We start from the raw sequence: 63,894 nt of genomic DNA, 5'->3' as shown, positions 1-63,894 counted from the left end.
TCCCAGCACATACTTTGCAGTTTTTGAGTGGCGTAACATTTGTCGGCCAAGCTGTAAAATTCCGGTATCATCTCCACATTCTTACTGGCAGCACGGGAGCATTTAAGCTCTTACCTCTGTCGGACCGTTTCGTGAGCTTTTGCACTTGGCACCTCTGCTGGTCCAGAAAAGCTTTATTCAGAAACCAATTCCAGATGGCCATCGTAAATTTACCTCTCGCATGTTTTATTTCAGAGTTGTGCAGGAGTTTTAAAGCTTGCTCTTTCAGCACAGGGAAAAAAAAAATCCAATTTGAAGTAACGTGTCCAGAGCTGAACACGTGGTGTTTGGTATGCTGACGGTCTCCGTCATTTCTCCCCTCACAGAGGGCACTTCAGCATAGCTCAGTCTTCGTGGTCAAAATGTCAGGAGACGTCTGATCTGGAGTTTGTGGGGCGGGCAGGCTAGACCTTGGAAGACGGTGTTGTAAATGTGGGCTTTAGCAGGAAAAGCACAGGCTGGACTGTGTTTCAAATCTAATGTCTAATTGACTCAGGGCTTCCTTTAGGAATCGGTCCTGGGTGGAGGGGTGAAGACAGCACCTGGATTGTATGATTTCTAGTCCTCCAGCCCCTTTTTATCTTACAGCTCTTCAGAATGCTAGCCTGTTCTCTTGCCCTGTGCTTGTAATTGCAGCAACTAAAAATCCCTTTATCCCAGCTGGGAAATTGGTTCTGTACAGCAGTTAAAAGAAAAAAATCATTTTGGGTTCCACTCCAGTATTGTTGGAGGGCTAGGTTAATCTCCGAGTCATTCCCTTTCTGTCTTAAAGGTTTGGGGTGTAATGGTTTTGTTGAAATACTGTGTGCAGATCTAGAGAAAGCAGGCCTCCTGGGTCCTGCCTCTTGCAGTGAGCTATTTAAACTGGGAGAATTATGATCTGTTTTGCTGCAGAAACGTTTTCCTTAGTTTAGCACATTATTCTTCTCAATTAAATGATTTTTCAGGCAAACAGGATGCACAAGCTTTTTCAGCTCTGTAGTCTCCAGACCCACAGAAAAGTTTTGGCAGAACATTAAGAGGCAGGAGCTCCTGTTGAATGTCACTGATCACTCTTGGTAGTGATTCCTGGTGGGATGACTGGAATTCTGGTTCCATTTAGCCTAGTGGACTGTGCTGTGTGCTCACTTGTGTAACGGCACACTGTTTCTTTTGTGGTAAAGTGGTGACATTTTATCTCCTTTTCAGTTTTTATTACTGAAATAAAGCACACAGCCCTGCTGCACTGTCTCCAAGAGCCCCTTTCCAGATGGTGTTCGTGAGTAGCAGGAGTGTCTTGTTAGTTTTAGAAAGCCAGTGGAGTTGGTGCATCAGTCTCGGCCATATTGTTTCTGGTTCGTAGGATGACTTTAGTTCTTTGTGTTCCCCTGCATTTAAGCTTGTTTCTATCAGGGGGTTTGTGTTACCAGTTATTCTACTGGGGAAATTATCAGTCGCCACTTTTCTCACAAATCCCACCCCTGACTGATAAACTGCACCTCCAGTGATGAGTTGGAGATAATCTTAACAGATAAGGTTAGGGGTCTCGTGCTTAATTCTGGAGTGTTTCTGGTGTTTGTTCCAACTTGAGCAACCAATTACCTAATTATTTCCGCACTTAGGTCTTTTTAAGCTGCTTTACAGCTGATGGCTGAAACCAGTCCCTTCATTAAGGGCATGGTTAACTGTAAATTACTTCCCAGCCTGCTAAAAGTGTTACATTATTAACCAGTTAAAGAATAAAAAGCTGGAAGACGGCAAACCCTCCAGAAACTGAAAAGACCTGTGAAAGACAAAACCCAGTTGAAGTGATTTTGCTTCTGGGTCTTAATACAAGCAGTTGTACCCCTCAAAGGCACTGAGTGCCACAGCCCTGGCCGTGAAAGAGTGGAGCTCCGTCCTGGGCCTCATGTGCCCTGAGCTTACCTTCGCCCCCTACAGGCACTGCTGTGTACAGACTGCGTCTCTAAATATATTGATGGATGTTTTTGTAGTGTCAAGATTGAGTCAGTTTCCTTTAGAGCCCCTTAAAAGATTTTTTTAAGGTTTCCAAAAGCTTTAAAAGTTCACTTTTGCTTTTTCTGTGTTCTGAAAAGATTTAATGAGCAGAGTCAGGGGGCGTATTCCAGCTTGTATTTAAGAAAAATGATCAAAGCCAATTAAATGGACCCGTGTGCGCTGGAACTAGAACCTGGTGTGAATGTTTTTTTTTTAATGTGATTTACATTTTAACACAGTTACTCATTTTCATTTTTCAATCAAAAACGCCAAGCAGATTTATCAGTTGGGTTCTTATTAAGTGGAGATAAACATGCTGTTGTCTACGAACACAGAAATTGTGGAAAGCAGAGGAGGCCTGTGCTGAATGTGATTTAACCTGCATAGGAACATACTGGATTTATAGCCAGTGTATTCTAACTTTATTTATGTGTTGGTTTATTTCTCACATGGTCTCTGTTTACATCACGCTTGTATTTGTAATGTACCACCTGGGATTCTGATCTGGTTCTCTTCTTTGCTTAATACTTATGCGCCCAGTTTAGCTGCTTGCCGTTTGTATACTTGCATGAAGACAATTCGGCCTATAGCAGTGAACACCAAAGACATTGGAATTGCCTACTTTCTCTTAAAGTTGTGTACAACTTGCTCCTAGTTCATCAAGGAAGGCGTCTAACCCAGCTGGAGACCTAGGAGGCAAATATAGGATTTGCAGAAAGTGCACTATTTAAAAACTGGCTGCGTTTCACGACCAGGGCCAGTCAGTACATCCGCATTATCGTTCCTCGATTTACTGTTTGTACTACAAATGCATCAAGGAATTGAACCTGTGCTGGTGAAATTCCATAGGTACCCTGCGGACACAGACCCCTGCTAGTCTGCCACACGAGGTAGGCGCTGAGTGCTTTTTGTTTCCAGCTGTTCTGCGCGATTTCTGCACAAGCATTTTCTGTTTCTGAGGGATAGCCCCTGAGGAGAGGAGGGTATGCTATGCGGCCAAGACCTTACACTGCTCTTCTGCGAGTGCCTTTGATGTTTTCCACAACTCAGCCATGCACCTGCTGCCTAGTGCATGACTAGTTAAGGTTGACTTTTTTTCCCTTCATTTTTTTTTTAAATCAAAACTTGACATTCAGTAGGTTAGATCACCCCGCCGCATGTGATCGGTGAACTTGCTCGTTCATGAGGTGATTGAGTACTTATGCAACAGTCACTTGAGCTCATTGAGGTTTGACATGAACGCTCAAACTAAGATAAGGCCCAGCATGTTTAAACCTTTTCTAAAATCATTCTTCCAATTTGTTGCTTAGTAAATCATGTTTCGGCCATGTAAAAGCACTGGGCAGTTCGCAAAGTTTCTCCCTTTACCCAGTTACCATGTGTAATGTGTTAGAATATGTGTGCATTCTCAACAAACCAACCTGGCGTCAAACTGCCTGAAACAGTGGCGCTAACGTGATAAAATAACCTGTTGTTCTCCCAGAGGCAAGGTGAGAGAAAACCAAAAAGGCAGAGGTCAAATAAGCTGCTGAAGGCGACTAATTTCTTCGAGAAATAACAGCCGGCTCGCAAGCTGCACAGCTGTGTGAACAGGAAGCTGAAAGTGGGCCGCGCGGTGGTGTCTCCTCTGCCCGAGGAACAGGTCCGTGACAGCTCCCAGCATGCCTGCAGCTCGGCTGCACAGACAGGCCACACCATCACTGTTTTTTATTTATTTACATCTGTAAAGATCTCTTGCAGTCTTGAAAGTGCAAGCAGAGAAATATGCACAAGTAATTAAAAATAACATACTTTTTTTCATCTATTTAAGATCAGCATATATAAATAAAACAAAGATCATGAAAAAACACGAGGGGGGGTGAAGTGATGGTCTTCACATTGCTAAGGTTCAGTAGCACTCATAAAACTTCAGTCCTTTTTCTTTGAGAACGCTAATCCAAAGTTTCAAATGTTCTTTTTGAAGTATCTTTTGAACCCCATGAGTTTATTACTTTTTATTTGAAAACTTGCCGCTGTTTTTCCCCAGCGTTCCCGGGAAGTCGCGTTGCTCGCTGGGTCTGGCAGTAGAACGGTTTGCCAGGGTGGCCTCCCACTCTTTGGAAGGCTGGTGCGTCGGTCGTGGAGGAGGCTGTAGATAAAGTTTTGACGGCCCCCCTTGGTTGTCTGTTGCTGCGATGCCTGTGGTACTAAAACAGTTCGTTTCCGGCTGACATTCTTTCCCAGCTCCCTGCTGACTGGACAAGAAAAGGAAGAGCAGCTATAACATCTGACTGGCAAACGGGGGAGCTCATTGAAGGAAAAAACCTCTTGCCTGCCAGCAGCTCCCACATGTGGTTTTGTTTTCCTCGAGTGCTTTAATAGCTCAGCTGCTATCATGAAATATTTTCTCCTTTGCTTCTCACCCTATGGAAAAATAATTGGGCTTGCCGCAGTAATTGCTCAGGTAGGGAGTGGGCAGGTGAGCTCTCCTTCCCTGGTGCGCGTCACCTAATCGAACCTGTGAAGACGCACGGTCTCCTCTCAGACCAGGTTTACCCCCCAAAAACTGCCATTCTGTTCCCCAAAAAAATGACAAGCACTTAAAATAAGCTACTAATATACAGGGACAGTGGCTATCGGCTACTACTGCTCCTTTGCTTTTGTTTTGAACCAAGTTGTTTTAGTTTTAGAAACGGATCACGGTAGTCTGTTTTTTTTCTGGGTATTTCTTTGTCCAGTTTTGCTCTGTGGCAGGGAGTGGCTGCAGGGCTGGGTGACAATCAGCCCTCAAGACCTGCCGCATACAGGCAGGGTCTGTCCGACCACACCGTCCCGCCCTGCCCCGTTCCGGCCCCTCCGACCGCTCCTCACAGGCTGGAGCAGAGCAGGCCCTGAGGCCAGGCCAGACCAGCCTGCGAGGGTACCTTGCTGTCCTGCCAGTCCTGGTGTCGGCAGGTCTGGTAACTCACCGTCTCTAAACCTTAAAGTGAAAGGACTGGAGAACAAAAACAATCCATCTCTCACAGCAACTAAAAGTATTCATTTGCAGGTTGTGGTTTTAACTTAACTGACTTGTTAAATAAATGAGGGATGAGCTTCCACTAAAAAGAACTGCCACCTAGTCATTGAAGTGCTCGAGCCCAGAGCTGTGGCCCCTGGCAGCGCCAGGCCGGGGAAGCGGGTGCAGTGCTGCTCCGGCCGCAGGGAGCGGAGAGGCCAGGGCGCAGCCTGGGAGGAGGAAGCCAGTGCAGCAGAGAGGCTGCCAGCACGACGGAGAGCACGTGAAAATGAAAAACAGATTGGCATGCTAATGGCTTATTTATTTTGCAGACCTCTGCGATAGCACAGCAGTCACACGTGTATCTCAGTTTTTTTCTCTTCTTCAAATCTCTAGCATCCTGGAGAGGTTGGGGGGGGGGGGGTGGCCCTGGCTCTGCTCAAACGCAGCCCTTGGGTCCGAACGCCCCCCCTCAGCTCCCAGCACGCGTCCCCAGGCCCTGAGGCTCTTCCAGGCTCTCAATCACAGGCTCGCTGCCTTTAATTCTAGCCAGGGTGCATTTGTAAATTAGCTTCCAGATCTTACAGTCGAAGAATGGGATTTGTAATTGTTGACAACCCTGCACACATCAGTGAGTTGCAGAGCTCTCATTATTTCATTGTGTTGGCTGTAATGTAACCATTGATCTCACTGTGGCAGTGTTTCATCGGTGACATTCCCATCCGCCTCTGTTCCTCATCAGCCCATCAGCTATTAGGAGCTGCTTAGTCAGAAACGGGGGTCAGCAAGTGGTGGAGCAGGCCAAGCACAGTTTGGTACAGTTGGTGGAAGCAGTCCCAAGTTTAAAAAAAACACTCTTCCATGCGTACTAAGTGCGGTAACAAGAAAGGCCAATTCTCTCCACAAGCAAGCAGACAAATTAAAAGCAGTGATGAGAGCTGATGACTGACAGCTCAGCTGGGGCGGCAGACCCCAGGACCAGTGCTGGACATCCCTGTCTGACACCACACTGCCCACAGGGTGACCCTACTGTCCTGCTCGGGGGAGCTCGGAGCAGTTTGTGGAGGGATCCTCTGGTACTTGAACACGGCTCATTCCATCTGAGCCTGTAAAGGTGAACTAACCCCCTGGAGCATGAAGAAATGAACATACTGTACTGTAAACCTACACACACATTTAATTTGTATTAGTCTTTTGAAATAAATGCCCAAATCTGCAGTTAATGTTCCTTTTCTTTAATCATTTGCATACAAGTGCCTGACATATAGGTAAATACTTGCATATCTTCGATATCACAGCTGAGTGGCAGTATGGAAAAGTATTTTTGGGATATAATGTTAACCATTTTCAGTCTGCTTGAGGTTAAACTTGTGAGTAATTTGCTGAATTTTTAAGAATGATAACTCAAAGGGTTGCCCTCTAAATGTCGAGAGGGTCTTTATGCTATGTGTTATGTTTGATCAAAACAGCTGTGGTTGAAGTTCTCTGGGCCTGAACGACAGCTGCCCCTTTCTTAGCTTTTAATTTCTTTGGCTTTACATGAGACAGGCGAGCTAGCTGGTTTGTAACGAATCAAGAGGAAAACTGAGACACGGCACACGCTGAGCTAATGAGCGGACTTGCCTTTTATTGTAGGATCGACTCCATTTCTGATAGGTGATTGCTCTCCTAGAAAATTGAAAGAGGAAAAGAGACAGTGAGTGAGCCGACGCAGCCGTGTGGTTTTGCTTCAGTGCTCAGGCAGACTGCAGGACACCTGAGGGCTGCAGTGAGCGCCGCGGCCATCTTGAGCCTCCTTCAGAGGCAGGGCTGTCGCTGCCTGGGGTGGCCGGGGCTGCGGGGCTGCGGTCTCCAGCCCTGCTCATGGAACGGTACACACATTTCTGAAGACAAAAGCAATTTAACGGTGGTCAAACAAACAGGTGGGCTATTGCATGAAGTAGACTAGGGGTCACGTGGAGCACATATCAGAAGAATCTGCAGCACTCCTTGACCCACGTGTCCTGAATTGCACCGATGAAGGCAGGGCTGTAAGAAGCAGGCGATGGAGCAGGACCTCTGGGCCGAACTGGGCTGGGCTGTCTGAGACCTGCGGGGAGACCCCTGCCTGAGGCTTTCAGCGGCCACGCTCCCTCCCCACGCCACGGGCGCCTGATTCTCCCCGTCTTCCCCCGTGTCCTCTAGCTGTAACGCTCTCCCTCCCTCTCCTCCAGGGCTCACCATGTCGTCCTCGCACTCATCCTGCGTGACCTCGTCGCCCTCCTCCCCGTCTCCGTTCAGCGGCTCCTCCGTCAGCTCCTCCGCCTCCGACGCCGAGTCGTCCTGCGAGACCTCGCTCTTGCTCTCCTCCGCCTTCCGCATCTCTGCGGGCACGGACACAGCGGCTCAGCCGGGGCCGGAGCCTGCCCGCTCCCGGGAGTCGCCAGCCCCGCGTTTATCAAAGGGGGGTCTGCTTCATCCCACACCTGTCCCTAAAGCCCTGCTCGATCAGCGGACCTGGGGGCTGGATCTTTCATCTATGATCGGAAACTTACTCAGTGTATCGGATCGCTCGCTTCACTGTTCACTGTTCAATTGTATCTAAAAGTCTTCAGACGTCTAGGCCACATATAAAAGCTTCAGGACTGGAGAACCAGGACAGGACTGGAGAACCAGGACAGGGTGAATGTCTCACTCTCATGTGTCTGGGTTTGCCCTCCCGGCACTGAGACCTGAAGTTACAGCTCAAGGGGTCCAAAACACAGTGCGATCCCCCATCACATCTCTTCTCTGCCAGGAAGTAAGTTCTCTGACAGTGAAGTATGTTAGGCTCCCAGGTTTTAAAAAGGTGCGAGGAAGCATTAGCTCTCCAGGCATAACCATATCAAAGTAGTTTCCTGAACCCGAGGGCACAAACTAGGAACTAATGTGAAGTACAGTTAAAACCTAAGAACTGGAGGCACTTCTTTTTTCACCAAGGGTGGTAGGAGTCTGTAACAAGTTTCTTTCAAGAACCAGCCAGATGAAATCTTCAGATCGTTTAGCTGCTAGCAACCAAATGAGCTAGATGTACTAAGTGGTGTCTGCAAGCCGCCTTATTAACTAACTGCAGAATGTTTATATACTGCAGGTGATGATCCTGCATTCCTTAACTACAAGCACAAAGGCACGTATTCTTTCCTAGTGAGCTTTTCCAAAGGCCTTGCATGTGAAAAAGTACAGCTGATGTTCAGAGGCAGAGAGATGGACCAGAGAGGCGCTGAGCTTTGCCACATCACACTGCACTGGAAACTGTCTCACTGAAGCTTGACAACAGCCCCTCTGGGGGCGTGATAGAGCATGCATTGCTCCACATCCCTTTGCTGATTTTATTGAACCAATAAATCAGATTCTCTTCCAGGGAAACAAGTTTCAGAAACAGTTCAGTCTGAGACCTCAGTGTATTGTGTCACCCTGCCCTCTGCTGGCCAAGTCTGTTAATTAAAGGTCCCTCGCGTGATTTGTACCTCTTTCCTTCATCGTTTAATGTCATATCATTTCCTTAATGGCACTTTTTAACAGAAAGTTCAAACTACAGGAGATGAGCAGACCCTTCTCTGGGTCCATGTGTGGCCCAGATGCACATTTAGACTACTACTATGCTGACTCACCTTAAGGCAATCCAATTAATTAATCAGGACCAGTTGAGAGGGAACAACAACAGTTGAGAGGTCCTCAAAAAACTGCAACACATTCCTTCATCACTAGGTTTATTTGAATAACTAATAAGCCCACCTTACTTACTCCCTTTTTATATCTTAACTACCTTCAGTCACATCTCCTTTCAGGGCTAGTTCAGTGGAGACTGAAGAGATTCAGTTCCTTCTCAGCTGATGCCCCGAGTCGTGGAACTCATCTGCGGTTTGTGGGCGGCTGCTCTGACCCTCACCTGTGGCGCTGTGCTTGTCCTCGGTGATCTGCTCCAGCCTGCCCAGCAAGGCGTCAATGTTGGACTTGATCTGGGTGAGCTCGGACTTGATCGCCTGGAGTTCATTGGATTTCACTGCAATTATTTAACAGCAATTATTAGACAGCCACTAACTATATTATATAGCATCTCAAACACAACTGTCCCACTGTAGTAGTAATACTCCTGGGACTCATGAAGTTTTAGCACTCTAAGCACTCGAAGATGGGAGGACAGGCAGCACCTGTTGGCCTTGTTTTCATGATTCCTGGCTGCCTACAGTGGGTACTGGCTCCTGCAGCCTAAACACAAAACTATTTTTGATTACGTGCTGTGATTTCGCAAACATGCAGAGCCATGCATGAGCGTTTCTTACTCAGAACATTTCCTGTTGGTCACTGCCAGCTGAATGAGACCATCCGAGACCCGATAAACCTTGCTCGTGTGAAGCCCCTCACTAACACACCTGCTCGAGCTGGGAGGCTCTCTTCGCTCTGGGCTTGCATCATCAACATCTTTTACAGGCCAGCAGTTACAGGGGCAGGAAGCAACAAACCCTTTCTGTGCTGCCCGCTCCCGAGTGGGCACAGCGGCTGGGGAGACGAATCACCCCCCCCCCGGGCACCCCTGCTGCCCAGAATACTCACACTTCTGCTTGGCAGAGCTGTTGGCGATGGCGGCGGAGCGGGCGAGCAGCTTGACGGGCAGAGACTTCACCCTGCGCACCAGGGGCACGGCGACGCGGGGGCGCTTCACGGGCACCACACGGGGCACCGGGGACACGCGGCCTCGGTACTCGAACAGCCTGGGGGGGGACCAGGCGTGAGAGGAGCTCACCGCAGCGGAGGCGTTTACAGCTTTAAAGAGCGATTTCCATCTGCTTTTTTTATTTTTGGACTTGCCAACAGAATCTTTATGACAATTTGCCCCTCTAAATCGTTTTAAGACCCGACGTTCGGCCTTTGACGCCCAGGGCAGAGTGCGCAGAGAGCCCCTGAGCGGGGCAGTGCCAGTCTGAGCAGGGGCTTGTCGCTCACTGGGGCCAGGAAGCCCAGCCTGTTTGAGGAACTCCCACAGCTGGCACACGGACTGTTTGTCACGGAGATACAGAGTGCCAGACCTCCGCCGAGCCATCAGCATGCATCCACAGCGAACTCTCCTCAATCGGGGACCGGGGGCAAATCAGCACACAGCACACAGCGACACCATCGTGGTGAATCTCTAGAAGCCGTGACTGAAGGAGCCGGCGTCGCGAGGCGTCAGTGCTGAACAACCCCGCTGACCTGTCTCGGCGAGCTCCCGGTGTTTTACACACGGGGGGGAGACGAAGCAGCGTCTGTCCATCTCCAGCACAGCGGTGAGCCACCAGCCGCCAGAGCAGGAAGGGAGGTCACCAATCCCAGGGACCCGCGCTTCCAGACGGGCTGGTGCGGGCGTCTGCAAACCCCAGCGAGTCCCAGTTTGCGCTCTGAGCCTTAACGCCTCCATCGGCGCCACACCCCAGAGTGACTCTTACTAACGAACACAGCGAACAGAACCAAAGTGGTTATCGGGATTCAGACAAACCTGTCGTAGAAGTCATCTCTGTAGTAATCGTAGTCGAAGTCGTACCCACTGGAAGGCAAGAAACAGACGATAGAATAATCATTAAGGTGTGTACAGACAAGTGTTCATCTTCCCAGCTCCACTGGGGCTGGCCCTGCAGAGAGGCCAGTCCTGGCAGCTCCCACTCCTGCTCTGGACTGGAAGGACAATTTAGCCAGCTAACCCACCCCTGTGTCTTTTGGGCAGTTAGAAGACACTGGAGCACCTGTAGAAAACCCACAGACGTACCCCAGTCCGGAATCGAACCTGGGACCCTAGAGCTGTGCAATCCCAGCACTTACTGCCGTTCCACCCACCAAAACAACGACAGTCACACCCATAGAATCCCCTGCGTGTGAAAACTGAAACAGCCACTGAAGAGACAAAGCGACTGAGACCCAGGAAAGCGCATTGAAGTCACCTGTACAGAGCTGCGGCCGATCTCTTCAGGCCCTTCGGCCTGTTGGGCTTGGGCTCCCCGGCCATGTTGATGTCTGCAGGGAGGGGGAGCAGAAGAGGGCAGAGAGAAAGAAGATTAAAAACGAGGTCCTGTGACATGTCTTATGCATTGAGATTCAGAGGTGACAGCGGGAGTCCAGTTTCCCTTGCAGGCAGTGCGCCTGCCCTGTAAGCTGTATGATTGCCTGAGCTGTTCAGAATGTTTGAGCTTGCCCCATAGGTTAGATTGTAAAAAGAAAGGAAGCCTGTATGTTCTTTTGTAAGGGCTTGAGTTGGAAGGAGTAGTAGTTTCAGTAAGGTCAGTAGGCCACAGAAATAAATCTTGTACCCATTACACTTCACTGGACCATGTGCCATGTTTTCCCCCTGGAAACAAATTCCCTGTAATAAAGGTTCTGCTTTGGGTGCTATAGTACTTGCTCACTGCAGGAGAATTAGCATCACTCTCATCTACTCTTTTCACCTGCTCATAAATGCTTTTAAGTCTGCTCTGGCTTCTGGCACGCAGCTAGCGGCACTGAATTTCAGGCAGCATTTCTGAATTATAAAACTAGCCCCAGGCTCAGATGAAGTAATAAAAGCCATGATGAATTTAACATCAGGCTCTGTGGAAATCTGGATTTCTGGCGAGTGTTACGAGCCCCTTCCTTGGTCACTTGGCAGTGTGTTAATACTGCAGGTCAAATGATGGTTGATCATGAGAGAAGGAAGCACTGCAGGACTGATTAATAAGTCATTGTTTCCTTAGCTCAACAGTATTTTGAGCCAGTGTCAAGATGATTCATTACTGATCTCTGTGCTTGCAGTGCAGGTTTATATCCACTGGGGGGCAGCGCAACCTCACTTTGTTTGCACATGTCTGAAATGGAAACTCTTTTGCCTCTTGACATGTGCGAGACTTGATCCTACAGCACCCATTTTCCACAGAACTGACTGTGCGGCAGGCAGGGCTTTGCATTTAAGACTTCTGTCGCATCTCTGTGATAGGAACACTGTACTGTTGCAAGCAGCAACAAACGGGATGACAGTGAAACTGCATAACTTGTGCAGAGGAATTGGACAAGGAGTCAAAAAGCTTGTTAACCTGAGCATGAAAGGAGACCTGCGCTGGGGAGGAGCTGAATAAACGCAGGGCGTCTGACAGGATGTGCTGGAGACTCCATGAGGTGCAGACACCTGCAGGTCACACACCTGACCTGCTTTCATTCCTGCTCGACAGTAACAGCTGCAAGAAAAGGGTCTCGTTTTCGTCATTTCAAAGGCCCTGCACTGCCCAGAGCCTTTTTACTGAGGAGCAGAACCTTCTGTGACACTTGTAACCCGCTGGCCTTCAAACCCAACCTTCACACACACATGAAGCCATCATATGCAGACATCAAACCTAACTGCTGCAGGGCGGACTCAAACCAGCCAGCGATGCCAAAGGAGAGCAAGCGAGAGGGGGCGTACCCAGAGTCTGCCCGGCCAGCACGCGGCCGTTCTCCCCCAGCACGGCTCCGCGCGCGTGCCGCTCGCTGGCGTACTGGACGAAGGCGTAGCCCTTGTGCACGGAGCAGCCCAGCACGCGGCCGTACTTGGAGAAGATGGTCTCCACGTCCGACTTCTTGACCACGGCCGTGTTCAGGTTCCCGATGAAGACCCGCGAGTTGATGGACTTGGGGTCGTTCTTGTTCGTGATGTTGCTGGCCTGGACCTTGAGAGACATCCTTCTGCTTTTCCTCCTCTTCTTTCAACTGCGTGGGACAAGAAAGAAGGAACATGGCAGTCAAGAAGCAGGGCTGCGACCACATTTCAACTAGGCAATAACCATGGAGCTGCTTGACAGCACTGTTCCCCCAGGAGGTGAGGACGCACACTGAGCGGACTTCTCCTCAGGCTGACGGGCATGAGGTCAGCCGTGGGGGTGAGGTGAGACACTGCTCCAGTGTGACCGCACGGCGGCTAGTTCCTGACCGACCTCCCACCTCCCCTTCCTGACTCCCACTGCACTCAGGTTCATCGGGAACCTGAACACTCCCGAATCACAGACCGCGGCTAATCAGAGGCTGTCCTCACACTCGACGACCCTCACCCCCTTCTTGGCTCTACTAGAAAATGACATTACAGGACATTATATACAGGAAATGAAATAAATTCCAGCACTGAATTCCTGCTGTATAATAATGAAACAATGGAGACAATGGAGAGACCTGGGGGAAGCATGTGACAGCTGCTTTCCCATTCCTGACTGTAGGACTAACCTGCGGCACCGAGGTGCACACAGCCCAGCGAGCTTCTCCCCAGGCCCTGTGGCAGCGCTGTCCCAAAGGGCTGGGAGGCAAACCTGCTCGTCTAACGGGCGCGCGGCCCTGCTGCTCGAATGAGGCAACTCGAACGAAAGCCACTTAAAGGCCTGGAGAACTGCCAGTCACCGCTGAATAAAACCAGGACCGGAGGGAGCCAGTGTTTAAAGACACCGCAGGCGCCAGGTATGCAGCCCCCGGCTGCTATTGACTTCAGGGCTGCTCCGTTCATTCCCATCAGGCCCTGGGGCTTGGCGGCAGTCTCCGCTTGACGTTCTGCTCAGAAAGGCGCCATGGCTGGCTGCTGGCGGAACTGGAGGGGGCTCACAGTCCCCCAGAGTCCTGCGCTGACGTCCTTGGGTGGATCGTCATCAGACATCAGAGAGAATGACCAACCACACGCCGTGGCCTGATTATACAACCAGCTGGACCTCAGGTCCACAGAACAGTGCGCATACCTTAAAAACACAATTCTACAGCAGCTGCAACTGACATAATGAACCTTCTCTCTAACAAGAAGAAAAACCAAACGCTGTGTCTCTCGGGGGCACAGAGAGCAATCTTTTCCTTCTGTCAGTCTCAGAGGTGTTGAGAGGTTAGCCCTTCCCCTCTGTAGAGCTCCGAGTTCTGAACTTGCCTCTCAGTGGCCTTTCCCTGAACTCAAATACTGCAGGTGCCAACAGCACTCTATACCTGGCTAGCTCAGGCACAACAACACTACACCTGGTCCCCTGCTGCACAAACACACAAACAGGACTGCACGCCTGGTCACCTGCTGCACAAACACACAAACAGGACTGCACACCTGGTCCCCTGCTGCACAAACGCACAAACAGGACTGCACACCTGGTCCCCTGCTGCACAAACGCACAAACAGGACTGCACACCTGGTCCCCTGCTGCACAAACGCACAAACAGGACTCCACAGTGGCCAGCTTCTGTACTGCAGGGGTCTAGAGCTGCTGTTCCTGCTGCTGTGTCGGCTCCCTGCTGCTGGACGAAGGCGGCAGGTCCTTGCACCTGCAGCAGCAGCAGTCTGGCTCACATCTACACAACAGGGTCGCTGAGCTCCCTGCACAGGGAATGGACCCGAGGGGGGGGTTTGCTCAGAGGCGTCTCTGGTAATGCAAAATGGCAGATTATATCAGCTAAGTGGGCTGACCAGAACACGGGTGCAGAGCCTCGTCTCCCTCCACAACAAAAATCTTGCTTCCATTCCCCCCCCCCAACAGCACAACAAAGCAATAATCGAATGCGGACAAAAACATTCTCCTCACACAGTGAATTTAAATAATTAAATTTCATTTCACACAGATTTTTCCACGTCCATAGCCAGTGAGCATTCCGTGGCCCGATGTGCGAGATTCGGAGGTGTTTCACGAAGGTGCTTGTCGCCGTGCTGTGTCACCTGCAGCCCCAGGAAGGCAGAGGCAAGATCGCCCGAGGGTGTGCACACACGTGTGCTCACGCACGCGTGCAGACGTACATGTGCAAGCGCTGATGCGTGAGAGCGGCTCTGTTTGTTCCCTTGAAGTAGAAACAATTATCATGAAGCAGAAGAGGTGCACACAGAACCTCTGCTCGCACTACAAAAACGCCTCTTGGTAAATGGACATTTTTATTACAATGTGTACAGTATGTGCAAAAACCCCAAGCAGACCAGAATACAAACTCAAAGAGGCACTTCACGAACAATGCAGCACAGTCACTTTTAGCCAGCCTTTGTTTTGTAACGTACTAAAACAATGACAATAATGGGGGCGACACCTGATGTGGACTGCGGTTGCTCTCCCTAATAACCCTCGCGGCTGGTGTGCATGTCTCCCGCTCGTGGTGGGGACACAGCTGCAGAGTTCAGCATGGTGAGCAGCAGGGCGAGACCTGCCGAGGGGACAGCCCCAGCACCCTCGGGGCACAAGCCCGGCAGCGCCGTGGCATTGCTGGCAGAGGGCAGCAAAACCAGGGACCATGGAAAAACGAGGGCTGGTGGAGGCAAAGGCTAATCGACCCGTCTATCCCTTTTCCCCCAAGAAAGATGCCTTTCTTCTGCTGTCCGTTAATGGAATATCAAGGGATAATGTTCTGCTTCACAGCAGGGTACAGCTGGGGACGGGGAAGAGCAACACTACTCCAATAACAGGTCTCCATCCTTAAGAACACTTTTATTCAGCCACAAATGTTCTGAGCCTCTGATCAGGTTGTTTTGCCTTTGTTAGCCTGAATGTTGCCCCTGAACGACCAGAGTGAGTTGTATCCGGCGGGATCTGGGGGAATATCCTGCCCACCGGAATGTTTATACCCATAATCAGTGTAACCTGGGACTCCGCCAGAGGAAGTGTGTGAAATCAGAGGCCATCAGAGGCCCTGCCCCCGTTGCATACAGGAGACACTGTATCACTTTATCTATGCCTGGTTTTACCTTAAGCACTCCTTGAAACATCCAAGATTATGAAATAGTAAATCTACAAAAGAAAACAGCACACAATCAGGCAGCCTGCCTTGTGCTGCCCTTGGCTGTTTTAATTTATTAAAAATACAGTGCTCACAGCTCTGTAATGTTCTACAAAGTCATTAAAACAATAATTTACCCCTTAAAAATAATTTACATTACGGAGAGCAAACGAGTTATCTTATATTCACTTCTGCAGATTAAAGACAAATTTCGAAACAGATCGATAACAAAAACAAATGAAAACCTGCGATGAGTGTGTGCTGGTGGAGGAGGAAGGGGGGTGTGTGTGTGGGGGGGGTGCTGCTCTGCCCTGTGAGGAGCAGGACGTCACCCCAGCGGCCGCGGTCCCTGAAGGTCACAGTCCGCCCGCCTGGCGCGCAGGAGGAAAGGTGATTGATTGTCTCCCCTGGGGGATCGAACCGGCACTGCCCTCTCCCCAGTCATTGACTTTCCAGTGCTCATCCGGGGGGGGGGGTCAAACACCCCCCGACCCCTGACGGGACACGGGACACAGCCGGGGCGAGCCCGTATCCGACTGCGTGTCTCGCGAAAGCGCTGCTTTCCTGCTGGGCGCCTCCTGGACAGCGGGCAGGTCTTGCACGGGAAAGAAAACGCCTTTTGGATTCATTCAACAACACGGTTTAGCTTTGAAAGCAGCAGAGCACGTTAAAACGATTCAGGACCCCCCGGCGTCGGACTGGGCAGCTACTGCTCGACAGCCCACTGCAGGGGCCGGCGGCGGCAGGGGCGCGCGGCGCACGGCTGAGACGCTCTCCTCCTCTCCCCCGATGGAAAGGAAACATTCCTGTCTGCTGGCCGGATTTAAAAAACGAGTCACATTCAGCGGAGTTGTAATGAGAAAAACTAATTGCGGTACGGGTAGGGACTCTACTCCTTGCCAAGCTGGGCCCAGACAGTGTGGAGGGCCTCGGGCCGGAGCTGGTAATCCTGATAAACTCCGCGTGGAGCTGCCCGCCAAGCGTCTCGCTCCGGTGAAGAGCTGGATAATTGAGCTCCAGGCCTGCCCGCCGGCCCTGTGCAGCCTCCCCCCTCTAACACGCCGATCCCGAGTGAAGAGAGGGAAGAGAGGAGCTCGCTGTGAGTGTGCGATGGCTGATACTGGGCTTGTCCCCCTAAGCCCTCTCCGAGCTGAGCCGTGGCGAAATGTATTCAGTGTTAATAAGCCGTGGCCTCTCTGCAACCCCGCAGCGTGGCTCCTGCAAAATCCGGCTGAGCATGCTCCGAACAGCTGGCCAGCTGCCCAGCGGCCTGAGCACAAGGTCACTGCAAACGTGCGAAGGCGTCTGGAGGGAAGGGAAGGGGTCACCCATAACCACTGACAGCAATTCCCAGTACACCCCCCCTGTACAGAGACATTAGAGTGACTGCTTGTTTGGAGTGGAGGGTCAGAACCACACATGCTGAAGTCAAACATTTAAGTGCAATTAACAAATAAGTGTGATGCATATTTTCTTCTAATACACATAAAACATGCGAATGATGACACTGACTATTAATTTCCTTACTGCATGTTTGAGGTTTTAATTAAATGGTTAAATCTTCAAATATGTGTGACTTTGACGGCTACATTATAAAGTATGAATAGGACACCATGTCTTATATAACTGTATCCCTTATCATATGCCGATGGTAAACATTTCAAGCCATATCAAGGGTTATGCGTGCCTAATTCTGCTGCTAGGATATTCTCAAAGCTAACAGCACATACTGCTCATTCATGCTTTGCTATTTTTAGAAGAGGCAAAAAAAAAAGAATATTTACAACTCCAAAATGCCACAGTGGGAAGGAACAGAAGCCAAGGCTAATTTCATTCTGCTGTTGCTTCTCTGTATCCATTCATTTTGTTTCTGTTGTCGATGAAATCGTTTCAAAAGAACAAGCGCTCCAGATCTCCCTCCGTATTCCTGACGAAGTGCGTCGGCTCTAAATTTAGCTCCCTGCCTCATGCTCCGATTCGTTCACGCGACACTCTTCCGCCTTGCGGAGCTCACAGGGCCCGGCCGGGGGAGCCTGCTGGGGTCGTGGCCACGCAGCTGCACACCACAGTCTGTCTCACCGCTCGGGAAGGCCTGCCCGGGCACCCTTCTGCAGCAGCACCTTGCAAGCATGGTCACAGCTGCAAGGGGAAACTGCAAACCCCTCAGAGGAAGGCTGTGCTATACCCACTGATTCCTTTTTTCGCCTCAAGACTGTGTTCTGCAGTCTTTTCAGCGGCCTGCATTCATGAATACTTGCTTACCCATCAGCTGCTTTGATTCTTAGTGCTTTATATTATGGAGCAGAAAAACAAAAACTAACAAAGGTCTCCACAGGAGCCGACAGAACTGAGGTTCAAAGGCTGGTTCGGGCTTCAGGCTCACAGACACAGTCCTCTGTACAGCGGGCTGCACTGTCCTGTCCTCACACACAGGTAATTAAATGCCACCACCTGAATGCCAGGAGCACAAGAATCAGGAACTACTAAAATAGCAGGCGATTTCGAGACAAGAGGAATCTCTGAAACACAGCTAACAGAGAGTGATGGCAAAGAACACATCACTGGTGGACACACAGTGCTCAAGAGGGACAGGAAAGATGGAGGAAGTGGAGGTGCAGCACTATGCATCAACAAGAGCGCTGACCAGGAGGAACCATGGGTCTCACAATTCATAAGGGTCAGACTTCTAAATAAAATCGAAGGACAAGGGGCAACAGACCACCAAATTCAGAGATGGAATATATCATCTAGCCTTATACAATGAAACTAGGGACGTACAGCTCGTGCAAAGGAACAAGTTATCAAGAATGATTGTAACAATCTACAAGCTACAAAGGAAACTCAAAATGATTCAGGCAGAACTCACGACTGGTCAAACACCTGGCTGACATGTGCAGAGTGATTCACTCATCCTGCAAAAACAAACTACAGATTCAAACAATGTGAAACAGTGAACTTTGAGAAAATACTTAAATTCTTAATGGAGATAAGTGTGTATTTTGTCAAGTCATCTTCTCATACACATTGTGTGGAAGCAATAGAAATAGGAATATATATATATTATATATACAGTGCGATTAAGACTGTAGAATTTATATCAGGAATAATATATACAGGACAGTAAAAATTGGACGACACACTAGCAAGATCTCATTTAGAGTACTGTGTACAACTGAAGTCACCACATACAGAAAACATATTGCCATTTGTAACCGGCCTAACCAGATAATTGTGGGATTTACTGTAAGGGAGCGTCCTGTACTGACAGAACTGAAAACTCTGAGGAAGTGTGATATAATTATTCAAAATCCTAGAATCCTTGTAGATTCTTCTGAATCGACGGTAAAATGCAATGGTGAGACCAGAGCACACAAAACGAAATTAAAGAGCAGTGTGTTGAAGCCGATACCAATTCTTCAAACAGCTGCATGAGATCCTTAGATCAATGAGCTGCTCACAACGCGACGAGCTGGACGGGCTGCACTCTGGCTGTCTCTCGTTGGCAAACTTTCTGCTCTTATTGGTCCCTTTGAGAAAATCTCTGTCTTTGTTCAATGAAAAGCCACTGTGGCACACTCTCCTCGTGTCAGGCGGCTGGAATCAGTGGGCCAGTCCAGAGCCCCACACTGCTCCACCTTGGGACACTGCTCAGGGGAGAGAGAAGTAACCATAGCAACACCAGGCTGCACGCCGAACATTCTGCTTCCAGGGAAGTGAGCGTGTTCACCTAACAAATCTGTCATTTAAATCTGGGGTGGCTCATTTTTTTATTTAACCTTTTAAAAGCTGTCTAGTTAGTGATATACATATTAAAGTGATCTTCACTATGGCTTAACTTCTACATAAAAACAATAATATTCTATAGCTGAAGTTTCAGAAAATGTTAATGTTTATAAAATTGGTGACCATTCAGTTATCTAAGAGTGAGCAGCCCTAGAGATATGTACAGTATCCTCTAGAGCATTGCGCACTAGGATTATTTAAAGCCTTTACACTTGCACAATTACGTGTGTGCACAGCTACAGTATATTTTCCGCGCAGAGTAGTTATTGATATTTAGACACATGGCTTTGTGATTCATTGATCAGAGTTTTAAAAACATCTCCTTGCTGTAGACAAATTAGCTGGCTTGAGAATCCCCTGGGGACACGACAACAAGCTTCTGTTTGGCAGATTCCCAATAAATGGATAAACCACACGTCCAAGTGCAAGAGGGAAACAAACCGAACGCTCCTTTAGAGATTAAATTATGACGGACCATCTGCCATCTCCCCAGTATCTTCCCTGGGTTTCGGGGCTGTCGCTCATTCAGATGAAGATCCCGGTATGGATTTAAATTTGCTTAGCCGAAGAAGAAAGGAAAATTAAATTCCAGACGGCAACAGCTTCATGAGCCCATCGGGATACAAGCAGAATCCGTACAGATTACTGGCAAGACAGCCCAGCACCGTAGCAGAGCTCAGCCGCGATCATCTACCACAGTCTACTGAAGTGTGACGTGTGGGCTTGAGTAGTGTACATTGCCGGAAGAGAAGGCAGTTTTATTTTTGTCTTAATCCCTTTAAGGCCTTCATACACATGACTAGAGGAACGTCACCCCTTTGTCTCCGACAGCCCAGGCGTGCTGGGGTGTAGTGTCTCCCCAGTGCTTCCTGCACTGCTGTCAGACACCTGAACAAGCTTTTTTTCTCGCGTGCGTGACAGTGAAGCTCCAGGTTTATCCTTCCGTAGGAACAAGCCCCCAGGGATGTCATTTCTCCCGATACGCCGAGCATTTGCGCAGATCTCATTCTAGATGTGTTTTCTTTAAGGAATACTAACATGATTCAATGCCACTAACTAAAGATCCAGATAACAGGCTCCACCGTAAAGTAACAATTATACTCTTGAGACTTAAACAGTTTCACACCGAGAAGGATCTTTTACATTTTTTGATGGCGTCCTTTTCGTACTGCACGCAAGAGGATCACTGTGGGGGTGGGGATCTGGGGTCCCCCTGTTGTCTTTTTAGTGCTCCCTGGATGTTTTTAAACTGGGCACGACCGGGCAGAGCCTGCCCGAGGGAGACAGGCTTCCAGCTGATGCCACTGCGCCGCAGCGGGCTGTTCGAACCCGCGCTCTGTCCTGTCCCGGCGGAGAGAGGCCACGAGGCCCGCCAGCGCCGCGCAGGGAGAAACCGCCGCGGTTTCCTGCAAACGGAGTCCCGAAGTCACAGAGCAGTTTGTCATTCCGGGGCCGCGAGCCTGCCGGGGGCCAGGAAGAGAAACCTGCCGCTCGTGTCAAACTGCAGAGGCGACAGGCCCCCTGTGCACACGGTGCCCTCGCCTCCCCGTCCATCACGCCCGGCGATCGGCTCGCGCCGGCAGCACTGCTTCCCCACACAGAGCACAGGCTTCTGAGGCTGGAATTCGCAGAATGGCCGCACACTGGTGCCTCACGTGCCACATCGAACGCCTTGCTGTTTGCAAGCAGTTGCATGTTTAGTGCAGTCTGTTCCCATAGTGTGGTGATTGAATACTGTAGAATTGTAGAAGCCTGCCTAATTAGGTACAATCAGTCTGAATACATCAAGGGCTACTTAGTACTGATTTGTATGGCCGTGCATGTTAAGATTTTACACTTTACATTTTTTCCATTTATATTTTTTAAGGCATATTCCAGTCTTCATGGCAGCTGTCCATCTCTAATCCCAATACGCTGGAATCACAGCTTTACAACAACCCTCCCCAGGAGACCCACGGTTGCTGTCAGAGTAGAAGGCCCTCAGGGTGACTGCGAACAGAAGGTAGCTGGCTCTATAAATAGCCGAGCTGGTTTATTTACGGTGCTGTTCGCTAAACCCGACCCCTTCCTCCGGCTCGGCCCCCGCTCCTCTCCCGGATCACTGCAGTGAAATCCCTGGACACGGCTCAGTTAGTCTCCTCTTCCCTCCTGTCATTCTATAAGATACTCTTTCACTCCACAGCACATTAGAGCGCCAATGGAGTGACCTACAGCAGCTGAGCTTCTGCTCCAATGAGGAACCACGCGGCAGCAGAGCAGGAAACCGTGCTGGATGGGCTTTGTGCTTCCCATGTCATGCACACCATTATGATTGATGTTATTACCCTTTGAGATGGTAAACATTCCAAAGAACACCACAGCAGAATGGCATACCATATAGAATACCACGATAGTACGTCGTAGCACCACATGGAATAAAAGTCTGCTTCAGCATTTTGGATTAGCCTACGGTGCATTCCCGCTATGCTATCGCAGCCTGGGACCTCATCTGTAACTCAGCTCTGCTGCAGAGCACTGTTGGTGTAACAGCAGCTCTCTCCCTGCCAAACACACCCCCTCTATAAACCATGCAAATAAAACCAGACAGCTTAATCTGCCACAAGGCAAGTGCACAACACTAGGCCACCTAATTAAAGCATCAGACTTGCAACACAATTCATTGCATTTAAAGCCCAGCTGTTAGCACGCTTCTTTTAATCAGATAAAGGTAATTTGATTCTCTCAGCTCCAGTGGGAGCACGTCCCAGGCCACTTCCTGCTCGTTCCGATTTTTTTCAATGGTTTATAATGTACAGCACTTGCCCACCAAGAGCCAAGCAGCACGCGAGAGAGAGAGAAAGAAAGCAGCCGGCACACAGGAATGGGAAGAGATTTAACCAGATCGCGCCCCACAAGGGAGCTGCACACTACACAAAGGGGCTAGATTAATTTCAGCTTCATGGGAATAATTCCAATTCCACAAGTGCTCTGATCTGAACTCCTTGTAACAGTTAATCTCACTGCAAGAACAAAAACACTGTTGCAGAAGGCTCCCACATTCTGAGGCAATTACAGTTGTAAAGCTGCTTCACGGGGACATAAAGAGTCTCTGCAAACGCCAGAAAGGGGGGTCAGGGCAGTTGCTTGGACAAAGTGAAGGCGCTCCCCGGGGAAGATGCCAGACTGCAGAGCCCAGATCCTTCAGCGATCGTGTCCTCTTTGCCTGCCAGCGTCCGCGTTATCGGTGTGCGTGCCCCTCGCAATCCCAAGATTAATGCACAGCGGCGAGCTCATGCCAAGGAGGCCCTTGTAGATGGAGCAGCAGGTGCTGTAGTCGGCACACTCCTCCTATTGCTGTGGAAGGGATAAGTCCTACTGATGGACACTGGCCATTTATTACTGGCTGGTATTGCTTTGGTCTCGATCAGTTTGCTTTCCTCCCCTTGTTTCCTATGATGTACGAGGTACAGAAACTCTCATCTGTCCGCGGGGCAGGTTCATTTATCCCGTGCTTGAAAAATAGATGGTGTATGAAGTGTAATTTGGTGCTGTAGAGGAGCCCTGTCCCTCCAGATGTGTCAGGGGAGTTTGATTAAATCCCCTTTATGGGAAATCAATACTTTCTTCATTAGAGTTCTCCGTCTACAATCCCCGCTCTTTATGAGCACGTGCCCCCATGCAGGAGGCCTGCTGTGCTCTTTTGAGGAGGCCGGCCAATGACCAGTCTGGCACGCCAGACCCTGCACTGCGTTCTGCAAACACTTTGATTGTGTTTGCGCAGCTCCGGTGGATTTAGCATAAGCACAGGAGATCCGCACGCAATATAGCTGAAATGCTAAAGCCAGTCGCAGTCGATAGCTGAACAAACCTCACGCTGCACATTTCAGCTGGGTGATGACAGCTGCCATTCACGGCTGTGTTAAGCTAAATCTGCTCTGTCAATTGCCCGACTAGCTCTATTTCAGGAAATTACAGCAAGTCAAAGCACTGCTGTCTGTCTCTTTCCATTCCTCGAAGATAAGAACACATTAGCGTTTTGCACTTCTTAGAGGAAATCAACTTTTATGTCGGCCCCATGCGAGTCTTCTCAAAGTGCCCACCCACAGACACAGACAGCACCTGCTGAGGCAGAGATCAAGGGACAGCTGTCTGAAGATGGGAGGGCTTCACAAGTCTTTGGCGTGACTGTATGGTCTTTGGTAGATTTAAAGAACACACAAAAATTAGAATTAATCCACATCCAAAGAAGACAGAGAACGACTCGTCACCAGTACGTTTAGATCTATTTTTTTACCACATTTTGATGGAAGACGTGGAATAGCATTACAGAAAAACATTAAGAAGACGAATCAGGGCATATTGGAAACTTTAATCTTCTGTACACCTATATTGTAAACCTACGAGCTCCTTAATCTTCTGTAGAAGGCTGTATACCTATCTCTGCGTAGCGTCTGTGGTGCACACTCCTGTGCTCTTATCAAAGTCAGTGTAATAAGTTTGGCGAGTTCATTGAGGTCTCCGGCTATCGACTGTGGGAATTAATATCCAGGGATAGACGTTGGGAGTGAAACATTTAATTTTTCTGTGAAGAGGTGCCAGCTATACTCTGGGTACTTCTACCAGGTTGTTTTAATGAGTGTGGAAGTGTCACCTGCTGTCAATTCTAATTTTGGTGTAAGAGCTCCCCAGAGGCTAATTTACTCCTCCAGTCGCTATGAACTTCCAATTTACGGATACTCAGGATTCTGCGTGCTTTGTAACCAGCCAAGCCTCTACATCTGTCTTGCTGTGGTGCGCTGAAGGGTAGGTTCATTATCCGCGGCTTTATCTCCCACAATTTCAGAGGACATCCAAGGTTTCCGGTTGCGGATTGCAACATTAATCAACGCTTCTTACCTGCTAACTTCTTTTTTTATCAGCCCGATCCAGAGCAAGGGGCTATACCAGCTCCTTAGCGCTGGCTCATCGGCGCTGCCTCGTTCATCACTTGTTTTTCTGGTCCCGTCTCGTCTTGCACAAGTTAAAAGGAACTGACTGCCGTGGGGTCGGCTGAGGTGCGTCTATACCGCGGGGGCAGGGATCCAGCGAGAGTTTGCAACCCGACGCTCCACAGACACAGAGGAAGATGGCGGCTACGGGGAGGAGGGGGATATTCTAGACAGGAAAAGTGGGGGCTGGAGAAGGGAGTCTCCCCACAAATCCACAGCGACTGTCCGAAGTGTGAAAAAACTGGGGGTGAGGTTCACTGTGATCTGGGGGGCTGCAGCACGAGTGCAGACCTCCTGCGACCTGGGTTCCCACCGCTGCCCGCTGCCCGCTGGCCGTACCCGGCTGCCCGCTGGCCGTACCCGGCTGCCCGCCGACTCCAGGTTCCCACACAGCCCAGCGCTCCAGAAACACACAGAGCGCCGCTGCCGCGCCGAGCGCCGAGCTGGCTGCAAGAACGGAGAAGGAGTCCAGCGCCTGAGGCGCTTACAACCTCCCAGGGCAGCTACTGCAGAGGCATCAAAATCAGGCCGCGAGACAACTCAAGGCCTCACAGCGCTCAGCATCTCCCACCACTCTGAGGTGTATTAAAAGTGGTTCAGAAGCTTCTTCCTTTTCCATGCAACTGCTGGATTTGTTTTTTTTTTCCAGTTCTACAAAAGGTGTCCAAACGAAGCTAATCCGAAGATCCTATCCTTAACCACGGAAACTCCTTAGAACAGAAAAACATTACACCGAGCAGATCTCTAGCCATCTTGGTTTGGAGAGGGGGTGGTCACGTGGGGGTGTCCCGATTCTCCAAAACGTCAGCCTAGAGAGCGCCAGTGGAGGAGCTTGAGTTCCAGAAGCTATGGGTCCAGCAGGAACAGCAGCAGCCCACTCGCACAACGAGGAAGAAAAATGCTACTTCCCGACCTTTCTCGGTTAATACTGCAGAGCAGTTTCTAAACTCACACCGTGCAGACCTTGACTCTCTCTGCGTGTAATAAATCACACTACCAAGGACCTGCTGAGCACATACACTAGGCCTCTGACCTCACCATCACTCCCGCCCTGTGGACGCAGGGAGCGGAGTGCAGTGCATTCTGGGAGTCATCAGTGCTGACGCTCATGTCCGTGCGGAAGGGCAGCCGGGAAGGCTCATGGAAGTGCTGTGCCACCTTTGGCAGCAGGGTGGGCCAGGGGGCTCCACCACAATCAGATCGCGACCACCGCAGACACGGGCCACTGCTGCACTGAAAGGACAGCGGAGTCTAGCAGGTTACACAAGGGTCACACAGACGCTCACCCAGAAAGCTGACCTTCAGGCCACAGGCTCTGTGGGGAATGGAACTCATTCTGCTGTGGGGTTCTATGGCTGTGACACACAACTGTCGAACCCTGGCTGTGGCCGTTTCCTCTAATGTCCTCTGCTGATGGCTGTCTCGGTTTTCTATAGACCGGCCTTATCTTGCTGGTGCAAAAACATGGAGCTCTGAATGACCACAAACAGCTCCAATGTTCTCCACTGATATTCATCTGTAATCTCCTGGGGCTGAAGTCTCCAGTGCCTACACATAATGAATTAAACCCATTAACGGTGCTTGATTAGCACACACACCCTGCGTTTGAACCACTTGTTAGTGCTTTAAACAGATGAACAGACAGCAGCCTCCCTTTCCCCCTCCTGCCTCGCTCCTCTCTCGCTCTTTCAAACTAAAGTAGCTAACTCTGCTGACTCAAATGAACACAATCCATAACTATTCCCCAGGTAGCTGCATCCACTCGCCGTCGAGCGTGCACAAACTGCAAACGTCCAGCCAATTAGGAAGATGTTTTCTTATCTTCCCGTGACAAATCTAATTTGTAATGCAGAGCTGTCGATAGCAATTCCCTTCTCCTTTTTTTTCACGTGGAATTTTTTTTTAAAAAAAGAAACAAAAATGAGGAAAAATAAAAGGAAGGGGGCAGTTTAACCTAACTGACTTCTGACATTTTCAAAGTCCTGCAGAAAAGCCAAAAGTGGCAGAAACAAGACTCATGAGCACTCAGGGCCATGAGAGAAGAAGAGAAACAGCTGCAGTGTGAAACTTGTTTCTATTATGTACACATTGGATACATCTTGCTTAAAAATCAATGAATAAAAACTGTCAGTTCCTTCTGTGCCGGGCTTTACAGCACTATCAGTTTATACTGTCTGTACTGTGAACTGAGACACTGAAATTCCCTGCAATTCCTCAATTGATTCAGCTCCTTGTCCACGCCCCATTCCTCAAACGGCCACTCTCGAGAGGCGATGCCTTGCTTCTGCTGGTGGGCAGGTAAGTTCGTGAAACCGGGGAGAAGCTGGACTGTACAAAACGCAGTTGAAAGTCACCTCACACACTCACACACACCGAGCCAGGCTTTGAGGAGAGCAGTCAAACAGCGTAACAATAGTTACCGAGTGATAAGCAACAACAACAAAAAAAAAAAGATTCAATAAAAAGACGAGAAAGGCCTTTTTTCAGGAAGTCGGTCTTTGTGTGCATGATGGTCTCGGGCTCAGAAAGGAAGATTTCTGATTTGGCTGCGAAGTGACAGAAACGTGCACTAGCAGCCTGTGATGCGCAGCAGACAGTATGAACCCTAAATTACAACCCAAAGGGCATGTCCATTTAAAATCGAGAACAGGAGGCAATGCCTTAAACAAAGGATTATGGGAGAATAGAGATCAGATTAACATCACTTTATTGGCCATATACAATTTCTTTTATTAGGAATTTGTGTTTGCACATACCCCAGCTTGCTCTCCATGAGACACACAGACAGGGAGAGAAGCTTGGGGTCAGAGCGCAGGGTCAGCCTTTGTACAGCGCCCTGGAGCAGTTGGGGTTAAGGGCCTTGCTCAGGGGCCCAACGGAGTTGGATTCCTCTGCTGGCTGCGGGATACGAACCGGCAACCCTCCAGCCACAGGCACAGATCCTTAGCCACAGTGTCACCACTCTGGAACAAGCTAACCACCCACTAGCGTATCAATTAGCTACTAACTACCAAGTGAGCCGCATGGACTGAAGGGCTCCTCTTGTTTCTGTTCTGGACCACTGACAGTACAAGACCTCCCAGTCTCCCCGGCTCGCTGGTGCCCCTCCAGGACCACCTCTGCACACCAGCTACAACAAATGACACACACATCCGGACTCCTCTATCCCTTTACAACACCAGCCATGTGCTCCACTGTCAGCCGAGGACGAAGATCTCTGAGCTCCGAGAGAGGAGACTGATCCTTTCAGAAACACGGCATAATCTGAGGCTCGTATCTCACATCAACATGAAGAAAATGTTGTCCGTTAAACCACAGGGATTAATCACTGATTGGTAAATGAAGCTTGTATAAACTCCACAATTAGGAAGGCATTAATAATCCCACTTAAAAGGAATTCCTTGCAAGGGACATAACTGTGTTTTAGGGTCCTGGTTATCTCCGCATGCCTCACCCCTTTATCCCTCCAGGATTCTTCTCGATTTCCCCTTCGAGACCAGTGTTTCAACTCAGCAGATGCAAGAGAAGACTAAAAGTGGAAGGCAGGGCTGTAGGGATTGATTTAGCTTTTCAGTAATTAGATTTCTCCATTCCGTCTCCTGGATATGACTCTCACACGCACAAATATACATTCCACTGTCATAATGCGCTGGAGATCATTCCTCCACAGGAATTGGTTGAGTGCTAATTTTATTTTAATTGAAAGAAACCGCTTTACCTCACAGGCAATTTATTTGACGGTAATCAAATCACATCTTGACTGAGGCAAGCAAACTTGCTCTGCAACATCAGCTGTCTCTATTCTGACTTCCCTTCAAATTCAAATCAGACAGAACGCACCAACCCCCCCACACCCACCCACTCGCCCACTGGGGACACAGCATCTAATAACCTGAAAGACACAGCTGATCGCCAAATAAAATCAGCTCTTCCCTCCTGCCGCAGAAGTTCTCTTCCGTTTTCCTTGCGATAAAATCATTTTCAAGATTCTCAGGGGACACAGAGAAAGAACACAAGCCTCAGGACATTCAATATGAACTACAGGGTTCAAAACCTTCACCTCCAGTTTCAAAATACCTCACACTACTGCCTGACAGGACTATATGGGAGTTTAGTGAACTACACAACTGCACTGACTTCATTAGATGCTAATCCATTCGCCACTAATTTTCTATGGGACAGATAGTCCCTTCCCAGCACAGGAAGCGTGTGTGTGCTTTGAGCTCTGCTGCTGAGTTACTCAAGTCAAACAGCAGAAGGGAGGACTTTCCAGAAACTGTCAAGACCGTCACTGTGTCCAATACGTATCCCTGTTTCTGCGGCCCAACTGACCAGGCAGGATAAGCGCAGACACTTGCAAGGGGTGTCTTAGGACGTTGCTGCAGAGGGGTCAATACAGTCTGGCTGTGGTGCAAAATGAAACTGGCCTGTGCAGTCAAGGAGGGTCTTTCTGGTCTCATTCTTAGACAAGCAAGGAAAGGCAACACAATTCCTGTCTACAGAACAGACATCAAGCAAACTGAACTGAGGTGCACACAGCACCATGTTAAATATTCACCTGCCACTAAACCGGGCTGTTCTGCTACAAGTTCTTGTTTATACTGCTACCTCATTCATTTGTTTAGCAGCAGCTGTGCTGCTAATAATCCCAACTGGCTTTGGAGAATAAGGGAACAAAGAAGGAGATATCTACCCACGGTGATACATGCTCTGAGAAAAACTGTAGGTACTCCAAGGATGAAAAGTCACAAAACAAATCAGCATATTACTGCCTTCTCAAAGCCAGAGCTGAGGCTGCTAGCTGCTGATAACTGTATTCAGCCACTATGGGAACACGACACACCTGTGTGTGTGTGGGGCTGATATACGATATTTTTTATTTTCCCAGCCGACACCATATTCTTTGTGGTGGTGGGGGGGGGACTCTCACTTCATTATGAAAATATGCAATTTCAATGCAGTTACATGCATTTATCTTCCGTACACATTACAGTACAAGATTTACAAAGAACTATACCACTCAATCGGAAATAGCTGTAATTTCCTATTGTTCAGAAGTGCTCCGACCTCAGGGGTCCAGTTCCATTTTGGAGTAATTGCTCACGCGCTCAGTTTTTTTTTTGTATGCATACCATAATGAGCATCAATAATGTCTGTGGCACGTATGAGATTTTTTTGTGAAGCAGTTGTTATTTTTTTATTGATCCCTAACCCCAGCCCTCATTTATAATGACTAACCATCACTGCAAAGTCTTGGCAGCACTGGATAGCAGATGTATTAAATTGATGCTGATGGCAATACCTCATCAAGTCAATATGAATACAACTGGAGACAAAATGAACATTAATGAGCCCCGTTTAAAAAAAAAAATGGTGCTACAAAACAAAGTGGCTCCGATTTGATTCCTGCTATTATCTCCCCACAAACCTGAAAAAGAGAAACGAAGAGTCTGATTAATACTGCATCGTCCCCCTTCTGGGTCAGCGGCTCTTCAGTCCCCAGCTACTTGTTAGTGCAGACTGAACCACCTTTTCAAGGCTGCCTGCACTGAGCCGAAAACATCAAGCACTGCTCTTTCCCTGTCTTGCTGCCTGTAGCTGGAGCAGCTCCGCGTCCCCCTTGGTTTGAACCATGCAGGAATCTCTGATACGGGGACGTGTTAAATGATGATCACACGAGCACAGAGATCCATTCATCAGGCCCCGCAGAGCTGCAAGACAACTGATGATCGTTCGCCTGCTACATGAAAGGGATTAATTCCTAATTAAAGCAGACAGAGCGGGTTAGCCTGGGTGATGGGAAAGAGAGAGATAAAGGCGATGGGGAGAAACAAAGGAGAGGTCTGTCTTCTCTTCTAACTCCTAGGAAAATCAAAGTCTCTGGAGGGTGGTAATTATCGGACCTGCGTCTCCCAGACAGCAGCCCTGTGCTGGACTGGGTTCAGTGCAATAGATTATGAGCAGACGCCAGAGCCCGGAAACATCAGGCTCGTGAAGCACACACAACGCTGTGATTTTTTGACAGATAAAAATCCCACCCGAGAGACAACAGGATTGCCTGCAGCCTCCAGAACCATGAGACCCTGTACAGTCCTCTACAAACACCTGAGCCAGGTAACCGAGCAGCAGTGGCAGGTACTGCCACACCACGGTAAAAGCAAGGTAAAGTTGAATATACTCTTTACCATTGTAAATAACAAATACTAATGTTCACAGTCAAAACATGCAGAAATCATTATAGTATGCAAATATTCAGAAAAGCCCCCTGTGGACCAATGTCAAACATTAAAACAATTCAAGATGCTGCAATAAACTGTTCTATTAAAACCTGGCCAATCTCGCCAACAGCTGCCGGCACCCCTGTCGCAGTCTGGCTCCTGGTCCTCGTTAGCAACACACACAGCACCCCAGTGACAAGCGCTGGACCAGGGACGCCGCCCCCACACCGAGCGCCTCGCCCCGCAGCTCCCTGCAGGAAACCCTCGTGGGTCCCAGTGGGTTTCTGGGTCAGGAGCCCCAGTTTGAAGCCTCAGCCTGCCAGAGCTCCGCTCTCCTGAATGCGCCCCCTTTCTCTGATCGCTGAACATGCGCAGAAGAGCCCGACTGAGCGAAACATTCTGGATGGAATCCTCCTCGTCTCACCGTGAAAAGGGCCTTCTGGCCGGCCTGCCTCTGTGCTGAATCCCTCCTGTGCAAGACCTGAGGACAGAGCTATCATGATGCGGTTTTCGGCACTGTCCCTTATCAGGCTCCCCAAGAACCGGTTCAGATCGAAGCTCACCGGGGTGTAATGTGTTTGTCGTCTTCCATGCTTGAAAGATGCTAGCACTGTTGTTTGGTGGTTTCTGACACTGGGCATTGTGCTTTACCACTCGTACCATAGTAATGTCTGGCGCGAGTCTAGGCCTAAATGAGCACCGCCGGTCTGCTGTACACACAGAGCATGAACAGGACAGACTATGGCAGCTATCGTCCTACCTGCACTGCTGCCTTTTCTACAGGTCCAGATAATTCCACTCCTACCTTTCACTCCTAATTTAAACCCCTCAACAACATTTATAGTTTGCTCTCACCCAGCTCCCAATACCCAATACCATGGACTCCTGCCACCCGCTACCTTTGACTGGTGGTTGGCTTTGAAGCTACCTATTCTGTCCCTGCTGCACAAGCTCGGGTTCGAGGACCGAGGTTGAAAAAGCAGCTCGCTCGAGCGGAGAGTGGAAGTCACCTGGTAGGACCCCTCATGCCCCCCCCCCCTCCCCCGCGCTCTGCCTGCCTCCTGCAAGATCACGATGTTATTGCTGCTCCTTTTAGAAACTGCTGCTGGGAAGAAGCACTTCAGCCTTAAACAAGCAGCCGAGATGCTTACTAGTGCGTAAAGGGAAGGGTTGGATCCATCCGTCCTCTCCAAGCACAGTACGGGACTGTCAGGAGCCATCATTGTTATGCTAATACAAGCTATTAACATCATGCGACGAGATTACTGTGTAACTACCCGGAGATAGAAGGATTAATCTATTAAAACGCAGCCAGAATAATCAACCGGAGAGATTAGACTGCGGTTTGAGGTCAATTCGCTTGATACTGGGTGCGCGCTGGGAAGTCCGCACGTCCAGGCCGGTCCGAGCCCGACCCGATGCGGCAGCGCGTCCGGGGGAGGCAGCAGCAGGCCGGGCCGGACAGAACCGCACCGGAGAGGCCGCAGCCCGGCAACGCTCCGATTTATTTAAATGGGAAGAACGCCTAAATCAAAATCCACTGCACAGAAGGAGAACATCCGAAGCACTCTGCGAGTCAAAATGCCGGCTCCTCCACACAGACACCGCTGGAATAAGTCGTTTGTTTCTCCCAGAGCCATCCAATGTTAATCACTCTAATGTACCAACACTTCCTGTAATACCAGCTCTAGTCTTCAACTGGAACCCGGAGACTGTAGCACACGAGCAAACTCCAGTCCTCTGCTTGCTTTCTCATGTGCGCTCATTACATTCGCCACTCTTCTCGCGTGGTCTGGGCAGGCAAGGCGTGGAGAACTGAGCGCCGCTCTCTGCGGGGAACCCTGCGCACCGGCGCACGCGATCGCCCTCGGCGACGGCGGTGTCAGCAGCGGAGCTGCTCTACAGGCGGGCCCAGGAGGGCGCGACTGCCACCCCGCTGTCACCTGGGCCCGTCCGCGCGGCCGGTAGTTATCCTCCACCAGCGGGAGTCCCTCTCCCTTCAGGAGCCGTGGAAGCGAAGGGAAGTGGGAGTGAGCGTGCCCCCCCCTGCAGCGGCTGCAGCGCTCTGGTGTGCTGGAACGCGGCGGGGGTGGGGGGGGTGGGGAGGGAGGGCGATGGCGGAGAAGGGCCGGAGCTCGGCTACCATCAGCGGGTCCTGAGCTCCAGCTCTTCACTGCCGCTGTGGTAGAGGAAGGGCTGTGGCGGCACCGCATTTCCCTGCAAGACCACACGAGCTCACGCAGAGAGAAGGAACCCCGTGTGACGCCAAACCGTACGCCTAGACATACTGCACACGCCTGCGGCCAACTGGGCTGGTTTTACTGCGGACGTTCAAGGGTAGATGCGTTTTAGAAGCCCCGGTCTTAAAATAGCATGTAAATTGGCTTGCTGTGACTCTCTGATAAAACCTCTCCAGAGAACAGAGGAAAACATGCTTGTTATTCACGCTACAGGCCCAGGAAACACACTCCTGCTCCTAAAGACTGTCTCCACTTTGCGACGTGCCAGGCCTCTGTGGGCACAGTCCTTGCAGGTCTAAGAAAAAAGACCAAGAGTACCAATAACATTACCTAATTAAAATGAAGCTTTCTTAATTAATTCTTAGGGGCACTCAACACCATAACATGTGGCTTCTTGTTGGGTGGTTACGTTTTGCAGTTCTTGAAGGCCCAATTATTTGTTTAGACAAATAACAAGAATCTTAGGCAGAGAGTAAAGAGCATTATGGGAACAAAGCAAGTCAATTCACAAGAATAGTAAACAATAGCTGTATGATAATAACTGTCATTTATACTGTATATATAAGTAAGAATCAGCATCCTATTTCCTGCAATCATAAATACAAGACAGAGGACAGAAACAATCTCATGCTGATGACTTTGTCCAGTCTGTCGCCACCTCTTGCTGAGAGCTGCTGCAGGAATCTGAAAATCTTTCCTCCCAGCTCTCACAGCTGCCAAACGGCTACTAGGTGCTACTTCTCAGGGGCGCACTGCCCAACGCCCGATGAGTCTCCCCAGATCTCTGCCAGTTACAGTGCTTCCACACCGGATGAGGGCTCACCCCTGCCACCTCCCTCGCCTGCCTCTCCTGACATCCACAGGAGCTGCACTGCTCCGTCATCAGGGCTCAACTCAAATGAATCCAGACTTTAAGAAGTGGATCAGGCCATTTATCTGCCAACACCCTCCCAGCCCTTAAGGGATTAGTTAAGTAGAGGCGCTCTTGATTACAAAAGCGCAGCCAGGCTGGACGACTGACCTTCCTCAGGAAGTCGACTACTGCTATGTGTTACAGGGAGGCGCTTGGTGCTGCTGGGGAGGCCTTCCGTCTCGAGACGATCCGGCCTGGAATATCCGTGCTGCCTAGGGTTCTGACCACACTGACCTCCGGTTCCAGACAGCCTGCCTCACAATCTGTCCTTCTGATGTTCTGCCGCTACGTCCTTTTATGACATGAGGAAGAAGAGGAAAGATGCCCTCAAAAAAACCAGCACACTGGCTCACTGAACCAGCACCTGCATGCTGAAGAACCACATCGATGGAGCAAAGCCGCACTGAGACAGGACCAGCTCAGCTTCAGCTCTCTGAAAGTCCCTGGACACTTTAACACTGTTAATGTTTTTTTGACTTAAAGAGCTCTGAACAACTATTGAGCATGTGAATAAGTTCTATCGTCATTTGCAATGACAGCATTTGATGTGATTGAAATGGTTTGTAGTTTTAGTTTTGCCGGCATCAGAATTCCTATCAAGCATCTAGTTACACGCCCTGTGCCTAAACTGCATCCTCTTCACTGCTGTTAACTCCCGCAGGACCCAGAAGTGTACATCTACAGTGCTATGTTTTTATCCCTGTTTCATGTGTAAGAGCCGTCTCTGTTTCTTGCAATGAGCGCAGTGAGCAGAGGAGAGCTGATTCTTCCTGCAGACGTTAAAAAGAGCACTGCAGCTCTTGTATTTGCACACCCCATGCAAACCGCCCCTAGGTAACTCGTCTGCATCTAAAGCGCACCCACAGGAATTCCGCCTGGTTGCACCTGAGAGGTTTACAATGCTGAACTCCCTCAGCCCTCCCAGGATTCCTGCATGCTGCAGTGCTCCGATCGTGCCCCAGAGCAGTGGTGCAATGGACTTCACACTGCAGGGTGGCCCTCTTCGTCTGCCCAGGCCGGTGTTCACCGGACATCTGCAGCAAAACAGGAGACGCGCTCTGATGCTGCAGCACTGCTAAATCACGGTGAAAGACTAGCAAAGCACACAGAGGTAAGGTATACTAAAGAATGCTGGACATCGGAGAGGCATGGTATAAACATTGTAAAACCATGGTGAAAAAAAAGTTCTCATACCTACTACTTCTTAGCACACATTACCTTTTATTTCATAAATACTTGCACATTTTAAAAACAAAATCTGAAGACCCAATGCACTGGATGCAGAAGTGTGTTGCACAGACACTCGCTCATCTATGAGGCCCTTCTGTTTCGGACACATGAACTCCACCTGTTGCCAGTGTTGCTAGCTCCACCCCTTCACCTCCCTAATTTGGTAGTGCAGCCTGCTGTGCCTCTGGGATTTGCAAGCTGGCTGCAGTTCTATAATGTCCTGGCAGTGGAGCAACACTGAGTTTTACTGCACACAGCTGACAGTAAAGGTCAGCACTCAACAGGCGAGCAATCTGCTCAGCCCGTTAAACCCCTATAGCACACAAGATCACATACAGTACGTAGATTACTGCACTCCAACATGGAATCTGCTCCCTAATATACTCACAAAACTCATCAACTGATTTACACACTGCCCTGTTCAGCAGATGCCCTTTAGTGGCTGATCTGTATTTGCATTACATTAATTACTACCCACGCTAACCCATCCTGATCCAAATGCAGTGAGCTACCCATACTCATGAGATGTTGAAGGGATAAAGAAGCCCTCCAGTGAGTTCACTGCTCTAGCTGGGCATGTAGAAACATTACCAAATGAAAAATGGCACTTAACAACCCATTTCTTAATGGAGTAATGACCCAATTAAAATGCAGTCCAACATAAACACTGGATGTGACTGTCAGCAGAGTGATTCACATTTTGGAAGAAGTAGCAACCTGCTCCGGTATGCTGCCGATCGCTCCCGCACAACAGACCATTCTAACAATATAAACAAACCTGTGCTGAAAGCGTTTCCAAAACCACTCAAGGTTAATTAAAGGGGTAACAGGACAAAGGCTCAGGCTAAAGCACAAACATTTGTGCCTCTTCAAAGGTTTGAGCAGCACCTCACCCGCAGAGCAGGTCATCAGTTCTCTATGTTCAACCCAGCAGCTGTTTTGTTAAGTGCACTGCATCGCTCTGCTTGATTGCCCTGTGTGCCATGCCTGCCTGTATCAGGAGGGTCCAGTGCCCAGGACTGCGGCCGTTCTGTGCCACAGCACCTCCTAGTCTCGTCAGCTTCCCCTCTTCCTCTGCTCACCGATATCGATAGCAAGAGCACACAATCATCTCCCCTTTTCACTTTGCACAGCATTCCAGGCAGAAACATACACGGGTACTCAGCCTGTGGTCCCATTCCATCCACTCCACTGCTCCTTAATTATTTAATTGATAATTAGCGGGATCAATGTAACAATTAAGGCACTGGTTGTATTGAAACACTAGAGCACAGTGCAAGGGCAGCAACTTAGGCTGTCCTGACCCAGACCATGTATACACAGATAAGATATCGACATAGACTGCAAAGAAAGTTTTAGTGTTGTGCTGTATACTGTAATGGTTTGAACTTTTAAAAAGGCATTGATTTCAAGATAAAAGACCTACAGCTGTGTAGAAAGAAACAAACAGAGCACTGAAACTCTTGATCTAGATCTACCAGTAGATGCAGGTATAGGGCTCTTGGTATGTTTCAGAGTTTCAGGGTTAGAGCCAGCACTTAGCCAAGGACTGGGCAAAGGTACAAAGCTGACCGATAGTGGCTCTATCCTTATCAATAACTGTACTTGTGTTTGTCATCTACTACATACAACTCCATTCTGTTGACCAAGATCAAGCATCTGGATGACTCTAAGACACAACACGTGATTAAAAATGAACACCAATAACGAAGAGGCCTCAGTAAAAGGCTATCTCCCTCTGCCTGTAACACTGCATGTTAACTTTAATTTATATTAATTAGAATTATAAGAAGCAGCAGTAGCACTTTTAGTAGAAGTAATAGTGGTAGTGGTAGCAGCGGTAGAAGCTGAAGAATACTGTAGTACACCACAAGAGTACAGCTGTACCACAGAAATCTTGCCGTTGTTCTATTGCTTGAGGAGCAAATACAACATACTGAAGACCAGTATGGCACAGTACAATTTGTACACCACCCAGCCATCATGATACCCACAATGTTTAAATTTCAGAAGCTTGCAGAGACACTCTGTCACTCAGCCTAGCCCTGGGCAGATCAGTGTCAGTTTAAAATTGCCCACTCTGATCCTGTCTGCAGGTTGACAGGCCACAGGAAGACAGCTGCTGAAGACACAAGCTGGTAGAGAGCCTGGCCCAACCTCTTACAGACTTCAAAATTAAGGTACAGGTGAGAGCTGAGAGAAACTTCTCTTAGAACTGCTTACAATGGTACACTGTGGTCAAAGAGGAATAAAGTATAGCAAAGCAGGATGCAACTGTGGCAAACTCAGAGCACAGGAAAGTACAGTGAAGCTTCATACAAACCCCAGGACACAGCAACATATGCAAAACATAAGCAGGGTATGGCCATGGCAGACCAGGGGGACACTGTGAAACTGGGTTAGTGAGGAAGTGCACCCTCTCTGAACGTTTATCCTATACAGTAACGCAGTCGGTGAACAGAGCTTGTAAAGGAACGACTCGGCCCTTCCTCCAGGAGAGGCTGTCTTTGACAGGGCATCTCCAGTTTCCCAGTTTCCACATTCTTCGACCTTCTGAAAGCTGACCTCCTCCACTGGCGGCAGAAGCCCTTGTCAGTATCCCCGCCCCTTGCGTCACGCAGTCTCCAACACGGCGGGCGGAGGGGTAACTCCAGACAGCGGAGTGACCTTGCAGCAGTGTTGGTTTCCACACTGTCACTATGCCTGGAATGGCAGGCTACAACTGGGCTTGCTGTGGCAGTTCTGTGAAAGCCTTGAAGGGCACATGGGACAACAGGAGGCTCTATTTTACATAAAGGCTTGTGGGAGGTTGGAACAACCTACGCAGTCTTATCGTTGAAGCTGATATCTTGGCTACTTTCAAGGAGGAGCTGGATGAATTCCTTGGATTAATGAGCTACTAGCAATCAAGCAAGCCAGCTGACCAAAATGTCCTCCTGTCATTTGTAACCTTTCTTATGTGCTAATGAGCAGATTGGCTGAGATGTGTTCAGGTTAAAAGAAACATAAAATTTATTATCTTCACGTTCCCCCTCCTCTTCATCTTGACTAAACACACTTTAGTCTTCCTGTTCATCTCCATTTTTGTTTCCCTCAAAATCAGGCTGATTTACTGCCTGATTAAACGACAAGCTGTTCATTCCTGATTTGTCAGCTAAACAAAAAATCTGGTTCATTAGCGTCTGAGAAAGAAAAGCCATTCGAGAACTGCAGAAATAAGAACACCGAGCCAGGACCCAGGAAACAAGCCTGCAACATGGCTGGAAAAACAGAAAAAATCATCCCTGTTGCTTCCTGTGAACTGTAGGTTCTGAAACGCAAAATTTCGACACTTTTAAGAGCCTCATCCCTTTCTTTCTCAGTGGCTGGCCTCCAAATACCTCAGTTCTCTTCTCCTCCTCCTCCAATCTAACAGTGCCATCTAAAACGCTACCAGGGATCCAGGCCCTGACATTTCTGTTTCAGTAATTGGCACAGAGGCTCTGCACTTGCTTCATCCTGCTGCACTGATGTGACGCTAATTGTTGCTGAATATTCCTGATCACTTGCATACAGTCTGTGCTCTTCTAAAGGTCAGTGCCAGAGTGCTGGCTGCAGTGTGCTGTCATCCTGGTTTGGATCCAATCTGTCAAGTCCCCCTTCTTAAACACCGAAGCCTCTCCCTCCGAAACGTGATGCCCGACGTGTCGTTCTGCATCCGAGCTCAGTGTAGCACTCCCGCTTCTGGAGTTTCAAAACTCCCCCCCCCCCCAAAAGTCAGGATTAAATAATTTGTCTTGCCTTTCTCAAACAACGTGCTGGAAAGGAGGGTTCGGACACGCAGTTCTGGTCTCAGCAGCCTGAACGAGCACGAAACTCAAAGTCTGCATTGTCCCGCGGTCTTTGGTACTAATATCTGGAGGTTCAGGGTTAGGAATGTTTGCACCTGGAACACTGCACCTTCGGCGAGTTCAGGAAGCTGATACCTAAGTGTCCCTTGTGTCGCAGTGCAACAGGTAACCTTCCTGCACAGAATGAATCCTTGCAGGCAACAAATAGATTTTTTTCTTTTACCACAAACGAACATGTGAGAGTCCAGGGGGATCCCACCTTGGCTCAATCAGTAGGGCGCTCACCCGAACAGGTCTGAGCCTGCGTCCCGTCACAAGCCAAATGCAACCGGGACTCCAGGAGGGGCAGGGCCGAATCAGCCGAGCAGGGGCCAGAGTAAGGTTGGAACTGGCCAGGCTGGGCTCCCCTGGCCCTCAGTGGCACAGAGCCTCTCCTGCGATAGGCACTGGACCTCCAGCCAGGCCGGTGCAGCCCACGTGTGTTAAAACACGACTGGCCTGAAGGTGGGCGGTTTGGAGGAGGGGGGAGCCTGCCTGAACCTCATTCTTGTCCAAACCCATGAGTGAAAAGCACACCACGGGGGATTTCAAACCGCGTGGGTTTTCAATGAGAAAAATAAATGGCGATTGTAAAAAGGAAAGGAAATGTGAAAGTCCTACACTCTAAATGCAATCCAGGAAGCTAGACTAAAGAAATTTATGGGGCCCATGCTTTAGTGCCACTTTCACGATATAAGTCTTTTCTGCATTTCTATTTGGCAAACAAGACGCCATCTGATCGATGTTTGCTTTTCCGCCTCACGTCTGTGTCAGGCTCTCTTAGCTCTTTTTTAAATCTATGTGCAGGGCTTGCGGATCACACAAAGCACCTAATTTGCATTTCAGCAAAACAAATATTTGAAGCGAGACTGCCCTGTTTGCAGTAGCTCATGATATACAAAAGCAAACTTTTGGACGCAGGATTGGTCAGCTCCGTCTTGATTTTTCCATTTTTCTCCCAAGTTCATAGGACAGAGACTCCCTGCTGCACATACAACACTACTACAGAGCTCTTCCCTCCTGTATAACACCTGTAGTATCTTTCTTTAAGGTCAAACTTAAAAGTTTTAATTTATTTTCAGCAAAAATGAAAATTTACTAATGCTGTAACGTAGCGGACAGAGAAAAAAGGTTGAGAAATAATAGATACTGTCGATATCAATACTTCTGTTGAAGACTACAGTCAGCATTTAATAGGGAGAATGGAAGCTGTTATAATTGTTCAGTGAAGAACTGCTATTAAAGGGTTATAGAAGCTGAACCCAGGAATCAAGTTTTAACCATTGGTGAGCAAAAGGGACCATGCCTAGATTAAAAAGGCAATTTATATTTAAATCAAGCAATTCTCTTCTATTAACATTTCTCTGAACTGATTGATACAGCGCAATCGAAGACACTTATTAATTCAAGCTGCGCTAAAGACACGTGGCTATGTCTTTACAGATGAATTAGTAACAGAAAGCCAGTACAGAACAATTGGATTGCAGATTTTCTAGGATGGCAACACGTGGAAAAGGTTGCTAGGTCAATCCTTTTAGAGTGTATCAATCCACTCTTATGCTCAGTTAACTGAGCCTGGGTGGGCAACGTGGCGCCAGTACTTGTGAGCCTGTCTGCCCTGCAGTTTAGGGAGGTCAGCGAGACACGGACCACCAGGACACAACTCTAGTAAGGGCCTGTCTCTGACCAGCCTGTCCAGACCAGTTCTCCCATGCATTCCCATGTCTCCAATCACTAAAGCAAGGAACAAGGCAGAAATCAACTTTATTTTAATGGACTTCACATGCAGCCCCCTGCATTGAAGTGTGAGCTGTGCACTTCTTGAGCCTCCAGACAAGGACGTACGAGATTCTGTGGGGTTGCTGTGAGCTTGTTCTTTTATCAACACGAGGTTTCCCACAGGGCCAGGCTGTGGCAGGCCCAAGAGGGCAGATGTCATTCAGTGTCAAGCATCTCCACAGCCAGAAGCCATTCCTCCTCTGTGCTTCCAGGGCTGTACTTGCATCGTTTTCTAAACAAGCCTCACGCTATCTGAGCACTGTTTCTTACCTTATTGCACTTGATGCAGCTTTGCTTTCTTTACACGTTTTCGTCTGTGCTAATCATGTTCTGCTTTGCACAAAATGTGACTCCTAGGCCTTCCTTTTCAATCTGTGGCTTATTGATGTCGCAGGACGCGTGATGGCAACCAAGCCTGCTGGGTTTCTCAGGGCCGAATGCAGCTGTTAATTGTCAAGCAGCGCTGCAAAGCAGTGGCTGAATCTTTGCGTGAAGGACAAGAGATTAAGCTAAATAAACAGCCGAAACGCAGTTCTCTCTTCCCGTCCAGTTGCCGCAAGGGAAGGAGGGAATTTATAAGAAGGTGTTTTAAACGGGAATTGAGATCATTAACTCCCCCCAGTGTGCTGTTTTACTTCAGAACAGGTTAAGGTAACAAAATGAAAGTAAAAGAATGAGAAGGTAATGGGCCTCAGCTGGAGTCAAGGAAAATGTGATTTGAAACCGGAGCTCAACTGTTCTGATCAATAAGCCATTTGGTTGATCACGACTGCTTCAAGGCAAAGTCAAACTCTGCTACCTGTGCATCTGCATCAAGTGGGAATGGTCTTCTGCCGGTGGATCAAAGGGGAAGCGGGAGGCAGGTCAGACTAAAGCATGCCTGCTCAGGGCAGGCTGGCGAGCACCTCTGCGGCTCTGCACGAGGCTGCAGGCTGGAACGGAGAGCCAGTCCCATGGCAGTGGACGGAGCAGGGCCTCTGCAGGAGCTGCACCGCCCCGCGATCACAGTGTTACCACGCAAACGCTACTCAGTGGGGAAAAAAAAAAAAGAAAAAAAATCAATACCTTACATCTGACAGTGAATTATGAATGAACACAGTGAAAGGGCCTACACATTACGGCATTTCAGATACTTATAGAGTGATTCATTTCACATTATAATGAAACAGTGAGACGGTGACTGCTTTTCCGCTACAATGCTCAAGGTAATGGAAGTTGTATGAAATAAGACTTTGCTGTTGTTGTTTTTTTCGGTTCCGTTAATAGCAGGGTATTTCTTATGTGCTCGGATCTCAGTTGCCTCAGATAAATGTGCTGTCCAAGTCCCTCCTTTCTCATGGCTCCTGAGCCGTGCCCCCAGTGGCTTTGGAAATACATCTTGCGATTACCAGGAATCGGAGGGAAGAAAGCCACCTGTCTTTGTGAATAACGCAAAATGTTTCCGGCTTAGCTCAGAAAGCTGCACATCTTAACAGGTGGCAAGAAATAACTATGAATTGGAAAACACCCCCCTCCTTAACTAATCCAGGGCATTTCCTCAGTACAGTATCACCTGCTGGTTATGAAACACACTGGGTACTTTTTTAGAAGTCTGAGTTTTGGGGGAAAAAAAAAAAAGATGAATAGTTGTAAGAGGAAAATCCTTTCTTCTCACAGCATGGACAAGTGTGGAGAAGCTGCTGGGACATTCCAGCACCGGTCAAAAGGTCCTTAACGTCACAGGTCGAAATCGGCACTGTGTGAGATCACAAGCCTGAAGCATAGCCAACGCAGCACAGCCCAGGGCTGAGTGCACCCCCAGTGTCTAGAAATTAGAATAAATGAGTGTATGTTTTCACATTACAAATTTATTGTATCCTGATTTATCAAGAGTCAGGCCCTTTAACCGTGTACCTGTCGATCAACAGTTTTTCTAGCTTGTATTGAAGAGGACGAAGCCTCAAGAACAGCAGGTACCTCACAAATCCTTCACTGTTTAATTCAACGCTGAAATCCCCCGTCCACAGACTGCACCTCCTTCCCCCAAGCAATAAAATTAAATTATGCAGAGGAAAGTTCACAAATTGTCAAGCTCAGTCATAAAAACCAAGTTACTCTGTCAGTCATCAGCGCTAATATATGCTTCACTGAGGAAAGTGGCTTCCTAGCCTCTTCCATTTTATTTTTTCTAACCACCGGGAGATTGGCCATAAAATAACCTCAAAAAACGTTTAGGTACTGTGCTTGTTTTGAGTCAGTTTCAGAACACAGCCCATCCAGAGGCGAATCAACATGACAGCAGTCTGATTTGCCTCCAAAGAAGGTTATTGTATTCCCTTGTTTACTTAAATAAAGATCATCTGCTGCAAAAGAAGAAGCGAAGGAAACTGCATTTTTTTGGGGGGGGATGCTTTGCAGCTTTATCCCACACGGCACGTCTCGGGGCTTCCAGTGTGGACATGTGTGAACGACTCCATGCAAGCCTTAGCTCCAGGGCTGAACTCAGTTGTGGGTCACAAGGAAACCAGCTTTCCCAAACCTCATGCTGTCATCCCTATCACAAAAGCAACAAATGCTCTAGAATGGGCTCCAGTGCTGCACCATTCCAAGGACAGGCTACCCCTTCATTGAGGATCCTGGACGAGGAAAGACTTGCGGTTGCCAAGGATTATCTGTTCTGCTGTAGCGTGCGCATCTCAGAAGCACTTCACGGTGATTACAGCACTGAGATAGGTTTGCATCTCACACCAGAGCCAGGAAAAACAGAAGAGAATCGCTGGACACAAACTGTGCCCGTATCTGGTTACTATGGGAAAGGCTTGGACGTATATCCTATTTTACAGTTGCTCCGCATTAAAAAAAAATGAAGAGATTTTATTTGGAAATCCTTACTAATTATTGATCATTTTATTTGTCAGGTAGTGAGGTACGTTGCTCAAGCAGAGTCTCACCTGGGATTTAAACCCACTATCTTGCACTTAATTGCACCATGACTTATCTCTCTTGGCCAGTTACTCTATACCCACCCTTGCTACATCCGTTTAACAAAAACCTTGTATTTGGAAGTTGTTGTTTTTTTTTCCCAGAGAAATGTCCAGTTGTGCTCGTGCAGAGCTTTGAATGGAAATAAGGCACCGGGCATACAGTACCATTTATCTCAATTATTGTTACTGTGGCCGGGGAAATCAGCATCTGGCTTTTAGAAGTGTACTGCCCCTAGGAGCTGCCTGCTGTGAAGGGTGACCATCACAGGACCAGCCCTCCCCGGAGCAGATGGGAGGACCCCCGTGTGCCATCAAGCACATCTTCTGTGCGGCAGAACGTCTGCATTTTGATTCCCAATCCAGACGGACTCTTGCTCACTTCGCCTTCGGTAAAGCAGCACAGCCAGAAATATCTGCCCTGCTCCCGCTTCCAACAGCGGGATGCCCTTGGGAGACTGTGTGAAGCACACAAAAGGATTCCAGAGCAATACAGACCCCCGAGCAACATCATCTGTCATTGAGAAAGGAAATGCTGTGAATGAAATGGCACACCACATGCAGAATAAGTCTAGTCAATTAACAACAGAAATCAAACGCCAGATCCAAGGACTGTTTGTTTTTCTGTTAGAGGCCTTGAACCAACCTTTAAGCAGCTGTTACTGTTTTGAATGTCACAGGTGAAGACCTTTCCTGAGACAAAATATGTTTGGCTTTCCAATACCTCACCGCTCATAAACACCCGTTACCAGTCCCGTGTGGACACCCTGCTCATGGGGTGCTGCTGGCACCTTTTTACACACTTTCTGGGAGTGTGGGTGGGATTTGGAGACAGGTTTCTTTATTCCGTGGTCACTGCTCTACACAAGAACATGGCCAAACATGTTGACCAGACGGACAGAATGAGCTCACGTCTGGTGCTGCTGTCGGACGATGACCCGGGTCACAGAACCTCCTACGGACTGGCAGTCGCAGGGGACGGAGAACTGCCTGACTCGATCGCGTCTTGGCTGTGAAACATCTGACTGGAGGGGTGGGCTGGTGAGGAACGCTGCGTTTGAGCTGCACTTGAACAACACAAAGCCAAACGCTAGAGCACAGTGTTACACCAAAGAACAGGGGGGGATCATCTAAGGAGACGTTTTTCGAAGGAGTGAACATGGCTTTTTAGCTGTTGATTGCTGGAGGACCGTGGACAAATTGAACAGTATTTTCAATTTTGGTTAAGTTTCCTATACTCCCCACTTCAGCCTCCCTGCCACCCCAGAAACAGAACCAAACTAACTGCACTCCTGCTCTCAGACGCCCTGACTTTCAGCAGGTGGCCACTAAGCAGAAAGAGGCCAGGTCTCCTTACTTTAGCTCATGATGGACCAGCGCGTATACAGTGCACCCTCCCTGCCTCCTGAGTGACCTTGGGCTTTCCACAGCCAGCAGAATTACCTGGTACCGGCAGGAGGGAAAAGGGCAGAAATAAATTACAGCTCATGTCAGCTTTTGATACTGCATGAGTTCAGTACTTTTTACCCTTTTAACACATTCCCTTTAATTAGAGCTAATAGAGATAACTGCACAGCAAGAAGAGCGCACAGAGAGGCTGTGGCCCGGATGTGTGAAGCGGAGAAAGAGTAAAAGATCATAAAAAGAAAGCAGGAGGCCTTGGAAGAGGAAGCCAGCTAATGGCTTTTTTTCTGCCTGGTTTTACATAAAAAGGCCTATTATGCAGAGATACAATGGGAAAGCAAAGGAATAAAACACTGATTGATTTTTTTTTAGGTCAACAATCTTGCATTTGGTGGCAGTTGAAACACTTTCAGCAGAACAAAAGGCTGCAAGGAGTTAGTGAACAGTCTGTAAAAGCCCAGTGGAAAGGCAGGAGACGGGTCCAAGGACACTGGTCAAGCCACGAAGCAGCAGTTTCAACTCCGTTTCCTAGGTCTCCCCCACACGCAGCGCCCGATTCACAAGGCACAGCAAAAACAAAGCCTGCTTACGATTGGTTTGTTGTTTGATACAGCAAATAATATCCGAAACTTCCAACAACAACAACAACGAACATGAAAACACAAGAGACAATAGGGAAAAACCGTCTGAAGTTCACATCCGGTCACGGTCACGGCGTTCCGGACAGCACCAGCACGGTCCTGAAGCAGACCTGTCACTGAAGGTCAGGAGCAGCAGGCAAAAAACATTTTCCTCCGAAAGAGTTTAGACAGGACAGCCCAACACGAATACTACATCTTATTTTAATCGCTTGTTTATTACTGTGGGCAGTGTGGTGGCACCCTGGGTTCAATTCCAGACCCAGAGTGCAGTCTGTATGTTCTGTCCACAGGAATTATGGTGAACTACGGTTTAAGGAAGTTTGCTTCAATAGCACTTCCTCTTTGGAAGTTAAACCAGGTGCTGCCAAGATATGCAAGATGCCTGCGTGAATATTAATACACATGGCAAAAAAAAGAGTATGCAAAGAAATTCGTCTCCAGATATTGTATCTAAACTTCTCTTGGCTTTGTGCCACTTAGATCGGCTCCACAACCATCCCGGAGCCCAGAGGAAACAAGGTCTTAAGAGAACTCTTCATTTCTCTAAATCACAGCGCGCCCCCCTCTGCGGGCTGCCGGAGATTATCGCCCAGCGACACGCAAGCTTTTGTCAGGCGAAGAGATGAGGAGGGAAAGAAAGAAGCTAAACTGATGTGGCAGATGGCGGCCGGTCTTCCAGCCAACAAACGCATTAGAAGTGGAGCGTTAATCCGCATGGCGTTGAGGAGAGAGAAACTCTGCAACCACAGCCGCGCTGCAACAATAAAAAACTAGAATGACGAGCAATTAGCGGCATCACGTTTAGGATTACGAAGCCCTCAGAAGCACAGAGCTGGGGGTCATGCTGTCGTGCTACGGATCTGGACTAAATATGGACTCAGGGGTAGTCTATGCAGAGCGATTTCCAGCTCATGTACTGACAGCACAAAACAGACATGCACCTGCTTGTGGAACATGTGGTCTTGTAGTGATGCTGTGAAGCACAAGACCGACAACAACAGAGGCCATCTAGGAATCCAGCACTGGACACAGCTGAAATGTTTGCGTATTGTCCGTGAGCTTTGTCCATTCCTCTGAAAAGACTCTCATGTGAGCCAAGCCTGTTTGCCAGTCTTTACAACACTAAGGCTGCAGGTTCTGTACCATTCTCTCCCCTGCTTACCAAGTCTCATAAACGTCTATGACAAGAGTGTGATAAGTAGCGACAAATGAGAGCCATTCGTCTTGACTTATTCACTTGGTTACAACTACCCAATCAAATCCAAGAAGCCTCCTAGCCATTTCTTCAAGGATCCCAGGAAGCTGACCTTAACAATAAATGTACTGCATAGTCTTTGATATGTCCATTTATTGTACACTGTGAATTTTCAGAAAGGGCTTAGCCCATGTAATGAGACTGCTGGTCAAATTAACCTTTTTTTTAACCTTTTTTGATTAAAAAGACAGCCATGGGGATGATGTACTGTGTCTTTATTTTTTTTAAAAAGAGTCAATGCAACCAGAAAAGCTTACAGTTCTTTAAGCAAATCCCAACTCACGTCGGCAACCTGAGCGTCCTGAAACAAGCTCGTTAGCCCTGCAGGCTGGGAACGTTAGAGGCCAAGAGGAAATCGGATAAAAAAAAAACACGATATTGATGTCTCTGTACGCAGTGTTTACATCGTGCTCTCTTTGGGCAGTAATTCAATATACATAGAGAAAAGATTGATCATTGTGAAAGCTGCTTCCTGTTTGCATGCCCACCATCAATACTGACAGTGATCAGCGTCTGCAGATCCCCTGCAACTGCAACTTTCACCCAAACTACACAGGTGTGCCAAGGGACTGCACCGGCCTACACCACAAGCAAGGAGTCGTTCCCGAGAACTGGCACACTGTAGCAGTAACGAACGAGATCTGGCCTGGAGTTAGAGTACCTTAGTACCTGCTTTACTATCAGGTACAGATGTAGGATGGTAGAGACTCTTGCATTTATATTCCTTGTGATTTTAAATGTTGTTTACAGTAACATTCCCATCCCCTACTCCCACTATTTGTTAATAATCCTGATATTATGATGATGAGGTATCCACTAGCACCTGTATTCTTACCAGTTTTGTTGGTAGATTTTATTTCTTATTAGCAGATTACCATGGAGTATCTTTCTTTAAACACACAGATGCTCAAAAGACACATTTACTGTAGGTTAAATTTGACTTTGGTGGTCTTAGATATTCAACCCCCTTAAAACAATACAGGAAGTAGCTTGTAAGATCAAAATATCGTAGCAACGGCTGTGTCAGCAGATATTATGGAGCTCTCAGCACTGTGAAAAGGGAGATGGATGAAGAGAGAGATTTCTCCTGTCCGGCCCCAGTTCTAATACAGGCTGACGGTCTGATAAGTCCAGTTCTTTCTCAGATGGAAACAAAGACAGGCAACTGCCTGTGGCCGCCGGATCACGACTTGGGGAGCCAGACTGAGGGACACTGCTTGCAGGGGCAGCTGCCCACACACAACAGCACAGGGCGATTCCTCCGATATAGGTGATGCTGGGTCAGGCGGTATGAATCTCAGTGCACACCACAAAGGAAAAACAAAAGGATTCTCAAAAGGTGGATGGTAATGATTCTGAGGAGAGGGTGGGTGCCCTGGAGAGACTGAAGAGTACTGGCCGAAAGTGCAATCGGCAGTGGTACTACGATAATCCTCAACAAGACAACTGAACTTGAACTTGAACTTTATTGCCATATGTAACCAGTACTGGTACAATGGAATTCTTACAGTACTTACAGAAAGTCTCTCGATTGTAAAACAAGTGTAAAAAACAAGACAAAGTGCAAACAGTGCATCAAGACAATGTACAAACAAACAATAGACAATGTGCAAGTAAACATGTAGACAGTTTGATATCTGATATCTGATAACTGATATCTGAAGCCTAACTAAATTTAAAATCAAACCCTAGAAGCCTTAATAAAAGAGTGCAGAGGTTTAACTATATTGTACAACTGTACTTTAGCACTGTAAAATAACATATTTTTCCATACTGGGAAATAATTGCTCTAATAAGTACTCTGCGTAAATAAGCTTATTCCCCTTATGACCCTAAAGATAAAAGCTATTGCGTTAGAAGCAAGGATGGAAGATTGCAGAGGAACTGTGAAATTCAAGCAAAGAGGACAGGAGTGCATACCTAACAGCAGAGCTGCGGTACAATCCAGGCCTGAGACTCACAGGACAGGCCTGTACATTGACATAACAGTGTGGACCTTTAAATCAGTTTCTTCGAACACCTAAGCAATGCCGACAGAAAACTGCGCAGACTTGGCACAAACACCTTCTACTGCGTCCGGATGGAGACCACACACAGGCGTGCCATCCAGGCGGTGCTCATGCGGCGTGCTGCACAGATCACACCCACTGCTCTCCCACACACCAACAGCTCACCCCGGAGTCTTCCCTCTGACTGACCGTTTATGGACTTCGCCAGGCACTTGATAGCCTGTCGCTCTTTTTCCTCTTTCGAACACGATACAGTATTTAGAGCTCCATGGCAACCTGACACTATTCTGCTGAGTGAATTACACAAGATCACACTAAGACCACATGATCACATGCCTCCCATCCACAAGGCCCTGTGTTGAACTGTTTTAGTTACATTCTGGATTGCAAATAGCTCAATGTCTCACTGATACCCTGTTCTAGCCAGTAAACATTTTCATATTTCACGTTAGCCGTCATGCATGACTCAGACTGGCATTTATTGAGAAGTGAAAGAAGGGTGCCACTTCTTGCAAGTTCTCATGATAACAAAAATCCAACCACAAAACATAAAATATTACTCCATCACGGCTTTCCAGGCCCGTATCTCTCCCGGCAGAGCTCTGCAAACAGGCCGCAGGCAGTCTGCATCTGTCATAGTTTCCATCCCCCTCTCCTCTCCTCCCATCTCGCAATCCGAGAGGAAACAAGCTTCTAAATTGAATTATCACAAACAAATCAATCGAGAATCAAAGCTCAGTGAAATTCTAATTGCCTCGCCGATCTGTAAAGCTCTAGGAGGCAATGATTCAGAGGGGCATCACAGCGCACACTTGCAGGGGGAGAGGCACCAGGCTAATTATAGTGGGGGACAAGACGAGCTGTCCATGCTTCATTCTGATTGAAGGGAAAGCACACAATTGTGGTCCTGTCCATTTCACATGCAGCTGCTCTGTCATAATTTGGGTGCTTTCAGTATTAAAAAAAATGAAATTACAGGGCAGTGTGAAAGCCTGGAAGCTGGTATTACCTCAAAATATGAGCCAGCACTGCAAAGCTGCAACAACTTAAAGCAGCAAAAACACAATTCAAAATGCAAAGAAGCTGCCGCCCTAGACTACTGCCTTCAAGACATTTCACTGGTGACTGTAAGCTTTAAAAATTCTACCCACTACACTCTTCTTAACTAAGACAGCAAGGTGCAACAGTTTAACTAAAATGGTACGATACGAAACAAAGATACGATATGCCAGATATCAATTTGTCCAAGAGCATTCAGGGTGTTCTTGTGCCGTGGGAAGTCAGACACAAAGTAATTGAAGCACGTGATAATGTCCTGGAAAACCAGGAAGTATCGCCAGAAAGACACCTTTTGTTTTCAATACACATATTCTCAAAAGGCTCCGTATTAAATACATACGTTAGGATTTAGACTATAAGATAATTGGATGAAAAAACAATAAGGTGGTAATGAGATATTCTTCCATCACCAAGCAATTATTTCTCTCATACATGACATATCTGCATTCCGATATCAAATTAGACTGTTAATTGACTGCACAAGCAAATGACTCCTCCAGCCTCTCGCTATGCAGGCGAGAGCCCAGGAGAAATGTGTACCGTTGGAATGGAGACGTCTGACGAATGTTAACGCCTGACTAACGTTTTTATACCATTTTCACTCTAGATGCACTCATCATCCGTCTTATTTGTCCCTGCTCTCCCGGTGTCAGCGACTGATGGGGGGAGGTGGGGTCAGGCGGGCGAGGAGTTTGGGGTGCAGGAGGAGGATCCCCACAGAGGATCACCTGAACACAAAGCACCCCTGCCCCCAGACACGAGTACCCCCAGCCGCGATCAGCAGGACACCCCGAAACCTTCGACCTCTGACACGGAAACGGGGCGCCGTCCCGCCACGTCTGCGATGGACTTGCCTGCTTTCCCTCCTACAGTGAAAATCCCTCGTCGTGATTTTCATGCCCTTATCTCCCAGCTCCCATGCGGGAGGGAAGGCAGGGGAGCGGATTACCAGTCTGCTGAATCAGAAACAGGTGATGGATGAAGAAGCCACTGCGACTCCCTAATTTCAAGGAGGCAAGCAGGCGGCAGGGATAGGAGACTTTTGTGTGGGACGCTCACATCCTGTCTGTCAGAAAAGGGTTTTTCAGGTGTTGCTCAGTGTTGCCTCTGTCCCCTGCGTTTCTGTGCTGCCTTCACCAGGGTGGATATAGTTTAATATGGATTTTTCCCAATACTGCTTAGGACAGACATGGTATAATAACATGCTCTTAACAGCTAGACAGCAGATGGAAAAAAAAATTACAAAATTATTTCATTATACTCAGTTACTGAAAATATTAATAATCCAAGGCTTGTATGATTGCTTTAAGCCCTAATCACACCTGCCCTTTGATTTGGAAAGTTCTTTCCATAAAGCCGTGTGTTTAAGGTTAAAACCTTGCCAGAATATTTTTCCCTGCAGATTCTTGTGTAGATTATTTTCTCTTCCCAGTTCTTGTACAGAACCACTCTAGAGGTCTAAACCGAGAGCTTCTTCATTCACATCACCCACCTCCTACAGCTTTTTTTGTTTAGGAGCATCCTAAACCAAAAAAAAATAAAAGCTCACACATGATATTCCTAAACCACTCTTAAATAATAAAGATGAATCCAAACCGATGCTGCTTCTTAACTTTTATGAAGCAATACTTTCGACATCATCCTCATTCTGTTTCCATTAGAGTTTTACTGCAAGAGAGCTGCAGATTTCTGCAGTTCTCTTGTTAACACAAGCGATCTCAGGATCAATAATCTACCCCTTCGTAAAGCTGTGAGCACCCTGCTGGTGCTCGACCAAGTGAAAACCTCAAGTGAAGGCCCTCAAAATACATCATACAAACAAGCCGGGGTTTGTCCAAGCCTAGGGTGAACGGAAGGGACTATGTAACTTTCCCCCGTCCTGCCTAACAAGGGAACCCGACCTCTGCTTCAACCGCGGGACACAGAGGAGGAGCCCTGGGGAAACAGAGTGGACGAAGAGCCGAGAGGAGCAGGGGGATATGGGACACGCTGACAGGCCACATCCCACATCCCAGATGGACAAGACCCCTGGATCAACGAGACACGAGCAGCCAGGTGTGTCAGGTGTGCAGAAGGGCGGCCTCTTGGTCTCGAGCCTGTCCTGCGTTCTCAGGGGCTGATCCGCACACATACCTGTCTACTCTGGGCAGGAGGGCGCTCTGATACTTGGAACGCAGTCCGAGTGCTCGCAGCCCGGAGTCTAGTGGGGGGCCTGCAATTTAAAAGAAGTGAGGTGATTGGCTGTGTGAAGGAGTGAAACGGCCACTTCCAGCAGACCGGAGCGCCGATCGCCACTCCCAAAATCTCATTACATCTCGCGCATCAAGACGGCAAGAGCAGTTTCTTTTAAAAAAAGATATTATTATCATTATTACAATTATTACAGTTACTATTGATGAAAAGAAAAACAATAAGTTTACTTCCATGAGAAAAGTAGTGTTTCAGCAGAGATCAATAAGATAAATTGCTTTACTCCTGAACTGATGCTGAGTCTTATAAATGGCCCTCCAAAACCTCTAAAGATTCACATCTTCGAACGCACAGCAGAAATGCTGCCATCAGCTTGTGTGTTGAAGTGCTGGTATCTCGGGCTCCAGAGACGGATCGGCCTTAATAAAGCTCACAGTGTCTGTGCAGAGTAGCACAAAAACACTTAGATACCACCGCCAGCATGCCAACACTGGGACAGCGAAGTAGACACCCCCATTCCCCGTCAGGGAGAACAGAGGCCTCGGACACAGCTTTTCCCCTCCGCAGGCCGCTGTTCCCAACAGAAAAAAATAAAACTAGTCCAGAAGAAAACAGCAGAACTAGGATCTTCCGGCTCTGAAATGTTTATGAACATGTGCAACGTTATTACTATCCTCACGACAATAGTCCAGGTAGATCTATAAAGCAGTAAAGGTAACAAATCCCCCCCTTCTCCTCTAATGAACAAACTGTTGGATTAATAGCGACGTACACTGGAGGAAAATGATAAATCTGCGTTAGGTGTTGTGCGCGGATGGTCAATACAGATAACCCATTACCCAGGGGCCACGATAATCGATTCGTCAATGCCTGCCCTAAACCAGCAGCCGGCCCCCCCTGCCTCAGTCCTGCCATCAGACGCTTTCGTTAAGCGCGTCAGCGATAAGCGCCTTACGCCGGGCACATTCCTTGGATGGAGTATTGATGAGGGCAAGCCAGGAGCATTGACATGCTGGCAGGCCTGGAGAGATAACCTGGCATCCAATCCCGGCCAGCGGAGACTCGTTAGGATCCCTGGAGAGATGAATCTGGAAGAGTCCCCGCCAGACAGGCAGGTGGGGTCCCCCTGGGGAGGGAGACCGCAGGGCTGTCTCTGCACAGCACATTCACCCCCTCCACCGGCACAAGAAGACCTTGTCTTTTCTAAATTCCGTAAAAGGTCACATTCTGTGGCTCAGTCTTGTGCAGCTTGATGGAACGAAAGCTATTCTGCAAATAATTCTGCAGCATGCTTCTGGGGAAAGCTCTACAGATTTCTACTTGTTTTCCCATTAGCGCACAGCTAGCACTGCTAACAGGGACTTTGGCAGCCAAAGAATATTTTTTTTTATTCCATCCAGAGTAGTGGAATCTTATCTCTGAATTATTTCTTCAGTGCTTTATCTTGAGTTTTTTTCCTCACTTGGCCACTCAAGTCGAGATTGACTTATCTTATCTCGCTAACCCTGATCACATCCTGCGCCCTGCACACCTTTCAGGAATAAAAGCCAGGGCATGTTCTTTTAGGAAAACAGCAATTTCGCATTTAGAGATTTAGTACGAGCACATTCAGGACAGTTAGTTTATTTTTACTTTAGTAAATATCAATAAACAAATGAAAAAACAAAACAAAATGTTTAATGGCTTAAAAATGAATGTATAATATATTGCTTTCCTGCTTTGTCAGGAAAATCTGAGCTCTTGCCTGCAGCTCATAAAACCTGAAATGGATCAGTCTGCTCTGGCAGCAGGAGGTCAGTCTGTTCCTGTAGAACACTACTGAACGCAGAGCACGGGTGACAGTGCTGCACATTACAGATTCCAGCTCGAGTATTTTAAAATGCTCCCTTTACTGTACATTTCATGATGCAGTTCAAGTCAGGAGCTGCGTCAGCATGCGTAGGCTGTAAAGGAACAAGTAAAGGTTTATTCCCTGCTGAAAAGAATTGTGTTTCCTTTCCTTTCTTCTCTTTTCAGCATGGAACAAACCTTTACTTGATCCTTTGCATTTTATGATGCTGCTGCCTCCAGTAACAGCACTAACACACCATGTCTGTTGAATGCCCATGCATGCTAAACTAGTAATTCAGGCTACTTTTGTTAGCTTTGTGCAAGAGGTGTGTGTCTCAATCACACTTTCGCTTTCCATGCCCCAGTCGTACAGCATATTCCCAGTCCCGGGACGCACGCCTGCCACAGAACATCGCCAGCCCTTTCCAAAGGCCTTCGCCTCCGCGGCAACACGCTGCCGGGACACGGCAGCCTGGCGTGCAGAGAGCCACAGCCCTCCGATCCAGAACTTCACTGGTCCCCCACATCCGATCAGCGCTACGTCCTTGTCGGCTACACGGCCCACAGCTCTGTCCCGCCTGCCGGAATGTCAAGCCGAGGCGGGAGCGTTTGCTGGAGAAAAGAAGAGCGCGCTCTTCTCTTGCCATTAACTAAGTGGCTGCTGCTGTGTGCGAGCGCAGACTGCGGGGTAGAACTCGGCTTTTATTATTATTAATTTATTTGGCAGATGCTTTTATCCAAAGTGACGCACATCGGGATCCATTTATGCAGCTGGGCATTATACCGGAGCAATCCGGGGGTAGGCACTCTGCTCAGGAGCACAACAGCCTTTCCTCCAGGGTGTGCCCACCTGGGATCTGGACCCACAGTCCTCCAGCTGCAAGCCCAGGGCTCCAGCCACCTCGCCACACCGCTGCCGTGCCTGGGATGTGCAATGAGCCGGACCACAAAGACTTTTCACATTCGTCTTTGTATTTCAGGCGCAGGCAGCAGAAGAATCTCTGGACTGATAGAGAGCGACAACAGAGAAGCCTGGTTCCAATAATTAATGTTAACAAAGAATACAGAAACTAATTAAATACTGTAATTGAGAAATCAGGGAACAGCAATATAGCGTGATCAGTTTCACACTTTAACCATTGCTATAACCCTCGTAAGATGACTGAGCTAAATAGAAGCTTGTTCTTCAATTCTAAGGATTGCACTGCTTAGATTAAAAACATGGGGGAAAATGCAAAAGATGCATATATATATATACAGTACTCTCTATACATCAGAGCAACACAGCAATATCTCTATCTTTAGTCTTCACAAACCAAGCTGAAAATGGTTCTCGGATACCGAACGATAAACGCGCCGGCTGGCGGGTGGGGGGCTGATCGATGGCGTGGTGAGTCACTCTTCTTTAGAATTGGGACCTTAGCTTTTAATAAATCATATTCACAGTGGATGAACAGCGAGTACGGCTGCACTCCTCAGTAAAACAAACAGCTGAAGCACGCACACAAACACAGGGTCGATGCCAAAGAGCAAAACCTTTCCGCACCATCCCAGGCAAGCACAGCTTTTCCATCTGTGCAGAAGACAGAGGCAGAACGAACAAGGTGACACAACCACCCCCGAGGAAGGGCAGACATGAGGCGGGGGGACGTGGACCCCAGTCACAGGAGCCCCTCGCTTCCCGAAATGCTGCGCGTACACATGGAATCAGGAAACTCCCGACATGCTCTCGAAACCACAGCATGAATCCAAGGGAGTTCATCAGCTTTGATATCCTGAATTCTGTACTGACTGTTCCAGCACCAAGCTACAGCTCTCTCCATCCCCGCTGTGATGTCCTGTCTACCTGACAGCAACAAGCAGCCAGCACAAGCAGCGCAGCCTAAAGAAACAGGGGTTAGAGGGCTGCTTCGCATCAACATTACAGGGCCACTGACCCCTGGCCATGCACACTGTCCAGTTTGACCTTCAGATCCCTGGTTTCGCCCCTGGCAACAGCGAGAGCACGTCAGAGTGGTGCATCTGAGTGTCTGTGGGCCGACGTGCTTTGCCGATCTCTTACCAACAAGAGGCACTGGGCTCCACCAGCAGGGGGCAGTAGTGCCCCTGTGGCTCTTGCACACGTGACTGCAACATTCTGACCCATCTTGACACAAGAGGAACCGCTGGATTGCAAAACCCAGAGCTGCAGAAGGCAGTGAGCCCAGCCTGCGTGCTCTGTGATCCCACCTCCACTCCTCCAGCCAAGTTTCCCTGTACAGGAGTCACACTGCTGGCCCTCTCATGCGGAGGACACGAGGCAGAGTCGCAGTTTCATCAGAGAGATGCTGTTTGACCAAGAAAGAAACCTAAAGCTTTTTTTTATTTTAAAGCTGGTGTGTGTTATGGATTTAAAGTGCTACTGAAATAGCAGACTTCAGACCTCCAGAGCATAATAGACATAAATAAGATTAAAAGCATTCAGCTTATAATAGCAATACCTGTAATGTTACATCTAGTGTGCCATTGGATGATATTTTAAACAGCATTATTTTATTGTGCAGCTTTCAAAAGTGAAGCCATTACTTAAGTGGTATTATCAGTATGTCAACTTTTCCTATTACGGTTATTCATTCATTATTATTGCCAGGCTCACGCAGTCAGGGCTGGAAAAAAAACTGCATTTAAAATAGTCTAATTGTACCTCATTATATAAACTGACAGATGTAAAGGGAGCAATTGAGAAAGAAAGCACAAGAAGAGGAAGAGAGAAAACAAATGACAACTGTAGTGTCTTTTCCTTACCAGACACAGGGATGAGAATATCAGCAGGAGGAATCTATTCACCTCCAAGCTACACATGGCTTTTTGTTAAGAAAGCTTTCCATATAATGACAACACACTGTACAGCCATCTCACACTTTGTCTATAAGAAACGCAGTTCCTAAATCCAATTACTGCACCGGAGAGTGAAGACTGTGGCTAGCTGAGGCTCTGAAACTCTCTTCACACAGAAGGCTGCCTCTGATCAAAGGGAAAGGCCAATCTTGCTTTACAGCCCCAGCACTGCATTCACTGAGCCTGAAATCTAAATGGTTGAGCACGGAGCGAAAATTAAGCCTGTGTCTTTTTTTCTTACTGCTGAAATTCCATCCCTGGCTGTTTAATACATCTTCCATAAGCCACTACTCCACCGAACCCTCTGATTAAAACATTTTACCATAAAAGAAATCCATACAGTGAATAGAGGCTGGCCCACATAGAGCAGCATGGTGGACCTGCATACTTTTATGCATTTTGTGCTGAACACAGCTGTACAGAAAGCACTTGACAATGAATCTCCCCTTTTCCAGGCCAGGCCAGACTCCAAACTGTCACTTAGCAGTGCATTAACTTTCACGAGAAAGAAACAGCCCTGTAAAAAAAAAATCCAGGAAATTGTTTGCATTCCGGGCTAATGGTTTTGGATAGCAGTTCTGAAGGCTTACCCCCCAGCCTCCATAGTTTTAGATGGAGTTTTAGGTCTCCAGCTTATCCTGTCTCTATGAGACATTTTCTCACTGCAGAGCAACTTCAGGAATCAGTCCTGGACAGGCGTTCTTCTCCGGGAAATCCCCAGACTCAACCCACAGCACGTAGTCCCAGTCAAGCTCCATGCCCTCTTCAGCACTGCACTCATCAATGCACACACTGTCCCTGTTGCCACACCAGAAAATAATGTCCTTGTCTCTCCGCCTTTTACAAACTGGGACTTTCCAGCTCTTCCCTTTGGTGTACCCCCACAATCTGGACTTGGCAGCAGCACGGAGAGAGCGAGGACCCCGCGCACTCTCCTCACAGGCGCTTGAGCCATCTGCCATTTTACACACTGCGAGCTCCCCGGCGCCCCGCAGCGGACCGGGCATCCTGTGGCGGGTCACACGCCGCTCCCGCGACACCCCACCAGCCCCCGCAGCACCCCTGTCCAGGGGATCCCAGGCACAGCCGGCACCCAGCACGCTCCGGACTCGGACCGGCGATGCCAGGGCCACAGGGCTCGGCTCGCTCACTGACACGCGTCTTTCCTACCTGAGCCACTGGGGAGCCCCCACAGCTGCCGTTTTAAGACTTATCTTCTGTGCCTCATTTAAAACCCATTAACGCAGCACCAAGCCGATGAAGGAAGCAATAAGCTCGCCGGATTTTTAACAGTCTGTCTTATTTAGAGGCCCGGTCACACCTGCGCTTTCTAAATAATACAAAGTTAAACCAGACACAGATGGAGAACGACTTGGAAACCGGCCTTATCTGTCTCAGGGCGGCTGATTTATCGGCAGCTCTTCTCCATCTGTTTTCCCTTAATGTCGAACCCACGGACGCCTCCCCCCACCCCCAGCACACACTCCGCTCTCGCCAAGGACAAAGTGTCTCTGCAAGGCACCGCCAGCCGGGGGTCAAGCAGATTTTCACAGCATTCAAACAAAGAGAATAAAAGGTGATTTTCATTATGCAGATGCAGTCACTGTGTCTTAACCAAGATTGACCAAATAACTGCAGTCAGACTTACTATATAAATGATTATTTGGGGATTTTCCTGACGCACGGTGGACTTATGAATTGATTAGTTGTTGAATATACAGTATATCCTGCAGACGCACCCCTCCCGGGTCATTAATAAACACCTGCTGCCACTGCTGAACGTCCATGCTGTGACAGATAACATCTCAGACAGAAGGCGAACGCAGCCATCGAAACACATACACCCACCCAACCAAAAGAAAAGTTTAAAACAGCAAGAACACTACAAGCACTGATGATGGAAAGAATCAAACTGTTCTGGTTCCGAGAGAAATGGTCCCGATATCGAAGGTGAACCGAACCTGGAGCAAGAGGTACACAGGAAACCCAATCCAAAACGCTGCAGGTTCCTGCAGCACAAAGACTGATTACACTCTGTAGCTTCACTGAGATCAGTCTTCAAACAATCCTGAACAAACTCCACAGGTATTACTCATTTCCTACTTTGACACTTTGCTCCTAAGAAACAACAGATGCCTTCATCACCCTTCAGGAGGAAGTTACATTTAGAAAACAGCTGTCTGCTGACTGCACTTCAAGCAGCAGGGGGCTTTGCAGAAACTTTTTTTTTAACTTATATGACCTCAAATCTCCACAATAAATGTGCTGTATTGCTTTGTTTCCTACCACACATCTAAAACAAACATCTTATATACTGTATACATGTTGACACATGCACAGGTCACACTGCACTTGGCAATGCAAGCTGGAAAGACTCCCTGTGTTTATTGTGGATTTCTTGTGTGCTCAAATAGTCTTATCATGCATAAGCACTGGGGGGCCAGGGGGAGTCAAGGAGGAGGATCACTTGAAATAAAAACAAAACTGTGTTGACACTGATTCAGCCTTAAAAGAATTCATTTCCATCGCACTGAAATTATACAAATTATGCTTCTGGTGCAAAAAGCTAGGATAGATGTAGCTCCTGAGACTCATCCATCACAGCGCTGACAGATTAGCACACTGTTCTACTGAAGCAGGCTGATGCAGATTCATTGAGATCCTTCTGGATCAGCTTAGACACTATTTCAGGAAACAATTATGTGTTAAAGGATGGAAACACCCAGATGCATTGAATGGGCTTTTTCCCCTCACTGCCTTCACTATGATAAGCCTGACTGACAGCATCATGGAGGCAGACAGCTGAGATTCTGATCAATCCTGCCCCTTCCAAAGGCTTGCCCTAAATTGTCTGATTGATCAGGTTCTTTAGTTGGTACCGATTTCCAGATTGTAACCAGCCCGTTTCCAGTTGGCGGTGGGCACAGTCTTTCTCCTAGTCCAGCCCTTGTTCTTTTCCCAGGAGACACTGAGCAGAGGAAGAAAGCGCTCTTCTCAGTACGCAGTACAGTGGAGGCAATCAAAGAAACACTACAGCAAGACTTTCTTTTTCAAATAAACAAAATGTTACCAAACTGAGAAGTACGAAAAAAATCATAATTTATTTTAACTATATATAGCTTTTAATTCCAGGAGGGACACACTCCAACCCAGCACTAAAATACAGCCCCTCCTGGGAGACACACAGCGGCCATTCTGCACCAGCAGCCCCCACCTGGGAGACAGAGTGGATCAAGGGGAGGAGTGAGAAACTGCTGCATCAGCTGAGTTACAAGGGAACTTCAGGGGCACCAGACTGTTCAAGCCCAGAATGGGATACAACCAGAACACCAGGGTAAACACCCCTACTCATAGGGACATGAATACAGGACGTTTTAATATCTCATTCAGAAGACAGCGCCTATTACCCCCGGTCACCATGCTAGGGTATTGGTTTGTAAATTGTGGTCCTGATACAGTGGACCTACTGGTCCACTAAAGACACTTGTAATAACAACTTGTCTCACCTGGGGTCTCCTATCCCTCGCTTCGCTGCTCAGGCCTGACCGGACCGGGTCAGGAGCCCTGTCAAGGCCTTTGCAGATTTCAGCCGAACAGGCAGCAGGAAAGCTCCGGGTCCGGAGCTCTCCTGGGACGCCAGGCTACCTGGACTGCTTCCTCGCCGAGCTCTCGCTTAACAGACCCGAACTTTTCTTCTCAAGCAGCGGGGCAGCACCACACACACACTTTCAAAGGGAATTTCAAGCACATCCGGTAGAGGCACATGTCCGCAGCTGTCCAGCTCATTAGCTGAAAGCTGAAGGAAAGACATCAAGACCCGGCGCCCCCGCGAGAGAACCGCTTCCAGGAGAGACTCCTCTGGTGTTTGGAGAAGCTGGCCTACGGATCGCTTCACGCACACAGCCTGCACGTGCATCACTCCTGCAGAAGGAGTCTATCTTCAGCAGGGACAGCTGTGGGGCATATTGTGGGTTTCTGCTCTTCAGCTGCACAGCAGAGATCAGTGCTCACCCTGGTTAATAAATGATTAAAAAGCACCATAATGAGGCGATGTTCTTAAACATCTAAAGAGCAAAAAATGACTCCCAGTTAAAGCTTGTAACTCAGATGAGGCTGTCGGCTATCGGTAGGAAAAATACATTAATGATCTACGAAGGACAACTGGCAATACATCTATAATTTACTTTATGAGGGGATTCATTTTCGGACTGGAAAACCGCACTGAAGGCTGCTGGTCATTAGAAGCACCCCAGAATAAACCCCGAACCTCTGACTTGGGGGAGTTTGATCTGTCTTAGGGCTGTCCCGGGAGCGGGGGGGGGGGGGAGGCGGAACACGACAAAACCGGCGCGTCCCAAGGAGCAAGCCAGCGGGGAAAACAACACCGCGCTGCCTGGTGCGCCGAGGTACTGTAGGCGGCTGAGCGGCGGCGGGGGCGCCCGGCTGGCCGAGACGCCGGGCTGTCTCCACATGCAGCAGCTCCCGGCTGCGTCTCCCGTCCGCCCGGCCGTGCGGCCGCCCGGGAGGTGACGGAGCCGGTTCCACGCGCCGTTCCGCCCAGGGGGCACCGGCGCCTCGCGCCCGCCCGGCTGCCCCGGACCCGCAGGCCGAACCGGCGCCCCCCAGGCACCCGGATCTGGCCCTGCCGGGCGACCACGACGACACCGCCGCGTCCGGGTCACCGCGAAAGCGACGGGAGGCGAGAGTCGGCGCTCCTCTGATCGGCGGACTCCGGAGGCACTCTTATATCCTTAATTAAAAATATCAACCCCGGCTCCCCGGCTCCCCGGACCGAGCGATTTGTTCAGGGGGACACAGGTACGAAGCATGTGGGGGAAAAGCGCACTGAAGTGATCAGAACCGCCAGTACGTGTAAGTCATCGTCTGACAGAGGGGAGAGACGGGGGAGGGACATACTGTATTTGTGTATATATTTAATAATAGCAGCAACACAATAGCAACAGCAACAATACAATAATAATAAGGCAAAAGGAAGCACAAATTACCGGATTTCGCCGAATGCTGCAGTTCAGCACACGGTCAGTAAAGAGCACAGCTCTGCGCTGGCACCTGACAGCGAGGCGATCAAGTACACACCGTCCAAGCATTGGAAAACGGGCTTAACTTGGGGTGTTTTTTTCTCTCTCCTGTTTTGTCTGTTTCCCGGTGGTCGACTTGCCTGCTTTTTCAAAATCTTAAAAGCACAGCATGATGAAATTTCCCCCTGCACGTTGTGAGGCGAAATATTATAAGAAAAAGACAAAAAAAAAAACAGGGGAATGAGGGCGGTGCACGGAGATTCAAAACAACAATTTCCCATTCATTGTACAAAATGATTCCATTCAGCACCTTGGCCGTGCATGTCTTAAGAAAGAGAAGAAAATCTCAAGGAACTTTCATTCAAGTGCATTTCTTAATATTCAACGGACTGGCTCCGTCACCATTGCACTGAACAGGAGCGTAGAAGAAACAAGAATATTACACTGCGAGACAAAGTATACCTTTGGTACCGTTACTGTAAAGAAAAAAAATGTAAAAAATACATTTCAATAGCAGCAAAGGAATGTTCATGTCTCCATGGGCTCAAAAGAGTGAGTTAACATGAAAAATGTTACACAAAAGAAAAAACAAAACAATTTAGTTCCTCCTCGAAACAGATTATTATTTTAAAGTCTTTATAGGTACTCCTTAACAAACGAAAAAAAAACCCCGCACAATCGTGCTCTTCATGTATCGACACACCGTAATCATAACAGCAATATCATCTGCTACCCAAAAGGCGAAATGCGTTAAAAATTAAAAAATAATAAAAAAAAGAGATTGCGTGAGACCAGCGAAACCTTGGAACGAAAGGCTTAAATGCAAAAACAAACCAAAATCAACAAATTAACAAAAATAAAAAAAGAAGACGAAGAAGAAGAAAAAGAAGAAGAAAATGTTAGAAGAGGGGGGAAAGTACTCACCAAGCAAAATTTCAGAGGCAATAAAAATGCTGAAAGAGGGGTAAGACAGACCGAGAGACGCGGACAGAGCAGCGCCGCAGACACACTGACAGCTGAGCACCGCCTGGCGCACGAGCCTCTATCAGCGTGGACACAACCACCGGCGCGCCTCGGGGGGGGTGGGGGGTGTAAGGGGACTCGTGTTTCTCTTGTGACCGGTCGGAGAAGCCCCGGGTGCAGCAGAGGCTACTGCCAGGAATGAGCAGCACCACACCGCCCTGCCGCCGTCACCGCACGGCGTGCGCTTCAGCCCGCGATGTAGAAACGCGTGAGTCCGTCACCCCCGTGTTCGAGTTGGTGGTGGGCGGTATTTAAAGGGCTCCTGCTCCTTTTGAATTCCGGCAGTGCCGGCCGCGCTGCGCGCGAGGAGCGCGAGCGCCGGTCAGCTGCCGCGGCAGGCGACGCGCGTGAGAGACGCTGCCGCTGTAACAAACTACTGAACTCACACGCGTATACAGACATGCACAGCGAACGGCGGTGTTGATCAGTCGGAACTTGGGGTCGGTGTCGTTTTTAAACGCACTGCTCGCTGCGTTCATAATGCCGACGCGCTCGAGGTACTGGTGTGCACGGACTGTCATACCCGCGAAAGCTATTACTGAACCATCTGTTCAATATTACAAAACAATTATTATTGATGAGGGACCCGGACAGCCATTGATTTTAAACATACTCACTTTTCTCTAACACAATTATATATGATATCCAGACACATATAGCAGACTTAGGTTTTATTTCCATTGTATTTTTTAAATAATGTGCATTGGGAGTGGAGACAACCCATTATTTGCTATCATGGGTTTCTCTTTCTCTCAGATACTCATCTGAGAATTACACCGTACTCATCTGAGCACACCAGGCCTACTGCAATCATCTGAGCACACCTGTCCTACTGCACTCATCTGAGCGCACCTGTCCTACTGCACACATCTGGACATGCAGGTCTCATTGCAGAATTACAATATGTGCACATT

The 63,894-nt window shown here is 48.4% G+C and overlaps 1 protein-coding gene across 7 annotated transcripts; it reads right to left on the bottom strand.

The window, feature by feature from the left end:
* Window positions 1-3,799: 3,799 nt before the first annotated feature.
* raly (RALY heterogeneous nuclear ribonucleoprotein) lies at window positions 3,800-62,989 on the bottom strand. Of its 7 annotated transcripts, XM_069179512.1 has the most exons (12): window positions 62,882-62,971; window positions 61,925-62,142; window positions 52,155-52,233; window positions 12,411-12,694; window positions 10,924-10,996; window positions 10,485-10,532; window positions 9,566-9,723; window positions 8,901-9,014; window positions 7,214-7,356; window positions 6,750-6,876; window positions 6,617-6,661; window positions 3,800-4,246 (listed from the first exon to the last, which is right to left on the bottom strand). In XM_069179512.1, the coding sequence occupies exons 4-12, from the start codon at window positions 12,664-12,666 to the stop codon at window positions 4,203-4,205; spliced, it is 1,008 nt and encodes a 335-aa protein (XP_069035613.1). In that variant the 5' UTR covers window positions 12,667-12,694; window positions 52,155-52,233; window positions 61,925-62,142; window positions 62,882-62,971; the 3' UTR covers window positions 3,800-4,202. The 7 variants fall into 7 exon arrangements, with proteins under 7 accessions (XP_069035613.1, XP_015220647.2, XP_069035615.1 ...); XM_015365161.2 differs by lacking the exon at window positions 61,925-62,142 and having other exon boundaries at window positions 62,882-62,989; XM_069179514.1 differs by lacking the exon at window positions 52,155-52,233.
* Window positions 62,990-63,894: the final 905 nt, after the last annotated feature.

Source organism: Lepisosteus oculatus, chromosome 16 (genome assembly GCF_040954835.1).
Source record: "Lepisosteus oculatus isolate fLepOcu1 chromosome 16, fLepOcu1.hap2, whole genome shotgun sequence".
Taxonomy (NCBI): Eukaryota; Metazoa; Chordata; class Actinopteri; order Semionotiformes; family Lepisosteidae; genus Lepisosteus; species Lepisosteus oculatus.
Note: the sequence above shows the minus strand (reverse complement) of the source record. Positions and strands in the feature narration are given on the sequence as shown.

Excerpts from the sequence above, each read along its gene's own strand:
- raly (XM_015365161.2), bottom strand. The coding sequence starts at position 12,666 with ATGTCTCTCAAGGTCCAGGCCAGCAACATCACGAACAAGAACGACCCC. Across the intron at positions 10,533-10,923 it reads TCGGCCGCAGCTCTGTACAG|TGGGTACGACTTCGACTACG; the intron begins GTGACTTCAATG and ends CTTGCCTTCCAG. Across the intron at positions 7,357-8,900 it reads GGACAAGCACAGCGCCACAG|AGATGCGGAAGGCGGAGGAG; the intron begins GTGAGGGTCAGA and ends CCGTGCCCGCAG.